The 68,218-nt window shown below is 41.9% G+C and overlaps 1 protein-coding gene across 1 annotated transcript; it reads right to left on the minus strand.

The window, feature by feature from the left end:
- Positions 1 to 24,784: 24,784 nt before the first annotated feature.
- Positions 24,785 to 60,427, minus strand: LOC138851301 (uncharacterized). Its single transcript, XM_070080288.1, has 3 exons — positions 60,322 to 60,427; positions 51,990 to 52,123; positions 24,785 to 26,781 (listed from the first exon to the last, which is right to left on the minus strand). Exons 2-3 carry the CDS (start codon positions 52,119 to 52,121, stop codon positions 25,720 to 25,722), a joined length of 1,194 nt encoding a protein of 397 aa, XP_069936389.1. The 5' UTR covers positions 52,122 to 52,123; positions 60,322 to 60,427; the 3' UTR covers positions 24,785 to 25,719.
- Between the last annotated feature and the right edge of the window lie 7,791 nt (positions 60,428 to 68,218).

Here is a 68,218-nt window from a genome sequence, read left to right on the forward strand (position 1 = left end):
AGGGTAAATTCGGAGTCTGTCACGGGTAAGGTTTTAAGTAGACTAGGAGGTTTAAGTGCGAGGGACTTAGCATTACATCAGAGGGTGGTGGTGGTAAATTCGCTTGTCTATAGCAAGGTATGGGGGGTGGCAGAGGTTTTTCCCTTAGAGGTACGAGATATTGTGGAAATGCAGAGGAGGGTGCTGAAGTTTGTGTGGGGATTTGGGAGGGCATGGTTAAGTAAGGAGGTAGTTATGATGGATGTTCGAAGAGGGGGTTTAGGTTTGTTGCCTTTAGGACTGAGAGTAATGGCTGTATATATCAAGCGGAGGTATATGAGGGAAGGGGGTGTGAGGGGCGCTAAAGTAGGAAGAGTTATGGAGGAGGCACGTAAATGGTGGAGTGGGAAGGAATTGAGGTTTTGTGAAGATATGTTGAGATTTTTATTGACAGTGCAACAGGTGGATAACATCAAAGTGAAAAGGTTGGTGAGGGTAGTGAAAGGTCAGGGAATTATGCAAGGGGTAGCCGTGTATCCAACGTATGATTGGGGGGTTATTTGGAAAGATTTTAGTAAGCTTAGGATACCGGCTAGAGTACGAGAATTAGTGTATCGTTTTATCATGGGGATTCTGGCTTCCAAGGAGATGTTACGTTGTATGGGGTTTGTGGAAGAGGCTTTTTGTCAGTCTTGTGGTGATGTTGAAACGGCGTTTCATGTGGTCTTCTTTTGTACCTCCTTGGAGGGGGTGAGATCATGGATGGGTGGGGTTATCAAACTGTTGGGGGGGGTCGTTTGCCGCTTTTAAGGGCTTTACTACTAGATGTAAGGGGAGTGCCTAGGGATGTTGGAAGGGCTATAATGTATATTATAGTAGATTATCTGGACATTTCATGGGGAATGAGGGGATTAAGGGGTGATATAAGGATAAAAGCGCTGGCGGCTAGATTCTATAGAACGAAGTGTAGGAATATGCTGGTTTATGGGGCGTCCTGGGAAAAAAGTTTCCCGGTAGGTTATAGGAACCTCACTGTGGGTTCCCTTTGTCGGGGTCCCTGAGGATGGACAAAGGAGTGGTCTCCTTATGGGGGGATGTAAAGGGGGGGGTTGTTTTTGTTTTTCTCTGAAGCTTATGTAGTGTGTAAGAGGAAGGTAGTGAGAATTAGGTATGGATGGTACGCCATGTTTCACGAGAATGTTTGTCATAGTGAGATATAAGTGTGGTTTCCAGGGTTACATTTCTAAGCCTGATGGTTATGTTCACTGTTTTTAAAATTTCCTTGATAGCCAGGATACCGAGCCCTTAGGATCTCGTTTTTAATTAGATTGGCAAGTTGGTTTCAACAAAAATTTTCTGATACGTGTCAGTTCTTTTGGGACTGGAAAATTACAGCAGCCTTATCCTTATTACTTCTCTTGTCTTATGTTTAACTTTTATTGTCTGATGAAGGTTCTATGTGAAAAAATTTAAGTGTATGTATAGGTTTTGGGTCTATACCATGTTTTTATGGGGTTATACCAACAAAGTCTTGTGGACAAGATTTTCGGTTTATGTACATATGTGGAAGGTTTAATTATGTATAGGGTTTGGGTTTAAACCCTTTAATGTACCAAGGTTTGTTATAAAAACTTGTTTTGGATTATTTTATTATTGTATGTTACATGTATGTTGTTCTGTTTTCTGTAGCAGAATTATTGTATTAGAGGGTTAACATAATAATAGTAAAATACAGTTTCTCTATTGTTAATGTGCATAAGGAATCATACGTTCCTTCGAATTCCTATTGGTTAGGATCTAATGTAACATAACTTAACCAATACTCTGTACCCTGTCATAGCGGGTATGTTAGAGTTTTGTCTTGTTTTGTAGTTATGGTAGCTTTGGTTAGGGTCTTTTTACTTTACTGACATGATATGTGTAGTACATATATTGTATGTTAAAGGTGGTTATGGTTTTAGTCGTGTATGAAAATTTCAACTTTAGTAATCTTGTGATGTTGTACATGTGTATGTTGTTTTGTTGTAATAGGACATGTCAGGTATTCATTTTATATTGTTAAACTATGTAAAGTTTCTTTTTGGTGTGTTTTCTTTGGGTACAATGGCTTGGCGGCAACTATTAATGACTGATAAACTTTAGTGAGGTTTGTCTTAGTGTGTATTGTTTTGCTATAACAAGATGTTATAATACTTGTTCCCACAAGGAATAACCTGGTACTAGTAGAACAAAAGAATGTTTTGTATTCCTGTACTTTATTATGCATCCTTTGTACTTTTGTAAGGTTTCTAATAAAAATATAAAAAAAAAACTGTTCTGGCAGCTCTTACAACTGTTCTGGCAGCTCTTACAACTGTTCTAGGGAATCTTACAACTGTTCTGGCAGATCTTACAACTGTTCTAGGGAATCTTACAACTGTTCTGGCAGATCTTACAACTGTTCTAGGGAATCTTACAACTGTTCTGGCAGATCTTACAACTGTTCTAGGGAATCTTACAACTGTTCTGGCAGATCTTACAACTGTTCTAGGGAATCTTACAACTGTTCTAGCAGCTCTTACAACTGTTCTAGGGAATCTTACAACTGTTCTGGCAGATCTTACAACTGTTCTAGGGAATCTTACAACTGTTCTGGCAGCTCTTACAACTGTTCTAGGGAATCTTACAACTGTTCTGGCAGCTCTTACAACTGTTCTAGGGAATCTTACAACTGTTCTGGCAGCTCTTACAACTGTTCTAGGGAATCTTACAACTGTTCTGGCAGCTCTTACAACTGTTCTGGGAATCTTACAACTGTTCTGGCAGATCTTACAACTGTTCTAGGGAATCTTACAACTGTTCTGGCAGATCTTACAACTGTTCTAGGGAATCTTACAACTGTTCTGGCAGCTCTTACAACTGTTCTAGGGAATCTTACAACTGTTCTGGCAGCTCTTACAACTGTTCTAGGGAATCTTACAACTGTTCTGGCAGCTCTTACAACTGTTCTAGGGAATCTTACAACTGTTCTGGCAGATCTTACAACTGTTCTAGGGAATCTTACAACTGTTCTGGCAGCTCTTACAACTGTTCTAGGGAATCTTACAACTGTTCTGGCAGCTCTTACAACTGTTCTAGGGAATCTTACAACTGTACTGGCAGATCTTACAACTGTTCTGGCAGCTCTTACAACTGTTCTAGGGAATCTTACAACTGTTCTGGCAGATCTTACAACTGTTCTAGGGAATCTTACAACTGTTCTGGCAGATCTTACAACTGTTCTAGGGAATCTTACAACTGTTCTGGCAGCTCTTACAACTGTTCTAGGGAATCTTACAACTGTTCTGGCAGATCTTACAACTGTTCTAGGGAATCTTACAACTGTTCTGGCAGATCTTACAACTGTTCTAGGGAATCTTACAACTGTTCTGGCAGATCTTACAACTGTTCTAGGGAATCTTACAACTGTTCTGGCAGATCTTACAACTGTTCTGGCAGCTCTTACAACTGTTCTAGGGAATCTTACAACTGTTCTGGCAGATCTTACAACTGTTCTAGGGAATCTTACAACTGTACTGGCAGATCTTACAACTGTTCTGGCAGCTCTTACAACTGTTCTAGGGAATCTTACAACTGTTCTGGCAGATCTTACAACTGTTCTAGGGAATCTTACAACTGTTCTGGCAGATCTTACAACTGTTCTAGGGAATCTTACAACTGTTCTGGCAGATCTTACAACTGTTCTAGGGAATCTTACAACTGTTCTGGCAGATCTTACAACTGTTCTAGGGAATCTTACAACTGTTCTGGCAGCTCTTACAACTGTTCTAGGGAATCTTACAACTGTTCTGGCAGATCTTACAACTGTTCTAGGGAATCTTGCAACTGTTCTGGCAGATCTTACAACTGTTCTAGGGAATCTTACAACTGTTCTGGCAGCTCTTACAACTGTTGTAGGGAATCTTACAACTTCTGGCAGATCTTACAACTGTTGTAGGGAATCTTACAACTGTTCTGGCAGATCTTACAACTGTTCCAGGGAATCTTACAACTGTTCTGGCAAATCTTACAACTGTTCTAGGGAATCTTACAACTGTTCTGGCAGCTCTTACAACTGTTCTAGGGAATCTTACAACTGTTCTGGCAGATCTTACAACTGTTCTGGCAGCTCTTACAACTGTTCTGGCAGCTCTTACAACTGTTCTGGCAGATCTTACAACTGTTCTGGGGAATCTTACAACTGTTCTGGCAGATCTTACAACTGTTCTGGCAGCTCTTACAACTGGTCTGGCAGATCTTACAACTGTTCTTGTGAATCTTACAACTGTTCTGGCAGCTCTTACAACTGGTCTGGCAGATCTTACAACTGTTATGGCAGCTCTTACAACTGTTCTGGCAGATCTTACAACTGTTCTGGGGAATCTTACAACTGTTCTGGCAGCTCTTACAACTGGTCTGGCAGATCTTACAACTGTTCTTGTGAATCTTACAACTGTTCTGGCAGCTCTTACAACTGTTCTGGCAGCTCTTACAACTGGTCTGGCAGATCTTACAACTGTTCTTGTGAATCTTACAACTGTTCTGGCAGCTCTTACAACTGTTCTTGTGAATCTTACAACTGTTCTTGCAGCTCTTACAATTGGTCTGGGAGATCTTACAACTGTTCTGGCAGATCTTACAACTGTTCTGGGGAATCTTACAACTGTTCTGGCAGATCTTACAACTGTTCTGGCAGATCTTACAACTGGTCTGGCAGATCTTACAACTGTTCTGGCAGCTCTTACAACTGTTCTAGGGAATCTTACAACTGTTCTGGCAGATCTTACAACTGTTCTGGCAGCTCTTACAACTGTTCTGGCAGCTCTTACAACTGTTCTGGCAGCTCTTACAACTGTTCTGGCAGATCTTACAACTGTTCTGGCAGCTCTTACAACTGTTCTGGCAGATCTTACAACTGTTCTGGCAGATATTACAACTGTTCTGGCAGCTCTTACAACTGTTCTGGCAGCTCTTACAACTGTTCTGGCAGCTCTTACAACTGTTCTAGGGAATCTTACAACTGTTCTGGCAGATCTTACAACTGTTCTGGCAGCTCTTACAACTGTTCTGGCAGCTCTTACAACTGTTCTGGCAGCTCTTACAACTGTTCTGGCAGCTCTTACAACTGTTCTGGCAGCTCTTACAACTGTTCTGTCACCTCTTACAACTGTTCTGGCAGCTCTTACAACTGTTCTGGCAGATCTTACAACTGTTCTGGCAGCTCTTACAACTGTTCTGGCAGATCTTACAACTGTTCCAGCAGATATTACAACTGTTCTAGCAGCTCTTACAACTGTTCTAGGGAATCTTACAACTGTTCTGGCAGATCTTACAACTGTTCTGGCAGCTCTTACAACTGTTCTGGCAGCTCTTACAACTGTTCTGGCAGATCTTACAACTGTTCTGGCAGCTCTTACAACTGTTCTGGCAGCTCTTACAACTGTTCTGGCAGCTCTTACAACTGTTCTGGCAGCTCTTACAACTGTTCTGGCAGCTCTTACAACTGTTCTGGCAGATCTTACAACTGTTCTGGCAGCTCTTACAACTGTTCTGGCAGATCTTACAACTGTTCCAGCAGATATTACAACTGTTCTAGCAGCTCTTACAACTGTTCTAGGGAATCTTACATCTGTTCTGGCAGATCTTACAACTGTTCTGGCAGATCTTACAACTGTTCTGGCAGCTCTTACAACTGTTCTGGCAGCTCTTACAACTGTTCTGGCAGCTCTTACAACTGTTCTGGCAGCTCTTACAACTGTTCTGGCAGCTCTTACAACTGTTCTGGCAGCTCTTACAACTGTTCTGGCAGATCTTACAACTGTTCCAGCAGATCTTACAACTGTTTTGGGGAATCGTACAACTGTTCTGGCAGATCTTACAACTGTTCTGGCAGATCTTACAACTGTTCTATCAGATCTTATAACTGTTCTATCAGATCTTATAACTGTTCTATCAGATCTTACAACTGTTCTATCAGATCTTATAACTGTTCTATCTGATCTTATAACTGTTCTATCAGATCTTATAACTGTTCTAGCAGATCTTATAACTGTTCTAGCAGGCCTTATAACTGTTCTATCAGATCTTATAACTGTTCTAGCAGATCTTATAACTGTTCTAAGAGGACTTATAACTGTTCTAGCAGGCCTTATAACTGTTCTAGCAGATCTTATATCTGTTCTAAGAGGACTTATAACTGTTCTAGCAGGCCTTATAACTGTTCTAGCAGGCCTTATAACTGTTCTAGCAGGCCTTATAACTGTTCTAGCAGATCTTATAACTGTTCTAGCAGCTCTTACAACTGTTCTGGCAGATCTTACAACTGTTCCATCAGATCTTATAACTGTTCTAGCAGGCCTTATAACTGTTCTAGCAGATCTTATAACTGTTCTAAGAGGACTTATAACTGTTCTAGCAGATCTTATAACTGTTCTAAGAGGACTTATAACTGTTCTAGCAGATCTTATATCTGTTCTAAGAGGACTTATATCTGTTCTAGCAGATCTTATAACTGTTCTAGCAGATCTTATAACTGTTCTAGCAGATCTTATAACTGTTCTAGCAGATCTTATAACTGTTCTAAGAGGACTTATAACTATTCTATAAAATTTTGCAATAGTTCTAACAGGCTTTAATGGATAAATATTTCACTTGTGTAACATTGGGGAATCTTTATTGTGTTAATGGTTTCCCGGCCAGTGGCTTCTTCAGTCCATTGCAGAGAAGAACGGTGGTAGATGAAGAAAAGCTCGAGGTAGTCAGTCCCTCGAGCAAGAGTCGATGTGTTCCCTGTGACAACACGTTGTTGTGTTGGGCAAAATTTTGTATTATAAAGTTTAGAAAAGCGTCAAGTTGATAATTGGGACATATAGGCACCTACTTCCGCTGGAAGGTTTCTCCACTGGTGACTTAGCCTACCACTGCTTCACGTACCTCCACTGATGGGCTTCTCCACAGGAGACTGCCTACGACTGCTCTACCTACTCCCACTGGTGGGTTTCTCCTCTGGTGACTCCGCCTATCACTGTTTCACCTCGTCTGTCTGCAGTACATGAGCTTTGGTCTCGTGGTGTAATTATAGACTTTTTCCTGCGTGCACTCCGAATCTGCAGCAATGAGTTCCTTGAGGAAGGATGCTCGCTAACTGAACAAAGATTTTCTAAACTTCACTATCCTCGGCACTTCATTAGAGACTGCAGACGACGGGCATCAAACATCTTTAACACTGTTATATCTTCGAAATTGGTCATCCTGTGTTATTTAACTATTGTAAGAGAATATGTTCATCACTTAATATTATAGCGCGAAAGTCCCCGTTTATAGCTAAAATAGAGACTTTCGGCGTTATATTATTATCTGTTAATATATGAAAAATACCATGGTATTATCGTAATTATCACTATTATCACTATTATCGTTATTATCACTGTTATTGTATTATTATTGTTAAGTAGGATTTCTTGTGTATATAGAGTAGAGTTTAAGTCTCGGAACCATCCGGTGAATTGTTCAATTGTTTATGTCCGGCTGGCTGAGGTGGGTGAGCTGATCCAACCTGACGACGTGTCAACAGACTGGCAAGTAGTCAGTCTGCTCCCTGCTCTAGCCCTGACATCTGATCGTATATTGGCTCTTACAGTGTACAATTTGAATGGTTTTGAGAACTGGACTCAAGAGCTGATTCACTTTGTTCCTCATTGCTTTGAAAGACTCTTTTGATATTTATATTCTTGGTCAGTTCAGTAATCCATAGAGATACTTTACGGCCAGAATCAAAGGTCTTGCTAAATCTTGTACCTTTTGTATTTTGAGTTTACAGTCTTGTTAAGACAAAGACGTAAATGTTATTGAAGACTGAATTACAGGAAGAATAATTAAACTTCCTTATTAATGTGACATTTCCATGATTTTGAACTAAATGTATATGATAAATTTATTGTACCAAGTATTAAGTTACATTAAATACAAAGAGAAGATAAAGTATATTGTATTTAAATACTTTAATAAATTTGAATATTATTCTATGGAGTTTCCCAGTTGAAATTATTTCCCCTAGACTCTAAAACTTTAAATAACTCGGATCCAAAAATCTTGTTGCATAAGAAATGAATGGTAACAGGCCACATTCTGAAGTTCTTTAAAAAATTTCTTATTCGCAACAAATGGGGTACCCGTCCGGGATCTCTGTTGTTTTAAGACATTGATCAAAAGAACAATATTAAAGTTATATACTGGGAATTTATCTTTAGTTAATTTCAAAATATTGATCATGGAAGATCACATTAAAGAGTTATTTGAAGATTTAACATTGTCAAAGCTGGACTCCTTGAAACTTCAAACGTGCTGGCAGATAGCCCGTAAATTGGGAGTACCATACAATAGATATTACACAGCCAATACCGTAAGGGCAATAATTAGAAAAAAATTGTTTCCAGGGGCCTCTAACCATCATGTAGCAGGAGATTCTGACTCTGAAAGTTTAATTTCTCAAGTAAGCTACCAGTCGAGATTCGAAGTATTAGAAGAACAATTTCAAAGAGTTGATCTTGAAATTGAATCAGATAGATTAGGTCCCGCTTTGGCCTCTAGTAAAGTAGATGAAGTATTGCAGGGTGCAGCCGCTGTTCGGCATTCGCCCGTTACTGAAGGAATTCCTCCTCTTCAAGGGGGGCTCCTTGGCGTGGTGAAGAGGCTCTTGGTCAGAGGAATTAGACCTATCGGTCTTCTTCCTCAGACCGAACCTAATTACCCCCCAATCTCCCCTCCCCTATCCCATCCTCCCCATCCTCCCCTTTTTCCTTTCCTCCTCCCCCTCCCCACTCCTCCCTTTTGCCCTTCCTCTTTTTGTCCTTTGGGATTTCTCCCACAGGCGCGCTAGTTCCTAGGTAGGAGAAAGGATACCGGGGTCCATCCCATTCCGTTGAGGTTCTTAGCGGTGGCGTAGTTTGCCGTGGAATCTGGATCGCCTGGGGATGTCCCGATCCCTCTCCGGTATCCCGGAGTAGCTTTGGGTGTCTTTCGGGCGACGAGTGTATCTCTGGAAGCCACCTTTCGGATTCCGGGGGTGGTGGCCGAAGGAGGTATGCTTTGTGGCGGATATCCGGCCGCCCTCTCTTTTGTCCACCGAGGTAGCTCGGCAGATGTGAGGTTGCTATCCCGGATTGTTAGTTTACTAGCATGATGGGTAGGGTATGGCACGGGTTCCATGCTGCATCTGCGCTACTTGCGGTGCTGAGGTCCTCTTGGGCGCGGAGGGAGATTTCTGGCCCTTTCATTCCTCCTAGGAACTATCCCTCCCCGGTCCCCCTTTTTTTTTCTTTTTTTTATTTTTATTTTCTTTTCTTCTTTCTTTTTTTTTTCTTAAAAACAAAAAGAAAGAAGTAACCTAACCATGGCAGCCCTAGTCCATGAACCTGGTACCCCCGGGCCCCTTCTTGATACCGCACCCCGTTCTGACCCCGCCTCGTCTTTGGACCACTCTTCAGACATTCCTCATGCCTCTGTACCTATTGCCGGTGCTGTTTCCTCACCCGCTTCAGGTACTGAGGCCTCGACTGACTCCTTCGATTTATCAGACCTTCGCTCTCCTCTGACTATGCTTCCGGCCTCTCCCTCTACGGTGCGGCAATTTTCAAATCGCCGACCCGTTCCACGTCGGACCAACTCTGGTCCCACGCCTAAACGTCAACGACAATTACCTGCTGATGATACTTCTCTTCACCTTCTCGTTCTTCTCAGAAACGATCGACACGTCCTTCACTACCTTTCCACGCTCAGTTTCAGACTGAACAGTGGACTAAATTCTTCACTTTACGACCAACTTCCTCTACTGCCTATCTTTCTGACCATAGTATTGGCAAGGCACTCCTACGCCATGTTGGTAAAGATATTTCTTTTCATGCTCTTAAGAGCGGTACGCGCATCATTACCGTACAGAATGCTACCCAGGCTCATGAGCTCTCTCGTCTTTCCCATATAGATACTGTTCCTGTCACTCTTGAAAAACATCATTCCCTCAATTCTTGTAGTGGTACCGTCATTCTGCCCCATACCATAGTTCAACAAAATTTCCAGACATGTGGCACCGACATTCTAGAACAGCTGGAACTCCAAGATCTCCCAATCCTCAAGGTAGACACTTACGTTCTTCCTGCCCGTGGGCGGAGACGATACCCTAGCAATGTGGCTCGTTTAACTTTTGACAGCCGAGAACTCCCATCCTCAGTTTATATAGCAGGACATCGGTTACAAATTCGAAAGGTGATCCCTACACCACAACAGTGTAGAAATTGCTGGCGATTTGGCCATCCAGCGAAATATTGCAGATCTATCGCCGAATGCCCAGTCTGTGGTGCCGATGACCATTCTAATACGTCTTGCAATCGATCTCCCTCTTGCCTTAACTGTCATGAGGCTCACCCTTCGTACTCTCGCCGTTGTCAGGTCTATTTAAACGAGCGGGAAATCCGTTACCTCAAAGAGACAGAAGGTCTCCCTTATGCCATGGCAGTTTCTCATCTCCGCCTCCAAGGGAGACTCCCACGTGTTTCTTATTCCCGTGTTTCAAAACGTCCCCCCACTTCTGGTATCCCATCTTCTACACCCACCTCTGTGGTTACCTCTCCCATAATCACTCCTGTATCTAATCCTTTTGCTGTCCTCGGCTCAGACGTCCCTACTTCAACGCCTCAGTCTAATCTCGCTTCTTCGAGTTCTCTCTTACAAGCCTCAGTATCGACGAGACCTCGTACGACACCTCTTCCCAATCGTCCCTCTACTTCTCAAAAGTCAAAAAAAGGTCCGGTAACACCTCCTACCCATCTTCCACCTCCTCATTTTACCCTCCCTGTCTCTGTCCCTAGTTCTTCCCCTCTCACTGGCTCAGTTACAAGTGCAGAGGTTCACCCTCCTCCTCGTAATGTACCTTCCTCCCCTGTTCCCTCCCAAGTTTCTTCCTCTTCTGCCACCTCCCAGGTTCCTGTCTCTTCTGTCCCCTGCCACGCTTCTCCAGTTCCCTCCACCCTTTCGCCCCCCCCTACCTTGGTACAGTCCAATACAGTTCCAATCTTTACTCATCCTCCCCCTACCATTCCCAATATTGTCTCCCATACGACATCTCTGAATTCCGAAACACTTGAAGCAATCTCTGAATATATTGCAGAGACCAAACCATCAATGGACACTGATCCACCTTCCGCTCTTTCTCTCTCCTCTGCTCCATCTGCGCAACTCCTTTCTTCACAGCGCACCGTTCCTTCGCTGCTTGAACATTTTCCACTGCCTCCGCATGTGGACTTTTCTAACCCTTCTAGTCCGTAGGAACCCTTACCTGCGGATTTCAAGTATCTTTATCATTGCCAATCATGGCCTTTTTACAGTGGAATATACGCGGCCTCAGGGGTAATCGGGGTGAGCTTCAGATGTTACTCTCCCAGTTTGCCCCTGTTGGTGTTTGCTTACAGGAACCAAAATTACACTCTGCTGTTATTTCTCACATCTCAGGCTATAATTTATTGTATTCTTTAGATCCTTTTCCTGATGGGACCTTTAATGAAAGTGCCCTTCTTCTCCGCACTGATATTCCGTACCATCAGCTATTTGTTCATACTTCGCTGCATTACACAGCAGCCCGTATCCACTTACATAGGTGGTATACGCTCTGTTCTTTATATCTCTCTCCTTCTCGGGCATTATCTATTCCGGATTTTGCCTTCCTTGTTTCGTCATTACCGCCACCGATTCTGTTACTTGGTGATTTTAATGCCCACCATTTCCTCTGGGGGGGGTCTCACTGTGATTCCCGTGGAATTCAGTTAGAGGCTTTTCTTGCCACCCACCCCCTCCATGTTTTAAATACAGGTACTCACACCCATTTTGATCCTCGGACTCATACTCTCTCTTGCATCGATCTCTCAATCTGCTCTTCCTCCGCCGCATTAGACTTCACTTGGTCTGTTCTCCCGGACTTACATGACAGTGATCATTTCCCAATCATTCTTACTTCCCCTTCATATTCGCCACCTCTTCGCACCCCACGCTGGCAATTTAATCGGGCAAATTGGAACCTTTACTCACACCTAACTGTTTTTAAAGAGGTTCCTTCTTCGTCCTCCATCGATGAGCTTTTACACCTCTTCTCGTCCTCCGTTTTCACAGCAGCTTCTCATTCTATACCCCAAACTTCGGGCAGGCATTCTCAGAAATGCGTGCCTTGGTGGTCTCCTGCTTGTGCTCGTGCAGTACGTTTGAAACGCGCTGCATGGGGCAGGTACCGGTACAATAGAACCACAGAGCGACTCCTTGATTTTAAACAGAAGCGTGCGATCGCTCGCCGTGTCATCCGTGACGCTAAACGCACTTGCTGGCGAGATTATGTCTCCACCATCACCTCTGCTTCCTCTATGAGTGCAGTCTGGAAAAAAGTACGAAAACTGAGTGGTAAATATTCTCCTGACCCGGCTCCTGTTCTGCGGGTTGCCGGTGTTGATATAGCAAACCCACTAGATGTTGCCAATGAAATTGGCAATCATCTGGTCCGTATTTCTCAGGGACTCCATCTATGCCCCTCATTTCTTTCCTCAAAGTCTGCCAGAGAGTTAGCACCCTTGGACTTTTCTTCTCTCAGAGAAGAACAGTATAATGTGCCTTTTACACTTCAAGAACTGGAGGCAACACTCTCAGCTTGTCGATCATCGGCAGCTGGGCCCGACGACATTCATATTCGTATGCTACAACATTTACATCAGTCAGCCCTTGCAGTCCTATTACGCCTTTACAATCTTATTTGGTCACAAGGAGTTCTTCCACAGCTGTGGAAATCCGCCATTGTTCTCCCTTTCCGCAAACCAGGCACTACGGGACATGAAACCTCCCACTATCGTCCCATTGCTCTTACCAGTGCAGTTTGCAAAGTAATGGAACGTCTAGTAAATAGACGTTTAGTGTGGTATTTAGAGACACACAACAGTCTCTCCACTCGTCAATATGGCTTTCGTAAGGGACGTTCTACCATAGACCCCTTACTGCGCTTGGATACGTATGTTCGTAATGCCTTTGCGAATAACCACTCAGTTATTGCCATATTTTTTGACCTTGAGAAGGCATATGACACAACTTGGAGGTATAATATTTTAGCCCAAGCCCACTCCTTAGGCCTTCGAGGCAATCTACCATCCTTCCTTAAGAACTTTTTAACTGACAGGCATTTCCGTGTTCGGGTTAATAATGTGCTCTCCCCGGACTTTATCCAAGCTGAAGGTGTCCCCCAGGGATGTGTTCTGAGCACAACACTTTTTCTCCTTGCTATTAATGATTTGGCCTCTAGTCTTCCATCAAATATTTGGTCATCACTCTATGTTGATGACTTCGCTATTGCCTGTGCAGGCGCTGACTGTCACCTCCTTACAGTTTCTCTCCAACATGCAGTCGACCGTGTTTCCAATTGGGCCACCACACATGGGTTTAAATTTTCCAGCACTAAAACCCACCAAATCACTTTCACTAGACGCTCTGTCATCTCCGATCATCCTTTGTACCTCTATGGCTCCCGTATCCCTGAACGTGATACAGTCAAGTTTCTGGGCCTCCTCTTTGATCGTAGGTTATCCTGGAAACCTCACATTACCTCTCTGAAGGCAACTTGTCACAGCCGGCTGAACCTTCTTAAAACCCTTGCTCATCTTTCGTGGGGAGCTGATCGTCGAACCCTCCTTCACCTACATTCCACCCTTATTTTATCGAAACTTGATTATGGTGACCAGATCTATTCAGCGGCATCTCCTGCTACTCTCTCTAGCCTTAACCCCATTCATCACCAAGGATTACGTTTATGCCTTGGTGCTTTTCGCTCTTCCCCTGTCGAAAGCCTCTATGCAGAAGCGAACGTTCCATCCTTATCCGATCGCCGTGATGCCCATTGCCTGCGCTACTATGTACGCTCTCATGATCTCCGCAATCCTTCCATTTATAGAATGGTCACTGATAGTAGACATTCTTTATTTGTTCGCCGCCCCTGCTTACTCCGTCCCTTCTCTCTTCGCCTTCATTCGCTCTTGTCTTCTCTTCAACTACCACCTTTCTATGTACATGTAGCATCTCACTTTTCCCTACCCCCCTGGGAAGTTCCAGCTGTTCGAGTCTGTTCTTTCTCCCTCCCTTGCTTGAAAGCCCAACTGTCTACGGTCGCTTCCCGCTCTCTTTTTCTTGACCACTTTCACTCTCATTCTCATGCCATTGCTGTGTACACAGATGGCTCTAAGTCTTCTGACGGCGTAGGATTCGCAGCAGTGTTTCCGGACAGCGTCGTACAAGGGCATTTACTATCTTCGGCTAGTATTTTTACTGCTGAATTATATGCCATCCTTACAGCACTTATCCGTATTGCATCTATGCCTGTGTCATCATTTGTGGTTGTCTCAGACTCCCTTAGTGCTTTACAGGCTATACAAAAATTTGATACACCTCACCCCTTAGTCCTCCGTATCCAACTTTGGCTACGCCGCATCTTTACCAAGCATAAAGATATTGTTTTTTGTTGGGTCCCTGGTCATGTTGACGTACAGGGCAATGAACAGGCAGACACTGCTGCGCGGTCAGCAGTACATGACCTACCAGTTTCTTATAGAGGTATTCCATGTACGGACTATTTTGCTGTAATATCTTCCCACCTTCACACCCGTTGGCAACAACGTTGGTCTACTATGCTCGGCAACAAACTTCAGTCTATTAAACCGAGTATAGGTTACTGGCCGTCTTCTTATCACCAGTGTCGAGGTTGGGAGACTACTCTCTCCCGTCTTCGCATTGGCCATACTCGTCTTACTCATGGATATCTCATGGAGAGGCGTCTTGCTCCTCTCTGTGAGAATTGCCAAGCTCCATTATCAGTCAGCCACATTCTGTTGGACTGCCCACTTTATCAACGAGCACGCAGAATTTACCTCTGTCGTCGTCTTCGCCCCGCTGCTCTCTCTTTACCTTCCCTTCTCGCTGATGGACCCACCTTTCATCCGGACTCTCTCATTGACTTTTTGACAACGACTGACTGACTTCACAAATTCTGATACTTTCAGCCCTTTCTACTTCAATCTCTTGCTACCCTCTACCCCCGTACTATCCCCTGCCCCGCTGTTTTCTGTAACCTGCTGATCATCCCCCCTCCCTTCTGCCATCCAATTCCCTTGCTTCCTTCCCTACCCTGCAGCGCTGTATAGCCCTTGTGGCTTAGCGCTTCTTTTTGATTATAATAATAATAATCCTATTAATGGTCAGCTTGGCCCTCACCAAGGTGAAAGTCCAAAGGAATATCCACATACCACCAGTTCAATTCCCTCATTTTAGATACCATCGGGGCATATTTCTCAAAGTCAGTTTGAGAAATTAGAGAGACTATTTATTTTACAGACTGCTCAAATTGAGGCTCAGCGTAAATTAAATGAAGAAGACTTTCAAAGGGAAACGCTCCGCTATATAAGACAACAACAACAAGGAAATGTGAGTGAAAGATGTACTGAATCCTCAAATGATTCTTTCAATATACAAAAAGCTGCATCTATGGTTCCAAGATTTAATGACGGAGATTTAGATACTTATTTTGAAGTCTTTGAGAATCAAGCACGTGCTATGCGCTGGCCCCGACAACACTGGGCAACCTTATTACATACTTCGTTGTCTGGTAAAGCTCAAAGTTGTACGGCTACGTTACCTTTTGAGAAATATGTGGATTATGATTCCGTTAAGAAGGCTATCCTAAAGGCTTATGATCTCCTCCCAGTAAGTTATCAAAAAACCTTTAGAGCATTAAAACGCCAGCCAACTCAGTCGTATGTAGATTTTGCACGTGAAAAGAAAATCGCTTTTGAGAGATGGTGTAGAGCTTCTAACTGTAAATCTATGGAAAGTCTTTCCCAATTGATCCTGCATGAGGATTTCTATAATAATTTACCAGAAGACTTGCATAGGTATTTGATTAGTTGCCCCATAGTAAATATACTAGAAACAGCCTCGCTCGCCGATAATTATGAAATATCTCAACAATTGATTGGCGAAACAAAAAGTAAGGAAACAGTGACTAAATATGCCCCTAAGAAAGGACGATCCAATCTTACAGATGCGTCGCATACAGAATCCTTGCCCGACCTCCTATGATGCCTCCACGCCCATTAATAATAAATTTAGATCTAACTCTAGGAAAAGTTCAAAACCACTAAGGCATAACAGTGAGTTGAACTGCACTTATTGTAATAAGAAAGGGCATTTAAGGAAACACTGTTATTGGCTAGAGAGGGATACTAGGAACGAGCGACTTCGTTTTCCAACTCAGATAATATCTTCATCGACAACTCAAAAGAAACTGAACCCTAGTACCGAACAAGGTTCACAAGAACGAATCAGTAGTCATTCTAGATGACTCAATACTAGAGCTGTTTCAGAAAAAGATATTCACTCAGCTATGAGTCCCTACTTTGCTAAAGTGAAAGTTGGAATAGACGAGACTCAATTAGTTGAAATTAATTCCTTCCGTGATACTGGAAGTTATTTAACATTGTTGAAGCAGGACATACTTCCCGTAAGTGATATGACTCGCACAAAGCTAGATGTCTTATTAGAAGCCTATGGAGGCACCATTATAAGAGTGCCTCTTCACAGGATATACATCCAAACACCAACCTATACTGGCTTTGTGTCGGTAGGTATATCCAGTGAAACTTTTCCTATTCAGGGTGTTGACTTACTCTAGACTATCCGGGTATAAGCCGAGAGCCCCTAGTTATTGATAATTCTACTGACATTAACTATGCCATAGAAGCTCGAAAAGAGGCTCCTACCTTATTTCCTCTCAATGTTATAACTAGAGCAATGTCTAGAGCGCCTCAAAATCCTTTATCAACTGAAGTCCTAAGTGAAGGCGAAGATTTAGGTCTCGATTTATTGTTCAGCCGATCCTTACAACCCGGATCTTCAAATCTGAAATATTCTATGATCGGCCCTTTTCAAGATTCTGATATTAAAATGCTATCGAAAGAAGATTTAATAAGGGATCAGTTCCTTGATCCATCCCTAGAGAAATTACGAGAGATAGCTATTACAGAAGACGACGCCCAAGACCTGGACAATTGTTACTATCTTGCTAATGGTATATTAATGAGAAAGGAAAAGTCTCTTTTGTCTTCCGACGATCATCTGTCTACCAGCAAACATCTAGTAGTGCTACCTAACACCTTTAGAGAATTGGCTATTAGTTTCGCCCACCATAGTCCCATGGGAGGACATTTGGGAGTAAAGAAAACGCTGGGCAAAATAGCCAAGCATTTTCATTGGCCCAGAATGAAGGAGACTGTGGAAAGCTATCTAAAAGGTTGTCAAGTCTGCCAAGTGACCGGCAAACCTTCGCACACACCTCCACCAGTTCCCCTCATTCCGATTCCCGTCAGTGGTGAGCCCTTCTCACGCCTGATAATAGATTGTGTTGGTCCGTTACCCAAGACTAAACAAGGGAATCAATATCTGTTTACAATTATGGATGTCGTTACTCGATATCCAGAGGCTATCTCTTTGAGAAAAATTAATTCTCGCATCATTGTTCGAGCTTTGCAAAAAATTTTCTCACAGGTGGGGATTCCCCGAATAATTCAATCCGATCAAGGTTCAAATTTTACCTCTAAGATGTTTCGCGATGCCTTATCTCGCCTCGGAATTAAGTGCGTATTTTCTGTTGCTTATCACCCTCAGTCGCAAGGAGCCCTCGAACGATTTCATCAAACATTAAAATCAATGATGAGAGCGTACTGCGAGCAGTTTTCCAGAGATTGGGACGAAGGAATACCATTCCTCTTGTTCGCCTTAAGGGAAAGCGAACAAGAAAGCACTGGGTTCAGTCCATTTGAATTAATTTACGGACACCAAGTACGCGGCCCCCTCGCTGTACTAAAAGATTCATGGACCGGAAAATCAGAACCCTCGCTTAAAACAACTCCAACTCTAATGCAAAAGCGTTTGTCACAACTGAGGGAATTAGCCTCAAAAAACTTAGCTAAGGCCCAATCCAAGATGAAGCATTGTTATGACAAACACACACACTCTCGTTTCTTCAAACCAGGTGACAGTGTGATGGCACAGAAATTCTTACCTGGACACGCTCTGCAACCTAGATACGAAGGTCCTTTGGAAGTGATTGAGCGGCTCAATGAGGTAAATTATGTACTACAAACTCCAGGAAAGAGAAAAGCAAAACGTACTTATCACATAAACCAACTTAAGGCTTACCACCCTAGTATCGTACCAGTTACGACAGTTCTTCCTTTAGCTGAAGCTGAAAATGTAAGTCTGCCCAGCATCTCTAAAGCGATAGAAGTACTTTTAAAAAATTCAGAGACATTGCAATCTCTTGATACCTTTCTTATGGACCTTGATTTGAAGAAAGCCAAAGATATCAAAGACTTGATATTACGTTATGAGGTTTTATTCGATGACGTCCCTAGGTGTTGTACATTGGGAATTCATGACATAGATGTACAAGGAGCAAAGCCTTGCAAACAGTCACCTTATAGGGCAAGTCCACTCAAACAAGAAACATTAAACAAAGAAGTAGAATTTTTGTTGTCCCATGGACTCATAGAACAGAGTAAAAGTCCGTGGGCCTCACCCTGTATATTAGTTCCCAAGCCTGATGGAACTTCTAGAATGTGCACTGATTATCGTAAGGTTAATGCTCTCACGGTACCAGATGGTTTCCCACTACCCCATATTGATGATCTAATAGACAGAGTATCAGGAGCCGCCTATGTCACCCGCCTGGATTTATTAAGGGGCTATTACCAAGTGCCGCTTACCCAGCAAGCCCAAGAAATATCCGCATTTACTATACAAGGCGGATTATTCAATTATCGTGTTATGCCCTTCGGGTTGTGTAACGTGGCCTCTACCTTTCAGCGCCTGATGAACCTGCTGACCAATGATTTAGGAGTGGATGCATATCTAGATGATCTTGTTATATATAGCAATGAGTGGGAGCAACATTTAATTCGTCTGGAAACCTTATTTAAGAAGTTAGAAAAGTACAACTTCACCATAAATTTAGCCAAGTGTCAGTTTGGACAAGCCAAGATTAAATACCTCGGTTTTTGTATAGGTCAGGGTGAGGTACGTCCTGTTGATGTAAAAGTTAGAGCCATTGCCGAGTTTCCTATCCCTCAAGATAGAAAGTCTATACAGAGGTTCCTTGGAATGACTGGTTATTATCGACGTTTCTGTCCTAATTTTTCTCAGGTTGCATCTCCTCTTACTGAGTTAACCAGTAGTAAGATGAAGTTTTGCTGGACGAAAGATTGTGAGATAGCTTTTAATCGGTTGAAGCGGTTGCTTTCTTCGTCACCCATATTGAAAAGTCCTGACTTTAATCAACCCTTCTACTTACACGTTGATGCCAGCGGTTATGCTGTGGGGGTTGTGTTACTTCAGAAATCACCCTCTACTGATATTTTGCATCCTATATCTTATTTTTCTTCAAAGTTAAAACGTCACCAAAAGAATTACGCCACTGTAGAGAAAGAAGCTCTTGCCCTAGTAATATCTTTGGAACATTTTGACATTTATCTGGGAAACTCCCCCCATAAAATTATGGAATTTTCTGATCACAACTCTTTAATTTATATTAATTCTATGAAATCAAAGAACACCCGGATCCTCAGGTGGGCTCTGAGGATCCAACCTTATCTGATTAGTATTCAACACTTAAGTGGATCCCTTAACATAATTGCTGATGCCCTTTCTCGCCCCTGAAAAAAAAAAATTGTATACCTTAAAATGTAAAGTAAAGTAATGAGTACTCTTAGAGCCTAATTTATATGTATATTATATATTTTTGTTAATGATTTTCTTTTATATTGACATTATGACTATGAAAGCTGTTTCGTTTGATGGGACGAAGTATTAAGTCCACATGGATGACCCTGACAGTCATGTCCGAGACTCCTATTCTCGAATTATGATGGAAGCCACTCCAGATAGTTCTTCCGGCCATTGTTCCAAAAGCTCATCCTCTGGCAGCAGCGCTGTATAGTCCTTGTGGCTTAGCGCTTCTTTTTGATTATAATAATAATCATCCTCTGGCAAATAACCATGCTGATCGAGTTATTTCTTCTCCATTCTTCCGTCATACTACATGCCTTATTTACCAAGAGGACGCTTACTATAAAGGAGATATTACCAAGGACGCTTGCAAACTCCCTACTGCGACCTATTGTCGTACGAGGGGGGGGGTGTTATATCTTCGAAATTGGTCATCCTGTGTTATTTAACTATTGTAAGAGAATATGTTCATCACTTAATATTATAGCGCGAAAGTTCCCGTTTATAGCTAAAATAGAGACTTTCGGCGTTATATTATTATCTGTTAATATATGAAAAATACCATGGTATTATCGTTATTATCACTATTATTTTATTATTATTGTTAGGTAGGATTTCTTGTGTATATAGAGTAGAGTTTAAGTCTCGGAACCATCCGGTGAATTGTTCAATTGTTTATGTCCAGCTGGCTGACGTGGCTCAGCTGATCCAACCTGACGACACGTCAACAGACTGGCAAGTAGTCAGTCTGCTCCCTGCTCTAGCCCTGACAACTGATCGTATATTGGCTCTTACGGTGTACAGTTTGAATGGTTTTGAGAATTGGACTCAAGAGCTGACTCACTTTGTTCCTCATTGCTTTGAAAGACTCTTTTGATATTTATATTCTTGGTCAGTTCAGTAATCCATAGATACTTTACGGCCAGATTCAAAGGTCTTGCTAAATCTTGTACCTTTTGTACTTTGAGTTTACAGTCTTGTTAAGACAAAGACGTAAATGCTATTGAAGACTGAATTACAGGAAGAATAATTAAATTTCCTTATTAATGTGACATTTCCATGATTTTGAACTAAATGTACATGATAAATTTATTGTACAAAGTATTAAGTTACATTAACTACAAAGAGAAGATAAAGTATTGTATTTAAATACTTTAATAAATTTTAATATTATTCTATGGAGTTTCCCAGTTGAAATTATTTCCCCTAGACTCTAAAACTTTAAATACCTCGGATCCAAAAATCTTGTTGCATAAGAAATGAATGGTAACAGGCCACATTCTGAAGTTCTTTAAAAAATTTCTTATTCGCAACAAACACACCCAGATTAGACACTGCCGAGAGGAGATACATTGTCATCCCCACCAACTCCATTGCCAAACAAGTTTCCAACATCTTTTACAATACCTCAAACCAAGTATCTACCTCCATAACCACGACCATCAAGGACATTACCAGTAATAGACAGGATAAGCTTCAATCCTCTGCATGGGTATACATAATCCCTTGTAATGACTGCAGCAAATTATACGTGGGCGAAACATCCAGAGACCTCCGAACACGTATTTCAGAATACCAGCACGAAGGGAGATCTGACGATCTAAGGAATGCCTGTGTTTAACGCCCAAATTCACATAACCATCTAATCAACTACAGAAATGCAAGACCTATCGCCAGAGAAGACAACACTCAGTACCGCAGAATCCTGGAATCATCACTCATCTGTATATCCAACAACATCAACCAGAACAACGGCTTCCATAACATAGCTGAACCCCTGCCAAGAAACTTTATCATTATCCCACATAAGAACATAAGAATGGAGGAACACTGCGCAAAGTCTACTCATACACTTTTCCAATATATTTATAAAGCTACCCAAGGTTCTAGACTATCACCCTACTCGGTAGATTGTCACATGCAGCATTCTCTACCTGACCTAGCATTCTCTACCTGACTTCATCCTATAAATACTCGCGTACCTTTTACCCAGGTAGTTCTGTTTGTTACGTGATAAAGACCACTGTGTGGGCGAAACGTTGTCAATAAAGGATCACATTATACTGCTTATGTGTTTATTTTTCCAGATACCAGAAATATTGCCAGCACAACGTAGAGGTCCTCAAGAAGATACTGGTACACTGCTTACGTAAAGTGCCGGATCAACCAGGCTATGATGGCAACGTGAGGCGGCCGGCCACCAACAGCAACAGGCTGGTTGAATAAGCTAAAGCTAAAACGAAATCTTAATTTTTATTAAGGTTAGAAAAACTTAGTTATTTGTGTTTTCGTTTTATTATATTATATGAAACGAGTTTTATATACGAGTGTGATAACTGTCGACTGTCACAGTCGCTGTAGTGAACCGCGTCGACTGGTCACACAGTCGATCTATTGAACCGCGTCGACTGGTCACACAGTCGATCTATTGAACCGCGTCGACTGGTCACACAGCCGATCTATTGAACCGCGTCGACTGGTCACACAGCCGATCTATTGAACTAAACTCTCTTATGATGACAAAATCGATCTATCACACCTGAAGAAGATAGACTGATCAAGTTGCTTCACAAACAACAATTAATATTTACATTTTTAATAATAAATAATAAGGTATAAATATTAATAAATAATAAATGATAAACCTGTTTTTTTGAGGTTATTAAATGTTAAGTCTAGCCTAATGTAGATTAACTTTATTAAGTCTGCCTGTAGGCTGAGGGAGAAAGTTTGTAGGCTGAGGGAGAAAGTTTGTAGGCTGAGGGAGAAAGTTTGTAGGCTGGGGAGAAAGTTTGTAGGCTGAGGGAGAAAGTTTGTAGGCTGAGCGAGAAAGTTTGTAGGCTGAGCGAGAAAGTTTGTAGGCTGAGCGAGAAAGTTTGTAGGCTGGGGGAGAAAGTTTGTAGGCTGAGCGAGAAAGTTTGTAGGCTGAGCGAGAAAGTTTGTAGACTGAGCGAGAAAGTTTGTAGGCTGAGGGAGAAAGTTTGTAGGCTGAGCGAGAAAGTTTGTAGGCTGAGCGAGAAAGTTTGTAGGCTGAGCGAGAAAGTTTGTAGGCTGAGCGAGAAAGTTTGTAGGCTGAGCGAGAAAGTTTGTAGGCTGAGCGAGAAAGTTTGTAGGCTGAGGGAGAAAGTTTGTAGGCTGAGCGAGAAAGTTTGTAGGCTGAGGGAGAAAGTTTGTAGGCTGAGGGAGAAAGTTTGTAGGCTGAGGGAGAAAGTTCGTAGGATGAGGGAGAAAGTTTGTAGGCTGAGGGAGAAAGTTTGTAGGATGAGGGAGAAAGTTTGTAGGCAGAGCGAGAAAGTTTGTAGGATGAGCGAGAAAGTTTGTAGGCTGAGGGAGAAAGTTTGTAGGCTGAGGGAGAAAGTTTGGAGGCTGAGCGAGAAAGTTTGTAGGCTGAGAAAGAAAGTTTGTAGGCTGAGAAAGAAAGTTTGTAGGCTGAGAGAGAAAGTTTGTAGGCTGAGCGAGAAAGTTTGTAGGCTGAGGGAGAAAGTTTGGAGGCTGAGCGAGAAAGTTTGTAGGCTGAGGGAGAAAGTTTGTAGGCTGAGGGAGAAAGTTTGTAGGCTGAGCGAGAAAGTTTGTAGGCTGAGCGAGAAAGTTTGTAGGCTGAGCGAGAAAGTTTGTAGGCTGAGCGAGAAAGTTTGTAGACTGAGCGAGAAAGTTTGTAGGCAGAGCGAGAAAGTTTGTAGGCTGAGGGAGAAAGATTGTAGGATGAGGGAGAAAGTTTGTAGGATGAGCGAGAAAGTTTGTAGGCTGAGGGAGAAAGTTTGTAGGCTGAGCGAGAAAGTTTGTAGGTCGAGGGACAAAGTTTGTAGGCTGAGCGAGAAAGTTTGTAGGCTGAGCGAGAAAGTTTGTAGGCTGAGCGAGAAAGTTTGTAGGCTGAGGGAGAAAGTTTGTAGGCTGAGCGAGAAAGTTTGTAGGCTGAGCGAGAAAGTTTGTAGGCTGAGGGAGAAAGTTTGTAGGCTGGGCGAGAAAGTTTGTAGGCTGAGGGAGAAAGTTTGTAGGCCGAGGGAGAAAGTTTGTAGGCTGAGCGAGAAAGTTTGTAGGCCGAGGGAGAAAGTTTGTAGGCTGAGCGAGAAAGTTTGTAGGCTGAGAGAGAAACTTTGAAGGCTGAGGAAGAAAGTTTGTAGGCTGAGCGAGAAAGTTTGTAGGCTGAGAAAGAAAGTTTGTAGGCTGAGAAAGAAAGTTTGTAGGCTGAGCGAGAAAGTTTGTAGGCTGAGCGAGAAAGTTTGTAGGCTGAGCGAGAAAGTTTGTAGGCTGGGGGAGAAAGCTTGTAGGCTGAGGGAGAAAGTTTGTAGGCTGAGGGAGAAAGTTTGTAGGCTGAGCAAGAAAGTTTGTAGGCTGAGCAAGAAAGTTTGTAGGCTGAGGGAGAAAGTTTGTAGGCTGAGGGAGAAAGTTTGTAGGCTGAGGGAGAAAGTTTGTAGGCTGAGGGAGAAAGTTTGTAGGCTGAGGGAAAAAGTTTGTAGGCTGAGGGAGAAAGTTTGTAGGCTGAGGGAGAAAGTTTGTAGACTGAGGGAGAAAGTTTGTAGGCTGAGGGAGAAAGCTTGTAGGCTGAGGGAGAAAGCTTGTAGGCTGAGCGAGAAAGCTTGTAGGCTGAGGCGAGAAAGCGAGAAAGTTTGTAGGCTGAGGCGAGAAAGTTTGTAGGCTGAGGGAGAAAGCTTTGTAGGCTGTAGGCTGAGGGAGAAAGTTTGTAGGCTGAGAGAAAGTGTAGGCTGAGCGAGAAAGTTTGTAGGCTGAGGGAGAAAGTTTGTAGGCTGAGTGAGAAAGTTTGTTTGCTGGGGAGAAAGTTTGTAGGCTGAGGGAGAAAGTTTGTAGGCTGAGGGAGAAAGTTTGTAGGCTGAGCGAGAAAGTTTGCAGGCTGAGCGAGAAAGTTTCTAGGCTGAGAGAGAAAGTTTGTAGGCTGAGGGAGAAAGTTTGTAGGCTGAGGGAGAAAGTTTGTAGGCTGAGGGAGAAAGTTTGTAGGCTGAGGGAGAAAGTTTGTAGGCTGAGGGAGAAAGTTTGTAGGCTGAGGGAGAAAATTTCTAGGCTGAGCAAGAAAGTTTGTAGGCTGAGGGAGAAAGTTTGTAGGCTGAGTGAGAAAGTTTGTAGGCTGTGGAGAAAGTTTGTAGGCTGAGGGAAAATGTTTGAAGACTGAGGGAGAAAGTTTGTAGGCTGAGGGAGAAAGTTTGTAGGCTGAACAAGAAAGTTTGTAGGCTGGGGGAGAAACTTTGTAGGCTAAGGAAGAAAAGAGATCTGTAGGCTAAGAGAGGGAGAATGTCAAGCTTGTAATTTAATGGAGAAAGTCTGGCTTTTAGACTGAGAATAAAATCTGGCTTTTAGACTGAAAGAGAGAGAGAGTCTGATTGTGGGTTAAGGGAGAGAGAAAATCTGGATTTTAGGCTGAGAGAAAGTTTGTTTGTAGGCTGAGGAAGAGAAAAAAAATTGGATTTTAGGCTGAGGGAGAGAAAATCTGATTATAGGCTTAGGCTGAAAGAGAAAGTGTAGTTTGCAGATTTAGGGAGAAAGAAAGTCTAGTTTTTAGGTTCAGAGAGAGAAAGTTTAGTTTGGTGGGGAGAGGGAGAAAGACTATCATGCCTTACATTGTAACCATTCCTTCTCCCTTTGTACAACATATTCTTGACCTTTCACAACATGGTACCATCCTGCTCCCACCTATTTAACATCATGTATAATTAACATTTGTTTGTTCTCGCTCTGATAAATCTCTGAATGATTTTTAAGTAGCGAGTCTTGATGTATCGTAGCGCTGAATGACCCACATGGGTTTACCGCTTCACATAAAGCATTGAAATATATTTCCTTTCTGCTGATATAATATGCAGTGTCCCGAGTCGTACAATATCTTTAAAGTAGTTTATTAAGGAGACAACCGCAACACCACCTCTAAATCATAGGTTGGGGAATGAAGCTGCCGCAGCCCCACATCTGCCGCAGGAGACTAGTAAGTTCTTGTCTAGCCAGGGGACACCTGCGGAACACCTCATCACATATGGCCTCACCACCGACCTCTGTGGCTTTCAGGAGTGCTGCTTTATAGGGCAACAGCGGCTCAGGACTGCTAGAGAAAATTTTAAGGATGAGATTTTCTTCCTGAGAGCGAGCATCTAGCTTCTTGTTGTGTAAATGGCACAAGAGTTTGGGAATGCAGATTTCTGCGTCTGAATGTGTGTCAGCAGACGTCACCGTCCACGCCTTCTCCAGCAGAGTGTCTCGTATATGGCGGCCATGGCCGCCTTCAGCGGAAGGAGGGACACCGTCATGACCACCTTCAGTGGAAAATGGAGGGGCAGGTACATAGCCGCCTTCACCGATAAATGGAGGGGCAGGTACGTAGCCGCCGCCTTCAACAGTAGGGTGAGAAGCGGCATTATAACCGCCTTCAACAGAAGGATGAAGAGAAGCATCATTACCGCCTTCAACAGAAGGATGAGGAGCAGCATCATAGCCGCCCTCAACAGAAGAGTGGAGAGCAACAGCATAGCCGCCTTCAACAGAAGGGTGGAGAGCGGTATCATAACCTCCTTCAACAGAAGGGTGGGGAGCGGTATCATAGCCTCCTTCAACAGAAGGGTGGGGAGCGGTATCATAGCTTCCTTCAACAGAAGGGTGGGGAGCGGTATCATAGCCTCCTTCAACAGAAGGGTGGGGAACAACATCATAGCCGCCGTCAGCAGAAGGATGAGGAGCGGCATCATAGCCTCCTTCAACAGAAGAGTGAGGAGCAGCAACATAGCCGCCGTCAGCAGGAGGATGAGGAGCGGCATCATAGCCTCCTTCAACAGAAGAGTGAGGAGCAGCAACATAGCCGCCGTCAGCAGGAGGATGAGGAGCGGCATCATAGCCGCCTTCAGCAGAACCAGGGGCAGCCTCCTCTTCAAGGTCATATTCCTCGTAATCATATGCTGCTTCTTCCAATCTTACTTTTATTGCAATAATTACGGCAGTCTGAAAGAAAGGACAAGTGATTAATAATATGATATATGATCTTTGAGCTCTCTAATTCACAACATGGAATTAATGCACGGCAACATACAGAAAATGTTGAGAGTACCAACCCAGCGAATGCTTTCTCCCAATCCACGAGTGTAATGAACATTATCTAACGCTTAATTAGGCATAGCTTCAGTTCCAATACTTGATCTAAACCTCCTCTTCCCTTCATAGGTTGCCCATGTTTCTCTTCTGCCATAAACAGTCTTGCCCACCACTCTTTACATAAAAATACTGCTACACACTTTACCCAGTACTGAAGATCACATATAATTTTTATACTCTCTCCTGATCCCTTAACCTCAGCACTTCATGCATCGCTCTGTATGACATACACGGTTTAGTCTTTATTTTCGAATATGCTACTACAAATATTACTAATAATAATAATAATATGCAAAACAACCACAAGGGTAAGTTGAATGATAACTCTAGGTCTTTCATGTTGCAGCCAACACTTTTCCAAGAGCTTGCAATATTGCAAGAGAATGGAGAGGAAACCAGGTAGGGGTGCCCAAGAGCAGGCCTACCAGGGAAGAGGCCAGAGGCGTCTGACATTAGTGCCTTCTCGACAAAATCCCTAGAGTATCTCAGTTTTGTGGCTATGTTGAACATCTTGCTGATTTCGTCCTCTAGGTACTCTGGACTGCAGATGTGCAAGGCTCTCAAGAACATTGTGAGGAACACACTCCTTTTTACCCTGGTTTCGTGGTTGGAATAGTAGTGAATGTATGACGACACATTGGTGGATTTCCTATAAACTGCGAATTTGAATTTTCTATCGACACGATGGATTAAAACATCTAGGAACGGCAAAGTGTTATTTATTTCATGTTGTGGTGAACTTAATGGTAGGTACTAAGCCATTGAGTCTGGGTAGGAACTCATCAATGTTGTGATCATTGGGCCACAAACAAAGAACATCATCTACATATCTGAACCAACTAGCTTTATCTGGGAGAATGTCTTTAAGAAGTCTTGTCTCATAGAATTCCATAAACAGGTTGCTGATAAAGGTGCTACGGGGATTTCCCATTGCCATGCCTTGTTTTTGAGTGTAGCATTTTCCTTCAAATACGAATTTGCAATCAGTAACACAAAGTTTTATCAATTTAATTATTGTTTACGTGGGGAAGGGCATGGGGAAGTTTTCTAGTTCTTCTTTGAGGTACGAAAGCAAGTCAGGGACAGGGACTTTGGTGAACAGAGCTGTGACATCATAGCTCACTAGGGTAAAGTCATGAGGGACATTTAATTTCTGGAGCCTTTCAGTAGTCAACATTATTTTTAGTCTGTGCGTCTGAGATCTTACCAACCATGGGAGCTAGAAGTTTAACCAACCATTTAGATAGGTTATATTCTGCTGAGCCTACTGAACTAATAATGGGACGGGCTGGGTATCCTGCCTTATGGGTCTTGATTGCCCAATATAGATATGGTAGAGTTGCTGACCTAGCAGACAGATATTTAATTAATTCATCATTCCCCTTCAATAACGTTTTAAGGTGTTTATTAAAATGGTTGTTGACTTGGTCAGCGGGGTTTTTAATGAGCGGTTCATGCGTTTCATTATCACTCAATAAATGGTTTAATTTCTTTAAATAATCAGTTTTGTCGAAAATAACAGCTCCCTTAGATTTATCACCTCTTGAGAGGTGCAAAATCTGATCATTATTGAGCTCTTTGTCAGCTTTTGTGAATCTTAATGGGCAGTCGGAGAGCACCAGCTGGAGTAATGTTCCATATATCATACCTTTGCATATTAAATGTATCAGGGGTCAAGTCACCGTCTTTTTCCAGCATGCAAAACAATTTTGCTAAGTCTACGTAATTAACATCATTAGTTGAGGGCACAAAGCTTAATGCCTGTTGATCACTGTTTAATTCCTTGCTAGACAGGTTCATAACAAACTCCGGGTTCACATGTGTGGTCCAACCACTCTGTGCTGTGAGATTAACCTCCTAGTATGATTGTTTATTTCCTCTTATCTCCAAGGGGAAGTGGAACAGAATTCTTCCTCCGTAAGCCATGCGTGTTGTAAGAGGCGACTAAAATGCCGGGAGCAAGGGGCTAGTAACCTCTTCTCCTGTATAAATTACTAAATTTAAAAAGAGAAACTTTCGTTTTTCTTTTTGGCCACCCTGCCTCGGTGGGATATGACCAGTTTGTTGAAAAACAAATAAATAAATTATATATATATATATATATATATATATATATATATATATATATATGCAAGGAATTCGCAAGAGCAGGCGAAATGTACACAAACACTGATCTCTGGCTGAAGGAGACTCGAACCTACGAACTTTGGAACAAGGTACGCAGTGCATTGCCATTCTCACCACACTGGCGCCTAGCACAATGCTAGACGTTGATCCAAGGCAGCCAGCTTTCAGGGAGAAGGCTTACAGCTTTTCATCTCATCCCCTGCATGCATCAGCCTTACTAGAGATTTTAACAAGTACATGTACAAGGTATACAGGTCTAAACAACATCAATGATATACTACTACAAAGAAAGCCGCTTGTTATGCAGATTATTTTGGACGAATTAGGTCATAAGACATGATTTAAAATTATGTCCTATCTAAAATTATATCTTAAACGTATAAAGATACATTTGTTTTCATTTATGTAGGTTGGTAGACAGCAACCACCCAGGGAGGTGCTACCGTCCTACCAAATGAGTGTGAAACATAAGTCTGTAATTGTTTTGCATGATGGTAGGATTGCTGGTGTCTTTTTCAGTCTCCTAAACATGCAAGGTTGCATGTTTTCTTCCTAGTTCTTGCTCTTGTTTATTTCTGCTTATCTCCATGGGGAAGTGGAACAGCATTCTTCCTCCGTAGCTATACGTGTCGTAAGAGGCGACTAAATGCCCGGAGCAATGGGCCAATAACTCCTTCTCTTGTATAAATTATTAAAAAAAAGGAAAAGAATAACTTTATAAAATTGGGATGTTTGAATGTGCGCGGATGTAGTGAGGATGATTAGAAAGAAATGATTGCTGATATTATGAATGAACAGAAGTTGGATGTCCTAACCCTAAGTGACACGAAGCTGAAAGGGGTAGGAGAGTTTCATTGGGGAGAAATAAATGGGATTAAGTCAGAAGTATTTGAGAGAGTTAGAGCTAAGGAAGGGTAGCAATATTGTTGAAGGATCAGTTATGGAGAGAAGAGGGAATATAAATGTATAAATTCAAGGATTATGTGGATTAAAATAAGGGTCGGATGTAAAAAGTGGGTCATAATAAGTGTGTATGCACCTGGAGAAGAGAGGACTATAAAGGAGAGAGAGAGATTTTGAGAGATGTTAAGCGAGTGTGTAAGAACTTTTGAGCCAAATGAGAGTAATCGTGGTAGGGGACATAAATGATAAAGTAGAAGTGTTTAGAGAGGGTGTGGTAGGTAAGTCTGAGGTGCCAGGTGTAAATGATAATGGGAGCATTTCATTGATCTTTGCATAGAAGGGGGTTTGGTTATAGGTAACACATATTATAAGAAAAAGAGGATAAATAAGTATACAAGATATGATGCAATGCGAAATGACAGTAGTTTGTGGCCCCTCTATAAACATGTACATGTTTATAGAGGGGCCACAGATATATCAGAACACCTTTTAGTTATAGCTACAGTGAGAGAAAAGGTAGATAGGATACAAGGAGAATGGAAACAGAATGTAAGAGAGAAGTGAAGATTTATAAACTAAAGGAGGAGGCAGTTAGAGTAAGATATAAACAACTGTTGGAGGATAGACGGGCTAGTGAGAGTACAGACAATGGAGTAGAAGATGTATGGGGTAAGTTTAAGAATATAGTGTTAGAGTGTTCAGCAGAAGTTTGTGCTTACAGGAAAATAGGTGCAGGAGGAAAGACGAGCAATTGACGGAAGGGAGCGATTGGTGGAAGGGAGGAGTATATGGAGAGAAAAAGAGAGGTAAAGAGAGTGTGAAGCAATGTAAATTGAGAGCAATTGAGAGAGTGGGTGATATGCTGTCAACAAATTTTGTTGAAAATAAGAAAAAGTTTTGGAGTGAGATTAATAAGTTGAGGAAGCCTAGGGAAAGAATGAATTTGTTAGTTAAAAATATGAGAGGAGAGTTATTAAATGGAGAGTTAGAGATAATGGGAAGATGGAGGGAATATTTTGAGTAATTGATGAAGATAGGGAAGCTGTGATTTCGTGTATAGGGCAAGGAGGAATAACATCTTGTAGGAGTGAGGAAGAGCCAGTTGTGAGTGTGGAAGAAGTTCGTGAGGCAGTGGGTAGAATGAAAGGGGGTAAGGCAGCTGGGATTGATGGGATAAAGACAGAAATGTTAAAAGCTGGTGGGGATATAGATTTGGAGTGTTTTTATTTAATAAATGTATGGAAGAGGGTAAGGTACCTATGGATTAGCAGAGAGCATGCATAGTTCCTTTGTATAAAGGCAAAGGGGACAAAAGAGAGTGTAAAAATTATAGGGGAATAAGTCTGTTGAGTATACCTGGTAAAGTGTACGGCAGAGTTACTATTGAAAGAATTAAGAGTAAGACGGAGAGTAGGATAGCAGATGAACAAGGAGGCTTTAGGAAAGGTAGGGGATGTGTAGACCAAGTGTTTGCAGTGAAACATATAGGGGAACAGTATTTAGATAGAGGTAAAGAGGTATTTGTGTCATTTATGGATTTCGAAAAGGCATATGATAGGATGGATAGGTAAGCAATGTGGCAAATGTAGGAGGTAGGTTACTGAAAGCGATGAAAAGTTTTTACGAGGATAGTGAGGCTCAGGTTAGAGTATGTAGGAGAGAGGAAGATTATTTCCCAATAAAAGTAGACCTTATACAAGGATGTGTGATGTCACCATGGTAGTTCATTATATTTATAGATGGGGTTGTAAGAGAAGTAAATGCTCGGGTGTTGGCAAGAGGTGTGGTGTTAAAAGATAAAGAATCAAACACAAAGTGGGAGTTGTCACAGTTGCTTTTTGCTGATGACACTGTGTTTCTAGGAGATTCTGAAGAGAAGTTACAGAGGTTGGTGGATGAATTTAGTAGGGTATGTAAAAGGAAATTAAAAGTGAATATAGGAAAGAGTAAGGTTATAACGATAACAAAAAAATTAGGTAATACAAGATTGGATATCAGATTGGAGGGAGAGAATATAGAGGAGGTGAATGTTCAGATATTTGGGAGTGGACATATCAGCAGATGTGTCTATGAAGGATGAGGTGAATCAAAGAACTGACAAAGGGAAAAAGCTGAATGGTGCACTGAGGAGTCTGTGGAGACAAAGAACTTTATCCATGGAAGCAAAAAGGGGAATGCATGAGAGTATAGCTATACCAATGCTCTTGTATGGGTGTGAAGCATGGGTTATGAATGTTGCGGCAAGGAGAAAGCTGGAGGCAGTGGAGATGTCGTGTCTGAAGGTAATGTATGGTGTGAATATAATGCACAGAATCTGTAGTTTCGAGATTAGGAGGTGTGGGATTACCAAAACTATTATCCAGAGGGCTGAGGAAGGGTTATTAAGATGGTCTGGACATGTAAAACAGATAGAGCAAAATAGAATGACTTCAAGAGTCTATAAATCTGTAGTGGATGGAAGGCTGTGTAGGGGTCAGCCTAGGACAGGTTATAGGGAGGGGGTAAAAGAGGTTTTGTGTGCAAGGGGCTTGGACTTCCAGCAAACACGCGTGAGTGTGTTAGATAGGAGCGAATGAATGCATATGGTTTTCAGGACTTGACACGCTGTTGGAGTGTAAGCAAGGTAACATTTATGAAGGGATTCAGGGAAACCGGCAGGCCGGACTTGATTCCTGGAGATGGGAAGTACAATGCCCACACTCTGAAGGAGGGATGTTAATGTTGCAGTTTTATAACTATAGTGTAAGCATACGTCTGGCAAGACAGTGATGGAGTGAATGATGATGAAAGTTTTTCTTTTTTTGGGTCACCCTGCCTTGGTGGGAAACGGCCAATGTGTTAATAAAAAAAATTATGTTAATGTAAAAATTAATAATTTCATATGAAAAGAACCTTAGAAAACTTACCTAAAATTATTATAGCAAGTACAATTTAATTTAGGTTAATCCAGCTATATATATTTTACATAAGTTTACAATTTAAAAATAAACAAACACAATGAAATATATTTTTTTCGTTAGATTCAGAATGATTTCTGCAAAATTATTGCATAAACAAATTTTTGCTTACCTTATTCGGCAAGAAGATCAAGGACAAGTGAAAATTTGCGTATGCAATAATTTCGCCAAAATCATCCTGAACCTAGCGAAAAAAATACATTTCATTGTGTTTGTTTAGTATTAAATTATTGTAAACAAATCTAAAATATATTAGTTTGGTTAGGCTAAAATAAATTGTTCTTGTTATAATAAGGTTAGGTAAGTTTTCTAAGTTCCTTTTGGTGCAAAATTATAAATTTTTACATCAACATTAATGAAAAAAATATATCTTTAAACGTATAAGAGAAAATTTTAGAAAGGACTTAATTTTAAATGAGTTCTTGCTAACTGACCAGTTTTACATATTCGGCACGACATATATATATATATATATATATATATATATATATATATATATATATATATATATATATATATATATATATATATATATATATATATATATATATATATATATATATATACATACATACATTTGTTAGGAGAGGGTATGCAGCGAGGTTAGATAGAGTGTATCTTTCTCACGGGGTTGTAGTGAGATCTTTCAAAACTGTAGAAGTAGCATGGTCGGATCATAGAGCAGTGTTGGTGGAGGTTGGGTGGGAGGCGCTTGCGGAAATATACAGGAGTTACTGGAAATTAAATATAAGTGCATTGAGTGATGAGGAGGGGTTAGCGGGATTTTCTGTCCTATGGAAGGAGCTTAGCGAGGAGGCTCAGGGAGTGAAAGATGTCGTACAATGGTGGGATTGTGTAGCCAAGGAAAGGATTAGGAACTCTTATGTGGGGGTGGGCAAACGTATAAATGATTTAAAATATGGCCTTTCAAATTATTTAGAGGACAGGTTAAGGGGCTGTTATGGGAAGGGGGCTGTGGGGGGCAACTATCCTATGGATGAAATTGTCGAGGTCAAGGGGAGACTGAGGGAGTTACAAAATGAGAGGTTTCAAGCGGTAAGGGTGCAGGCAGGGGTAGAGGAGGTGCTTTGGGGAGACAAGCCATCGACCTGTGTGTTGTGACGTCAAAAACAAAGACAGCAGGTTACAGCTATTCCGAGGTTAGAGGTACATGAGATGGCGGGGGGTTATAGAATGGGTCAGGAGATACTAACTAAGAAAGGAATGTGTGCGTATGCGGATAAATGGTATGAAGGGTATTGGACAAGTGGGAAGGTGGGGAATGTGGATTTAGAGAAGGTGTGTGAGTATGTAACGTGTAATTTAGGGAAGAGTGATAGAAAGGCTTTAGGGGGGGTAATAACGGAAGAGGAAATAGAGTTGGCTTTAAGGGGAATGAGGAAGGGCAACGCACCGGGAATAGACAATCTCCGGCTGAATTTTACCTTCAACATTGGGAGGTGATAAGGGGTTTCATGGGTAGGTTATTTAATCAGATGAAGGAGAAGTGTGTGATGGGGGACAAGCAAGCAACAGCAGTTGTAGTGTTGGTCCAGAAGGGTAAGGGGCAGCACACCCTCAAGTAGTACCGTGCCATATCTCTGTTATGTGCTGATTATAAGTTGTTCGCTAAAGTCTTGGATAATCGGTTTAAATGTGTGGTAGGGAGAGTGGTTTCGAAAACGCAGTATGGTTTGCCTGGAAGGTCGATGATTGAGGGCCATGGAATACTGAGAAGTTTTGTGGAGTCAAAAGGGGGGGGAGGAAGGGTGGCGTTGTTGGCCTTAGACTGGCAGGGGGGCCTATGACAGGGTGGAAAGGGGAGCATTGGAAGCTATACTTAGGAGGCAGGGTTGTGGGGAAGAAATAGTTAATTGGGTAACCACGTTGTACAATGGAGCTAAGATGAGGGTTCAGATTAATGGATGCTTGGGGGAGGAGATTGTAATGGGTAGGGGACTTAGGCAGGGGTGTCCCATGTCACAAATGTTGTTTGCGTGCATTCAGGACCCCTTCTATAGAATGGTTGAAAGTTGTGTATGTGACACCAGTGGAGGTGTGGGGGAGGTCGGGAAAGTGTGGCCTGGAATAATAGGATATGTAGACGATACAACAGTCCTGGTTCGAGAGGGGATGGCGTTGGGTGTTTTGGATGATGTTGTGCAACAGTTCGGAAATGCAACAGGGATGCAGGTAAATAGAGAGAAGTCAATGATCATGGGGTTGGGTGATTTGGTGGAGTGGGGGGTGGGGGGAGATGTAACATTGTGAGAAAAGAAACGGTGTTTTTAAAAATTTGTGGTATCACCTATAAGGATGACTTGGATGCTGCTCGAGAGGAAAACTCGAATAGATTAATGGAAAGGATTCAGGGGCGTCTGGGTGCATTGCGACCTCATCATCTGACTCTCGTGCAACGAGTGATTGTTATAAATGTATTATTGTATAGTAAGGTTTGGCACGTAGCAGCCGTGTTCCCATTAACAGGGACGGCGATTGTGGGAATTCTGAGACGAGTGTTTAACTTTTTGTGGGGTTCAAGGTGCGATTGGCTGAGGAGAGAGGTTGTAATGTTACCTGTGCGCCAGGGTGGGTTGGGGTTGATGGATCTGAGAAGGAGGATTAAATGTGTGTTTCTTAAATGGGAGGTTTTGCGCGAAGGTGTGAGTGGAGGGCAGCTGGGAAAAGTACATGATAGGTTGGGTAAGTTGTATGGTGGTGTGGAGTTGAGGGAACGTGAAACTGTTTTGAGGGCTTTGATGTTGGTTAGAGAACCCAGGAAAATTCGAGTAGGGGTTTTGTGTAGGCTGCTTGCAGAAAGGATTGTTGTACCAGTTGAGGGATTGTTCCCCATGTACGCATGGAAGAGCATTTAGAATAGGTTTAGCAAGTTGAAGTTAAAGCCTAGGGTAAGGGAGGTAACGTATCGTTTTCTGCATGGCATACTACCGTCGGGGGAGGTACTAAGAACCAGAGGGGTAATTGTGGGCGGAAGGTGTGGAATCTGTGGGGAGGATGAGACTGCGTTCCATGCAGTATACTTTTTGTGGGGGACTAGAGGGTGTTAGGTATTGGTTAAGTAGGGTTGTACAGGGGGTGGGGGCCCGAGGGGTGTCGGTTCTGCGTGCACTAAGCCTAGATGTTGGAGGGTTCGATGAGAGTGTTATAAGAGCTTTGGATTATATAATAGTGGATATATATATATATATATATATATATATATATATATATATATATATATATATATATATATATATATATATATATATATATATATATATCGTGGGTGATGAGGGGGAGGGGGGATTGTGAGGTGCGGAGGCGGGTACTAGTGGTAACGGTTTATCGTACTATGTGTCGTAATAGAGAACTGTATGGAAGGAGGTGGGAGAAGGATTTTTCGGAAGGGTATAGAATGTTAACGTTAGGGTTTCTCATGAATCTACGACTTGGGCTGAGTGAGTAATGGGGGGAGGGTTTGGGGATTACATACGAGAAGGGGGAATTCAGGGGGACACAGCGGGGTCGCCTCCTGGGGAGGGGTGAGAGTGAGGTGTATGTGGGTATAGAAGGTGTAGATGTGTGGCAGAAGTGTATGTAGCATGCAAGTGGGCACAGAAAACAAAGGTGATATCAAGTAATTACATAGTAACGAATGGAGAATTCTGTGTTTGATGTGTCAGGGTCGTCATGACCTTCTTCATGTATTAAGTGTGAATGGTGTCAAGTGTTGCAACCCCTGAATGGGTTACAATGATTATTATGTATATATAATGTATATTACCTTTTCATTTAATTTTATATTGCTTATATTTGCGATAATAGCTAAATCGCAAATGTATGACTTTATATTATTATTTGACTGTTATATTGTTATTTAGCTTATGTTGTTAGGATGTATATAAAATGTGCTCAGTTAGTCTTGATTGTCAAACTACTGTAATTATCGCTTGTCGCTCGTTATACTGCCGGCTTCTGAGCTGCAGTTGTCCACGTAGCTATCACGTGATCGAGGGGGGGGGGTGTCCTCACCTCTAGTGAAGTAGTCAGTCTGCTCTAGACTCGCTTGGTGGTTGGACAGATTGTCTGTCATTATTCTTGTTAGTTCTGTAGAACTTTGTTCACAGAACATTGTAAAGACTTAGTGATTTTCGACGTTGTACTGAGGTTGTGTTTCACATAGACACTCTGAGTATCTCAGGTCCTTAGCTATAGCTTCTGACCTAAATTTTTACTGGTTTCTGTGCATTGTCACAGTCGGGTTTTCCTATGCTGAACGTAGATTCAGTATTATGGGAGTTTTGTAACTTTTGTGGAGGATCTGCAGATGGTCCCTACTTAGTGTCGTTATATTATCTCCTTGTTCCTGATTCTGTGTCGCAGTCGCTTGATATTGCATTGCTATTGGGCTTAGCATTCTTTGTTGTTCAAGCAGACTGTTCGGGTTGCCAGTCGGTCAAGAAGTTAGTTTATTTGAGGACTTTGTCAGTCACTTGTTTAAGTCTTATTCGAGTCTTGAGACATAGCTAACTACTTAAGAGCACTTACACGCATACACACACTTGTACATATTTGTAATATCTTATTAAATGTTAATGTACCTGACGGTACTTAAGAATTATAAATGTGATATGTGCTTTCAGCACAATAATATTGAACTCGAGAGATTGATTTTATTTTGATTGCTGTAATTAATTTAATTTGATAATATACCTCTAGACAACTTACTGCTTAATAAATTTATTAAATTTTAATTTCTCTAGTTAGTAGCCTACCAGTTGTAATCCTAAAGCACTATTGAACCATACTGAATTTTAATGGATAATTGGACAAGGATACTGACTACTTGTTACGAAAACCCAGTAACAGGCTGGATGCTAGAAGGGCAGTCCTTTCTAGTATTCACTGGAGATCTCTAAGCTTTTAGAATCGCGTTTTTTGTAACAAATGGGGGCCTGTCCGGGATGCTCTTGATCCAAGGTGTTGGAGAAATTGTCCAGTTTGACATACTAGTACTTCTATGATCAAACACTTTGAGTACTTTCCTAATCTGAAGACTTTGAGTTTAGTCTTGTACAACATACCAGGTGGATGTATGTACCTGACTGAGTCTCTTGATCCAAGGAGATGGAAATACTGTTTGAGTTCTAGCTCTAAGACATCCAACACTAAAATTCCTATCAAGATTATAGTTTCCCATAATCACTCTCTCGTAGTACAATTATTTTCGTGATGTATGCCAAAGTGAAACAGTTAATTGATACTCTGACTTTGTCTGAGTTAAGTACATTAAAACTTCAGACGTGTTGGCAAGTAGCCAAGTATCTCGGTGTGACGTATAACAGGAATTACACTGCAGAAACTGTCAGTGCATTAATTAAAGATATATTGTTTCCTGCTCATACAGAGATGTCTGATTCAGATTCGGATTCAGAAAGCCTAGTGTCATGATTAGGAAGTATGACTCTATTTGAAGTTGAAGAAAGAGCAACTAAGGCAGAAGTGAGCCTAGTGTCTGAGCCTAGTGTAGCTCAGTTCTCGCTCACGCCTTCCTTCACTGACACATTAGTACAGAGTATAGCTGGTATGACTAAGCCTCACGCTAGTACTGTGTATGCTACACCTGTATTTACGTATCCTAGACCAGATCTAGACTCTCTAGAGACGGCTGGACCAAGTGTCCGACCTAAGGACCGTCCAGACCATGTTAATTTCCCTACTCCTCCATTACCCACTGGTCCTATCTCTCAGGAACAGTTTGAGAGGTTGGAACGCCTCATTATGTTGCAGACTGCACAAATAGAGGCACAGAGGAAATTGAACGAAGAAGATTTCCAAAGAGAAAATGTTCGTCTGTTAAGACAACAGACTGATATATCACAGGACACATTTAATGTGCAGAAAGCTGCATCCATGGTTCCTAAGTTTTTTGAAAGTGACTTAGACACATATTTTGATGTGTTTGAGAACCAGGCTCGTGCTATGAACTGGCCACGTAAGCACTGGGCAACATTGCTTCATACTGCATTGACAGGAAGAGCTCAAACTTGTACGTCTGCTTTACCATTTGCTAAGTACATTAGTTATGACGCGGTCAAACAAACTATTCTAGAGACGTATAACTTGTTACCTGTAAGTTATCAAAGAGCATTTCGTACGTTACAACGACGACAAGATCAAACTTGTGTAGAGTTTGCTCGTGAGAAAAAAGTTGCATTACAGAGGTGGTGTAGAGCTGCTAAATGTAACAACTATGACAGCCTTGTTCAGTTGTTACTACATGAAGAGTTTAACAACTGTATGCCTGCTGACATACAAGAATATCTGATCGATCATACTACCTCAGATGTTCTGGAAACTGCAGCGTTAGCAGACAATTACGAGATTTCTCACAAACTTGTACGTACTAAAACACAAAGAAACAAGGTAACTAAAAATTGTCGTAGAAGTTGGCAACCTAAATCAGCTGCTCATTGCCGGCCTGATGTACCTGCTACTGTAACTTCTCGTACCTTTACCAGGAAAGCTCACAATCCTGAATCTGTCTCTGTGGCTAGACAGAAATCTGATATCGAGAAGAAGAAAGTTAAATGTACCTATTGTAACAGGAAAGGACATACTAGAGAGTATTGCTATAAGTTAGAAAGAGATACGAGAAACAGTCGTGCGGCTGGCGCCCCCACTCAAGTCGTATCCTCTTCCGAGCAACAAAGGCACCAAAATCCTAGCAATGCCTCTGATCCTACTGTTTTAGATAATGTTACTCAGGATAGATGACTAGCGTCAGAAAGTGTATCTGACGAAAAGATTCGTTCAGCGATGAGTCCTTACTTTTCAAGAGGTAGAATAGGATTTGACGAATCACATCTAACTGAGATAGTTGCTTTCAGAGACACTGGCAGTTATCTCACGTTATTAAGAGAAGATGTACTGCCCATAACTGACGATACCTATTGCAAGATAGATGTATTGTTAGAAGCCTATGGAGGGGCTGTTATAAAAGTGCCTCTGCACAAAGTTTATATTGAAACAAGCTATTATACTGGTTATATTTCAGTGGGTATATCCAGTGGTGTATTTCCCATCAGGTCAGTGGACTTGTTGATAGGGAACGATATCCTTCATGCTGGTATATGTGAAGAACCACTTGTGATTGATAATAACACTGATGATAATTATGCCATTGAAGCTTGTAGAGAGAAACCTATTTTATTTCCTCTCAGCGCAATTACTAGAGCTATGTCAAAGATACAACAACCATCCTTGTCTCCTGTTGAGTTAGTGGATGACAATAATTTGGGGTTGAATATGTTGTTTAGTGACGCTCTGCGCCCAGGATCATTAACACTGACTCCCCCCGGTCATCAACCTAGTCAGGACACAACTGACGTTAAATTTCTTACTCATGATGATTTAATCAAGGATCAGTTTGTTGATCAGTCACTGGAAAGACTGAGAGATATAGCAGTTACTGAGAGTGAAGCAAAGGATCTCGATAATTGTTACTATTATAGTAACGGTGTACTGATGGAGAAAAACACATGTAAGTTGTCAGCTGATAGTGTTTCTACCACAGTTAAGCATCTAGCAGTGTTACCAGTTACATTTCGTGAACAAGCCATTGATTTTGCTCACAATAGTCCCATAGGAGGACATTTGGGTGTCAAGAAGACACTCGGTAAACTGGCAAAACATTTTACTTGGCCAAAGATGAAGGAAACAGTAGCTGATCATGTGCGACGTTGCCACGTGTGTCAAGTGACAGGCAAGCCAGCGCACACACCTCCACCTGCGCCTCTCATTCCTATCACCGTGCATGGTGAACCATTCTCACGTCTTATTATTGATTGTGTTGGTCCTTTACCTAGAACCAAACTAGGAAACCAATACTTATTTACTATTATGGACGCTGCAACACGCTATCCCGAAGCTATTCCTATGAGAAAAATTAATGCTCGTGCTATTGTAAGAGCGCTGATGAAATTTTTCTCCCAGGTTGGATTGCCACGAGAGATACAATCAGATCAGGGATCTAACTTCACTTCTAAGATCTTTCGAGAAGCATTATCCCACCTAGGAATAAAGTCTGTACTTTCAACCAGTTATCATCCACAGTCACAAGGTGCTCTAGAGAGATTTCATCAGACATTGAAGTCTATGATGAGAGCTTATTGTGAGCATTTTTCTAGAGACTGGGATGAGGGTATACCTTTTCTTCTGTTCGCTATGAGAGAAAGTGAGCAAGAAAGTCTCGGATTTAGTCCGTTTGAATTAATATTCGGACACCAAGTGCGTGGTCCTCTTGCAGTGTTGAAAGACGTGTGGACAGGAAAATCAAATCGATCATTGAGTACTTCACCTTCATTAATGCAGCAACATTTGACAGCCGCTAGAGAGCTAGCTTCGAAAAACCTAGTTTCAGCCCAAGCTAGAATGAAGCAACATTATGACAAGCGTGCTGTCTCTCGTTCTTTTAAAGCAGGAGATAAGGTGATGGCTCGGAAATTAGTACCAGGTCATGCTCTACAAGCCAGGTATGATGGTCCCCTGGAAGTAGTGAAAAAGCTTAGCGACGTAAATTATTTGGTACGTACGCCTGGGAAAAAGAAATCTAATCATGTATACCATGTTAACCAGCTTAAGGCATACTACGCTAGTCCTCTACCTACTACTTCTATTCTTCCTAGGACAGAGGAAGAAAACGTCAGTCTACCTGACATCTCTAGAGGTATAGAGGTTCGTTTAGAAAATTCAGTGACTCTACAATCACTAGACGATTTTCTTAGTAACCTTGGAATTGATAAAGCTGGTGATATTAAAAACATGATTTTGAATTTCTCTGAATTGTTCGGTGATGTTCCTAAACGTTGTACTCTGGGTGTACATGACGTTGATGTACAGGGAGCATCACCCATTAAGCAATCACCATATAGGATGAGTCCAACGAAGCATAAAGCATTGAGAGAAGAGGTTGATTTTCTGTTATCTCATGGACTTATTGAACGTAGTAAAAGTCCATGGGCATCTCCCTGTATTTTAGTGCCTAAACCTGACGGTAGTTTCAGGATGTGCACTGATTACAGGAAAGTGAACTTTTCTCAGATTGCAGCTCCTCTTACTGAGCTTACTAGTAGCAAAGTTCAGTTCACCTGGACTAGAGATTGTTCAGACTCGTTCAAAAGGTTGAAGCGCTTGCTATCCTCTGCTCCTGTGTTGAAGAGTCCTAATTTCAATCTTCCCTTCTTTTTACATATAGATGCGAGTGGCTATGCAGTGGGTGCTGTGCTGCTCCAACAGTCAACATCCACTGATATTCTCCATCCTATATGTTACTATTCATCTAAGCTTAAACGACACCAGAAAAATTATGCCACTATTGAGAAAGAGGCTCTAGCTCTTGTGGTGTCCTTAGAACATTTTGACGTGTATTTGGGCACTTCCCCATTTAAAATTAACGTTTTTTCTGACCACAATCCACTCACTTATATAAATACTATGAAAAGTAAAAATGCTAGGATCATGAGGTGGGCCCTCAGAATCCAACCTTATTCTATTAGCATAAAACACATAAGTGGTCATTGTAATGTAATTGCTGACGCTCTGTCTCGTCCTTAATAATTATCAGTTACATTAAATTAACGTAATTTTATGCCCAAATACCTTTTGTTACTTGCTATGTCAAATTCAGTAAAGTAACTTAATCCCTCCAGCCCATATTAACTATATATACTCATGTCATGTCTAATTATTATATTTATATATTCACAGTAATGTTGTGTGAGGAGGAGACAAGCTGAGTGTTGAGTGAGTAGTGTTGTGCGGGTGATGTACTGCGTGACGCAACACTGTCCTGCCGCAGACCCCCCCTCACTACACACCTTAAGCTGTTTCATACTCAGATGTTCATACTGCCTCGCATTCCACAACCACTACTTAAGAGTGGAATGCAGTCTCCTCTACTATGATCGAGCCTCAACGTGCCCTCCTTGTCAGCGCTATCCTGTCTCTACACTGATGTATATAACCACGAGTATGCAGAAATACGATACTGTGTACTGCCCTAGTTAGGGGCATATCCAAGTGATGGACGCTGTGAAATTGTAGAGGTGCTTGGCACAAGAGAGACTCTGATTAATGTTTAATTTTTATATTGATAATAATATTGATATGAGTAATCAGAAATAATGTAATAGACATTCATGCAACTCCTAGTGCGACCCTCTGTCGTGTTGGGGGGGGTGTTGCAACCCCTGAATGGGTTACAATGATTATTATGTATATATAATGTATATTACCTTTTCATTTAATTTTATATTGCTTATATTTGCGATAATAGCTAAATCGCAAATGTATGACTTTATATTATTATTTGACTGTTATATTGTTATTTAGCTTATGTTGTTAGGATGTATATAAAATGTGCTCAGTTAGTCTTGATTGTCAAACTACTGTAATTATCGCTTGTCGCTCGTTATACTGCCGGCTTCTGAGCTGCAGTTGTCCACGTAGCTATCACGTGATCGAGGGGGGGGTGTCCTCACCTCTAGTGAAGTAGTCAGTCTGCTCTAGACTCGCTTGGTGGTTGGACAGATTGTCTGTCTCATTATTCTTGTTAGTTCTGTAGAACTTTGTTCACAGAACATTGTAAAGACTTAGTGATTTTCGACGTTGTACTGAGGTTGTGTTTCACATAGACACTCTGAGTATCTCAGGTCCTTAGCTATAGCTTCTGACCTAAATTTTTACTGGTTTCTGTGCATTGTCACAGTCGGGTTTTCCTATGCTGAACGTAGATTCAGTATTATGGGAGTTTTGTAACTTTTGTGGAGGATCTGCAGATGGTCCCTACTTAGTGTCGTTATATTATCTCCTTGTTCCTGATTCTGTGTCGCAGTCGCTTGATATTGCATTGCTATTGGGCTTAGCATTCTTTGTTGTTCAAGCAGACTGTTCGGGTTGCCAGTCGGTCAAGAAGTTAGTTTATTTGAGGACTTTGTCAGTCACTTGTTTAAGTCTTATTCGAGTCTTGAGACATAGCTAACTACTTAAGAGCACTTACACGCATACACACACTTGTACATATTTGTAATATCTTATTAAATGTTAATGTACCTGACGGTACTTAAGAATTATAAATGTGATATGTGCTTTCAGCACAATAATATTGAACTCGAGAGATTGATTTTATTTTGATTGCTGTAATTAATTTAATTTGATAATATACCTCTAGACAACTTACTGCTTAATAAATTTATTAAATTTTAATTTCTCTAGTTAGTAGCCTACCAGTTGTAATCCTAAAGCACTATTGAACCATACTGAATTTTAATGGATAATTGGACAAGGATACTGACTACTTGTTACGAAAACCCAGTAACAGGCTGGATGCTAGAAGGGCAGTCCTTTCTAGTATTCACTGGAGATCTCTAAGCTTTTAGAATCGCGTTTTTTGTAACATCAAGATTATAGGTGTAAGACCTTGAAGAGCTTTTGGGTTTATGTAGAGTGCGCGTTTATAGCCTTTATTGGGCATATTTCATATGCGATAATCGTATCGCAATGAGAGATTTTTTAAATTATGTTGTTTGTGTTTAGTGTTGGGGTTTTTAGAGAGTGTACTGACTTTATTTTAGCATTATATAATGTGCTCATCCAGTTGATGAGAGATGGAACGTTAATGACTTCCATAAATTTGTAATGCCTCGTTAAAAATTTGTAATGGGAGAGTATGGTTTAGTCTCTTACTTTATATAATGTGCTTAGCCGGTGGAAGAGGCTGTATTAATATTTAGTAATATTTAGTAATATTTATTTAGTATAAGTGTGAGGCTTAGGATTTTCATTTTTTTTCAATGCTTAAAGTGGGATTGTAGTGAGGCACGTATGTATGTTGTTAGGTAATTCTTATTGTATAGGGGCTAATTTTGAGAAGTGCATCTATTTTATTTTTTTTTTTAACTGAGATTGTGATGTAGGTCATTCCTCTGATTATCTACTGTGAAGGTTGTGAACCTTTGTCATATGTCAGTCATAGTATGTTAACTATACAAATCTGAAAGGTTTATATAGTTTATATTTTATATAGTTTATATAGTTATATAGTTTATATTGTTTATATTATAGTAGTATGTTATATGGAAAAATTTGTGAGTGTATATGGGTAACCTCTTTTATGTCAATTACAATGTGTTGTTAAAACTTGTTAGTGTATGTTGTGTAGGATTGTTAGTGTATGTTGTGTAGGATTGAGGATCCTACTGTACTCATTTTATATCTTTTTATTTAATATTAAGCTGTAAAGTTTTTAAATAAAATATAAAAAAAATACATGATAACCACCTGGTGGTTCAAAATTACACTCACTCACCCACTGACTATAAACCCAGAAATACTAATTTTAATCTTAAAATAATAAATCCTAACTAGTCATAAGTTTGCCTATGATACTCCAATATAGACACCTTGTATTGTGCCAAAACAAAAGCATTCACATTGCTAAACTCACAAATTATGATGTAGTCACTTAGCCTTAATACCATAATCTGTAAGGATTTAATGTTAAGAATTAATCTAAGTCTGCCCGAAATGCCTAGCCATGCTAGGTGTCCTAGTGGCCCCCTCTGTAATTAGTATTTTATAACATGTAAACCACACAATACCCAAAACATGTAAACCCCGCATTGTAACCCTTATAGAGAATAAACTTGAATTGAATTGAATTGAATTGAATTGAATTTAGGGAACTGAAGCTCTATCATTATTATTATTATAATTATTATTAATTTAGGGAACTGAGCTCTATCATTATTATTATTATAATTATTATTAATTTAGGGAACTGAAGCTCTATCATTATTATTATTATAATTATTATTAATTTAGGGAACTGAGCTCTATCGTTATTATAATAACACAGTAGACCGCCATTGAACAATTGCTGCGCAATTTTATGTAACAGGTCGTATAATTAATTTAACAAGGTTCAGTTTGTGGGAAGAACTTTCACAACTCGGTCAGATCCAGATAAAGAGAAAATATGGGTGCCTAGCCAAAGTTAGACAGTTATTCCCATTCCCTGGAACACCAACCTAGTGATAAATTATTTCATCAAATCCTGCCACATGCAAATTTCCCCTACTTGCAAACTGTTAAACATTTGAAAATCTTTTTCGAAGTTCACTGCATGTGGCAGGATTTGATGAAGTAACTTATCACAAACCTGGTGTCTCAGGAAATGGGAGTGACTGTCTAGCTTCGGATAGACGCTCATACTTTTTTTTATCTGGGATCTGGCCGAGTGGCAAAAGTACTGTGTACTTTGATTAAGAGTGTGCATGTTCGAATCCTTCTGTGGACTGAGATACAGACACATCCCTATCTCTGAGATGCACTTTCCCCCTCTATGCAACATTGCATAGCTCCTGATGAAGCATGAAAGTGCAAAAGGAAAACACTTTCTGACTGCAAATATTTTTGTTTCTTCTTATTTCTCCATAATCATTCATTCATCATTACCTATTCCAATGCGACAGACTAAACAGGCAACAATGGGAGTTGGCCTGTATGTCACAGAGTCGCTCATTTGCACAGAACTACTACACACCTCAAATGATGTAGTTGATGTTTTGGCGGTAAAGATTAAAAACCAAAACCTTGTCATTGTGGTAGTATACAAGCCTCCAGATGCAGCTTCCCAGCAATTCCAGGAGCAGCTTGAGAAAATTGACCACTGTCTGGAAAATCTCCCAACTCCTGCCTCAAACATCTTACTACTAGGAGATTTCAACCTGAGGCACCTAAAATGGAGGAGTATAGCAAACAATGTTTTAGCAGAGATTACCCCAGGAGGCAACTAATATGAAAATTCACACACACACGAACTATTAAATCTCTGCACCACATTCACCTTAAACCAGCAAATAGTAGAGCCTACAAGACTAGAAAATGCGCTGGACCTCATCTTCACTAACAATGACGATCTGATACGTCATGTAACTGTATCAAAGACAATACACTCAGATCACAACATAATAGAGGTACAGACATGTATGCACAGGGCTCTGGACCAGCAAAATGTGAGCAGTCATGAAGGTCTCTTTACGAAATTTAATTTCAATAACAAAAACATACAATGGGATCAAGTAAACCATGTCCTAAATGAAACAAGCTGGGAAGATATCCTAAACAACACAGATCCGAACATTTGCCTTGAAAAAATTAATTCTGTGGTTCTTGAGATCTGCTCAAGTCACATTCCATTAGGAAAAAAGAAAGAGAAGATGTAAACTAGAAAGAGAGAGACGTTCCCTATACAGACGAAGGCAAAGAGAGACAGAGCTGCTGAGTGGGATTAATATACCTGCAATGAAATTGCAAATATCGAACTTAAGCTGAAAGAATCTTATAGGAGACGAGAACCACAGGAAGAACTAAAAGCCATAAAGGAAATTGAAAAAAAATACTTCTTCTCTTATGTCAAATCTAAGGGAAAAACAACATCCAGTATTGGGCCCCTGCTTAGGCGGGATGGGACATACACAAATGACAGCCAAGATGCTAAAGTCCAAATATGACTCAGTGTTCAACAAGCCACTGCCCACTCTAAGGGTCGACAATCCAAATGAATTCTTTATGAACGAAACCCAAAATTTGGTCATCCCAAAAATCTCGGATATTATTCTAACTCCACAAGACTTTGAAGAGGCAATTGATGACATGCCCATGCACTCTGCCCCAGGCCCAGACTCGTGGAACTCCGTGTTCATCAAGAATTGCTAGAAGCCCCTATCGCGTGCCTTCAGCATTTTATGGAGAGGGAGCATGGACACAGGGGTCATCCTGCACACACTAAAAAAACAGACATAGCCCCACTCTACAAAGGTGGCAGTAAAGCAATTACAAAGAACTACAGACCGATAGCACTAGCATCCTGTATCATAAAAAATTTTGAGAGGGTTCTAAGAAGCAAGGTAGCCAACCACCTAGATACCCATAAAGTACACAACCCAGGGCAGCACGGGTTTAGAGCAGGTCGCTCCTGCCTGTCCCAGCTACTGGACCACTATGACAAGGTTCTGGAAGCTGTAGAGGATAAACAAAATACAGATGTAGTATACACAGACTTTGCAAAAGCTTTCGACAAGTGTGACCATGGTGTAATAGCACACAAAATGCGGGATAAAGGAATAACGGGAAAAGTTGGTAGATGGATCTACAACTTCCTGACAAATAGAACACAAAGAGTAATAGTAAACAGAGTAAAGTCCCAGGCAGCCATGGTAAAAAGCTCCATTCCACAAGGCACAGTACTCACTCCCATTCTATTCCTCATCCTCATTTCTGACATAGACAGAGATGTAAACCATAGCTCCGTGTCTTCCTTTGCGGATGACACCCGGATCACCATGGCAGTGACCTCCGTCGAAGACACTGCGAGTCTCCAAGCGGACATGAACCAAATCTTCGAATGGGCCACTCAAAACAATATGAAGTTTAACTAGGAGAAATTTCAACTACTCAGATATGGAAAACTTGAAGAAATTAAAAATGTGTCAGGGTATACCACAAATTCTAACCATATAATAGAGCGAAAAAGAAATGTGAAGGACCTGGGAGCGATAATGTCACAGGATCTCACCTTCAAAGACCACAGAAATGTATATACCTCATTTGCTAAGAAAATAATTGGATGGATAATGAGAACCTTCAAAACTAGGAATGCTAAGCCCATGATGATTCTCTTCAAATCACTTGTTCTCTCTAGGCTGGAATACTGCTGTACACTAACGGCCCCCATCAAGGCTAGCGACATTGCAGACCTGGAGAGTGTACAAAGAACTTTCACGGCATACATAAGTACTATAAGGCACCTAAACTACTGGGAACGGTTGATGGTCCTTGATCTGTATTCCCTGGAACGCAACTGAGAGAGAGATACATGATAATATACACTTGGAAGGTCCTGGAGGGATTGGCACCAAACCTGCACACGAAAATCACTCCCTATGAAAGCAAAAGACTCGGCAGGAGATGCAACATTCCCCCGATGAAAAACAGGGGCGCCACGAGTAGACAGCACAATAAGTGTCCGGGGCCCAAGACTGTTCAACTGCCTCCCAGCATACATAAGGAGGATTGCCAAAAGACCCCTGGCTGTCTTCAAGAAAGTCAAGGCACCTAAAGTCGGTACCTGTGTCGTGTGGGGTTCGGTAGGAGATACGAAGGTTGAAGGTAAACACCTTGTTGGATGGTAACACTATATATTGTCAGACTGTGGGTGGGAGGTGGGAGCCAGGCCTGCCGTGTTCTTGCCTGTTCGTAGGTGGTCCGTCGAGTGAGGAGGCGGCAGCTCGTCACATTGACTCATGCTGTATCCCGTGGCGTCATACAGTCACAGGTCTAAGGGATCTTCTATATAAACACATGGATGGTACTATGATACTCAGCTAATCTATATAACACATATAAGGGTATCAGCAACTATGCTGACACCTGACCAACCAGGCTGTGGTTCGTACGTCAGCTTGCGTGCGGCCAGCAGTAACGGCCTGGTTGAACAAACCCTGATCCACCATGAGGCCTGGTCTCAGACCGAGCCGCGGGGGCGTTGACCCCCGAAACCCTGTCCAGGTAAGCAGGTAAACCATTATACCTTATTTATCTTCCTTCTCTCAGATACACTTGCTTTTATTTATTTAACTTATCTTCTTCTTTCAACAAACCGGCGGTGACCCACCGAGGCAGGGTGACCCACCGAGGCAGAGTGACCCACCGTGGCAGTGACCCACCGAGGCAGTGACCCACCGAGGCAGGGTGACCCACCGAGGCAGGGTGACCCACCGAGGCAGAGTGACCCACCGTGGCAGTGACCCACCGAGGCAGTGACCCACCGAGGCAGTGACCCACCGAGGCAGGGTGACCCACCGAGGCAGGGTGATCCACCGAGGCAGAGTGACCCACCGTGGCAGTGACCCACCGAGGCAGGGTGACCCACCGAGGCAGGGTGACCCACCGAGGCAGAGTGACCCACCGTGGCAGTGACCCACCGAGGCAGAGTGACCCACCGAGGCAGGGTGACCCACCGAGGCAGAGTGACCCACCGTGGCAGAGTGACCCACCGAGGCAGGGTGACCCACCGAGGCAGAGTGACCCACCGAGGCAGAGTGACCCACCGTGGCAGAGTGACCCACCGAGGCAGGGTGACCCACCGAGGCAGGGTGACCCACCGAGGCAGGGTGACCCACCGAGGCAGGGTGACCCACCGAGGCAGGGTGACCCACCGAGGCAGAGTGACCCACCGTGGCAGAGTGACCCACCGAGGCAGGGTGACCCACCGAGGCAGGGTGACCCACCGAGGCAGGGTGACCCACCGAGGCAGGGTGACCCACCGAGGCAGGGTGACCCACCGAGGCAGAGTGACCCACCGAGGCAGGGTGACCCACCGAGGCAGGGTGACCCACCGAGGCAGGGTGACCCACCGAGGCAGGGTGACCCACCGAGGCAGAGTGACCCACCGAGGCATGGTGACCCACCGAGGCAGGGTGACCCACCGAGGCAGGGTGACCCACCGAGGCAGGGTGACCCACCGAGGCAGGGTGACCCACCGAGGCAGGGTGACCCACCGAGGCAGAGTGACCCACCGAGGCAGGGTGACCCACCGAGGCAGAGTGACCCACCGAGGCATGGTGACCCACCGAGGCAGGGTGACCCACCGAGGCAGGGTGACCCACCGAGGCAGGGTGACCCACCGAGGCAGGGTGACCCACCGAGGCAGGGTGACCCACCGAGGCAGGGTGACCCACCGAGGCAGGGTGACCCACCGAGGCAGGGTGACCCACCGAGGCAGGGTGACCCACCGAGGCAGGGTGACCCACCGAGGCAGGGTGACCCACCGAGGCAGGGTGACCCACCGAGGCAGGGTGACCCACCGAGGCAGAGTGACCCACCGAGGCAGGGTGACCCACCGAGGCAGGGTGACCCACCGAGGCAGGGTGACCCACCGAGGCAGAGTGACCCACCGAGGCAGGGTGACCCACCGAGGCAGGGTGACCCACCGAGGCAGGGTGACCCACCGAGGCAGAGTGACCCACCGAGGCAGGGTGACCCAAAAAGAAAAACAAAAGTTTCTCTTTTTAACTTATACTTACTTAAATTTTAAGTTTGTTCCCGTTTTACTGCTATTAGTGTTAGGTAGAATATTCAGTATGTTTTTTGTGAATACCAATAGTAATCTGTATTCAAAAACAAATCACAGAACTGGTGGGATTCGAACCCATGGCAGGCGAGTAGTAAAACTCGCAGGCCAGTGTGTTAACAACTAGTCCGTGCCGGCCTACAAGAGCCTTCCAGCTGGGTATTTTTCAATACACCACTGGAAAGTTAGCATGGATCATTGTGTTATTATAATTTCAGGAATCTGTATTCTCATGATACCTGGACTACAGCCATGAAAATTCATACGATTAAACCTAAAAAAAATCTTTGTTTCTTTGTTTTTTCCTTGAAAACTTTGAATAAATAATCGTCTCTTCCTGAAGTATTAATCAACTTTTACGACTGTTTACCAACGGATGAAGAAATCTAAAATATTTTCTCAATGGAACTGAAAACAAAAAATAAAGGAATAAATACTGCTGTTTAACCTAATGTAAAATAAGGATAACTGTACATTGTTCTTAAGAAGAATTTACGAAGATTTGCCTATCATCTTACTATCATCTTACTATCATCTTACTATCATCTTACTGTCATCTTACTGTCATCTTACTATCATCTTACTATCATCTTACTATCATCTTACTGTCATCTTACTGTCATCTTACTATCATCTTACTATCATCTATCATCTTACTATCATCTTACTGTCATCTTACTATCATCTTACTATCATCTTACTATCATCTTACTGTCATCTTACTGTCATCTTACTGTCATCTTACTATCATCTTACTATCATCTTACTATCATCTTACTATCATCTTACTATCATCTTGAGATAGAAAGATAAGACCAGACTAGCAACAATGGAAGATTGCAGAACTATTAATAGGTTTCTGTTTCACACAATATTACCTTGATGAGAGTGAAGACGATTCCTGACACCATTATAGGATATCCAGCAAGGTAAAGTGGCCATGGTCCCAGCACGGCGTTACTGGTACTCAGCAAGCCCAGCACTATACTCAGCCCAACCCATATACGCATTTCTGTCAAGAGGAGAAATACTAGATAAGGAATGTGAATTGTGTGTATGTATGTGTGTGTGTGTGTGTGTGTGTGTGTGTGTGTGTGTGTGTGTGTGTGTGTGTGTGTGTGTGTGTGTGTGTGTGTGTGTGTGTGTGTGTGTTTTCATTCAGGGTTCTTGTATAGTTTGGGGAAGATATTGCATGTACAGTCAAGGAAGTTTCTGTACATCCCAGGCATACATACTTGTACATTGGTATGTGTAGTATCTTCGCCTAACTGTAAATAGTAATAATGAGAGAGTAAGGTGAAGAATATTTTCATGGTTCCTTATAATTGCATGTCTTGAAACTTTTATTAATCCTACTAACCACCTTCAGGCTAAAGCAATATATTCTTGACTAACTATCCTGTGGGACACAGTTTTTGTGAAACTTCATCTGGAGGCGAGGGTGTTATGGGGGTTATAAGTACGTAAGTAAGTAAGTAAGTTTATTCAGGTATACACAAATACAGTTACATAGAATTATCATACATAGCAGCATATGTGTAGAGAACCTAGGATAACCCAAAAAAGTCAGACAGAGTGACTTATTTCCATTGGGGTCCTTTATTTCATTACGTAGCAATATACCTAAGTAGCAGGAAAGACTTATTATTTGTAATACCCACTTATACTGAACTGTTGAGGGTACAAGTGGCTTTATCCTGTCAAAAGTACAGATCACACTTATGAGGAGAGTCAAGGTGTATTAAATAGGCCTGCATTTTAATAGAAATTGATTCATTTGTAGACAACACACATAAATAATAACAATTATTTTGCGGTAATATTACTGTTAAAACTATCTAATAAGTTATAGAGTTATGGGAGAAAAACAGAGTAGTAATGCATTAGTTAAGAAATATTATGCATGGTGATTCTCGGTTGTTTGATGTGTGTGGAGAAAATTCTCCAGTAGAGGGGTATCTCTCAGCCCCCCTCAGCCCTTTGAGGGACTTAGCCCTCCCAGAAGGGGCTATTGGATTCTTCCTTCTTCGCCAACAGCTTTGTTAAAACCACTTGTATGTACCATAGCATCACAAGGCACGCCTTCCTCCCCTTGCTAGAGTTCCTGATCAACTATACGAGATTAAACGAGAGTGATTACTCTTTTTCCCCTTACCAGGAAAATTAAGGGAAAACCTGCACCCTACTTTATCTACAAGTTGGGACTATTAGGAATTCTAGTCTATAGCTAGATAACAAGAAACCTACCCTCTTGTATTGAATACTGTTGCAATGTGTAGCAAGGAAGAGATATAAACCTGAGTTCAGCATATTCCTTTGTGCCGACGATGAGTTAAAGGATGACAAGGGTGCCAGGCCTTAGATTGCTTCAAGGAATGGATGAAACATGTGTCGTGGCGAAGGGACAGTAGTGACCAGTGCGTTCTTAACCCTTGTTAATTCTGACAATCTCAGGGAACTAGGAAAGTTAGACTAGTTCCCTTATAAAAGTCAGGAAATTCGTGGTAGAATTAATCACGTAGTGTTTATTGCGTCTCCGTGTTCTCCCTGCTGTGGATAATTCCACGACACTCTGAACAAATGATGGTACTGAATGACGAAGTGCAACCGGTATTGCGAGTGACTGCAACGAACATTCCCGACGTAGTGGCGAACATTAGTGCAACAGTCCCCGAGACACTCAAGCCTTCAGTCAAGTCACCGTTATTGGCCTTAATGGCGCTGTCAATGCCATAACCTCACGTTACACGAGCAAGGTAAGGCTTAATCTCACTTATTTCGCCAAAAATGAACTGCAGTCCATGGGCAGATACAAGGTGATTAGGGCTGTCGTATTCGTGGTTGTAATTTGAGGGATTTATGTCCAAACCAAGTGAGTATCACTATGCATTTCAGATGATAATGAAATGCTGGATATACTCTCCTTTGGGCAAATTATTTCTAACTCACTTGTTAATCAACAGAGACTGTGTAATCTGGAACGGCACCCCAAAGGGATGTCCAGGGAGAGGCTGTTAACAGATAAGTACCGATTGTTTGTTTCATGCAGGAAAGTGTACTTATCTAACTAGTTCTCCACAGTATTAGTATAAGAGCTGAGGAGAGGTTGCTGCATGGCCGGTCCACCACTAAACCGGTGAACTAATCATCTCACCTCACTTGTTGGGAGCATTAATATGAATTAGACACACGTGAGGAAACACTTGTCCTCTTTCCTAACAAACATTACATAACCTGACTCACTGATGTGTTGACAAGGTTGGATTAAGTTACTCTTATCTCTGAGCAAGATGTGACTTCCCAGGAGTTAAGATAATTAAGATTTGATGTAACAGTACTACCCCAGGGTTGCTACAGTGTATCAAAACCCCTGTATCCCATAACTCCAGTCCCCTGTATCCCGTAATTACTCCAGTCCCCTGTATCTCATAACTCCAGTCCCTTGTATCCCGTAATTACTCCAGTCCCCTGTATCTCATAACTCCAGTCCCCCTGTATCTCATAATTACTCCAGTCCCCTGTATCTCATAACTGCAGTCCCCTGTATCCCATAACCCCAGTCCCCTGTATCTTATAACTCCAGTCTCCTGTATCCCATAATTACTCCAGTCCCCTGTATCTCATAACTCCAGTCCCCTGTATCTCATAATTACTCCAGTCCCCTGTATCTCATAAATCCAGTTCCCTGTATCCCATAGCTCCAGTCCCCTGTATCTTATAACTCCAGTCCCCTGCATCCCATAATTACTCAAGTCCCCTGTATCTTATAGCTCCAGCCCCCTGTATCTTATAACTCCAGTCCCCTGTATCCCATAATTACTCCAGTCCCCTGTATCTCATAACTCCAGTCCCCTGTATCCCATAATTACTCCAGTCCCCTGTATCTTATAACTCCAGTCCCCTGTATCTCATAACTCCAGTCCCCTATATCTCATAACTCTAGTCCCTTGTAAACTTATAACTCCAGTCCCCTGTACCTCAAAACTCCAGTCCCCTGTATCCCATAATTACTCCAGTCCCCTGTATCTTATAACTCCAGTCCCCTGTATCCCATAATTACTCCAGTCCCCTGTATCTCATAACTCTAGTCCCCTGTATCCCATAACTTCAGTCCCCTGTATCTTATAACTTCAGTCCCCTGTATCCCATAATTACTCCAGTCCCCTGTGTCCCATAACTCTAGTCCCCTATATCTCATAACTCCAGTCCCCTGTATCTCATAACCCCAGTCCCCTGTACCTCAAAACACCAGCTGCATGTATCCTATAACACCCTCCCCCAGTATCCCATAATACCAGCCCCCTGAACCCCATAATACCAGCCCCCTGTATCCCACTACACCAGCTGAATGAATCCCATAAAACCAGCTGCATGTATCTCATAACCCCAACCCCCCCTGTATCCCATAACATCAGCCCCCTGTATCCCATAACACCAACCCCCTGCATCGCATAACATCAGCCCCTGTATCCCATAGCTCTAGTTACCTGTGTCCCATAACACCAGCCCCCTGTATCCCATAACTCTAGCTGCCTGTGTCCCACAGCACCAGCTGCATGTATCCTATAACACCAGCTGCCTGTGTCCCATAACACCAGCTGCATGTATCTTATAACACCAGCTGCATGTATTCCGTAACACCAGCCCCCTGTATTTCATAACACCAGCCCCATCTATCCCATAACACCAGCCCCCTCTATCCCATAACTATAGCTGTCTGTGTCCCATAACACCAGCTGCCTGTATCCCATAACACCAGCTGCCTGTATCCCATAACACCAGTTGCCTGTATCCAATAACTCCAGCCTCTTGTAGCACTTAACTCCAGTATCCTGTATCACATAACTCCAGTATCCTGTATCACATAACTCCAGCCTCTTGTATCACATAACACCATCCTCCTGTATTACATAACTATGGCCCCTTGAAACACGTAACTACAGCCCCCTGAAGTACATAGCCACAGTCCCATAAGTCACATAACTATAGCCTCTTGTATCACATAACCACAGCCCTCATAATCACATAACCACAGCTTACTTAATCACATAATGCGGCCTCCTGGATCACATATTCACAGCCCCTGAATCGCATAACCACAACCCCTGAATCACATAACCTCTTGTATCACATAACCACAGCTACCCTAATTACATAACCACAGCCCCTGAATCACATAACCGCAGCGTCTTGTATCACATAACCACAGCGTCTTGTATCACATAACCACAGCGTCTTGTATCACATAACCACAGCCCACCTGAATCACACAACCACAGCATACTTAATCACATAATACGGCCTCCTGAATCACATAACCACAACCCCTGAATCACATACCCGCAGCCTATTGTATCACATAACCACAGCCCACCTGAATCACACAACCACAGCCTACATGAATCACATAACCACAGCCTACATGAATCACATAACCACAGCCTACATGAATCACATAACCACAGCCTACATGAATCACATAACTACAGCCTACATGAATCACATAACCACAGCCTACATGAATCACATAACCACGCCTATATGAATCACATAACCACAGCCTACATGAATCACATAACCACAACCCCTTAATCATATAACTTCAGCTCCCTAAATCACGTAACCTCAACTCCCTGAATCACATAGCCACAACCCCTTAATCATATAACTTCAGCTCCCTAAATCACGTAACCTCAACTCCCTGAATCACATAACCTCAGCCTCCTGAAGCGCGTTACCCCGACCCCTGAATGATATAACCATGTCCCTCTGTATCACATAACCACAGCCCATTGAATCACATATCCACAGTTTCCTGAATCACAGAACTATAGATCCCTGATTCACAAAACCACAACTCCCTGAATCACATATCCACAGCCCACTGAGTCACACAACTACAGCCCCCTGATTCACAAGAGCAGAGCCCATTGTATCCCATAACCTCGGCCCTCTGAATCACACAACCACAGCCGTCTCAACTGAATAACCACAACCAATGAATCACATACCACAGTAACCTGAATCACATTACTATGGCCCCCTGTTTCACATAATTACGGCCTCTGAATCTTTTGCATAGCATAACCATAGCCTCTCCATCTCATAACTCCAGCCCCCTGTTTCAAATAATCGCATCCCCCCTATAACTTATAAACTCGGCCTCCTAAATGCCTTAACCATAGCCACCTAAATCACATACCCACAGCCTTTTATCACACAACCCCAGCCCACTGTGTCACAATCATAGTTCCTTGTACTGCATTATCTCAGCTCTGTGAGTCACATAACATCAACCCCGTGAATCTCATAACCTCAACCTCTTGAATTGCATTACCACGGACCCTGAATGGTATAACCATATCCCTCTGTATCACATAACCACAGCTACGTGAATCACATATCAAAAGCCCCCTGAATCATATACCTACAGGCTCCTGAATTACATAACCATAGCCCCCGAATAACATAACCATAGCTCCCGAATAACATAATTATATCCGCCTGAATCACATAACTACGGCCCTCTGATTCACAAATTGCAGCCCCATGAATCACATAACCATAGCCTCTTGTATCACATAACCAGAGCCCTTTAAATCAAATAACCTCATCCACCCTGAATCACATGACCACAGTTTTTTGAATTGCATAATCACAGCCCCTAAATCACAAAACCAAAGCCTCTTTTATCATATATCCAACCCCGTCTTGTATCTCATTACCAAAGCTCACTCTCTCATAACCCCAGTCCCCTGTTTTACATAATCACAGTACCCTGTACCCCATAATCTCAGCCCAATGAATCACATAACCTCAACCCTCCGAATCACATTCCCACATTCCCTGAATGGTATAGCCAAATACCCCTGTATCATGTAACCACAGCCCCCTAAAATGCATATTCACAATTCTTTGAATCACATAACTACAGGCCCCTGATTCACAAAACCTCAGTTCCCTGAATCATATATCAGTAGTCCCCTGAATCACATAACCGCTGCCTCTTGTATCACATAACCGTAGCTCCCTCTATATCATAACCCCAGCCCTCTGAATCCCATAACCTCAGCCCCGTGAATCACATAACCAGAGCCCACTGAGTCACATAACTACACCCTCTTGTATTACATAATCCAAGCCCCCTCTTTCACATAATCAATGCCCCTTGTACCCCATACCCTCAGTCCTATAAATTACATAGCCTCAGCCCTCCGAATCACATATCCACAGTCTCCTGACTCATATAACCTCAACCCTCCCCCCCCTGAATCGCCCCTGAATGGTATAACCATAGTCCTCTGACTCACATAACCACAGCCCCCGATTCACAAAACCACTGCCCTTGAATCACATAACCACAACCCTCTGAGTCACATACCTACAGCCTTATGAATCACATAGCTACAGTACCCTGAATAGCTTAACTACAGTTCTCTAAATCGCAAATCTACAGCTCTCTGTATGTCATAACCTCAGGTCCCTCAATCACATAGCCATAGCAGTCTAAATCACAAAACTACAGCTACCTGAATCACATAACCACAGTCCCGGAATAACATAACTACAGCTCCCTGAATCACACACCACAGCTCCCTGAATTATATAACCATAGCTTCCTGAATCACATAACTACAGCCCCCTTAATAATATAACCATTGCTCCCTGAGTCACATAATCACTGTCGCATGAATTACATAATTACTGTACGGTGAATCATATACCAAAGCTCCATATATCCCGTAATTTCAGTCTCCTGAATCACATTACCAGAGCCTTCAGAATAACTTAATCAGAGTCCTCTGTATTGCATAACCCGATCAGGATATTCTCACTGCCTCAGTGCTACAGTCGTCAGCAATACTGGTCCACAGCGTTCCTGCTGGGACATCCTCATTACTTATAAGGTGTATAAAAACATGCTCGCTGCTGCATCGCCCAACAGGTAGAACTTCCATCATAAAGTTGTGAGTGCACATCGCTCTGAAAGGTTCCTCCTATTAGTTCCTATTTCGGCAGTGTCCACATGTCTCAACCTGCTGACTCGATTGTATTGCAGTTTTTCTCCTCTCGCTGCCTTCAGTTCACACCGAGTACCCGTCTGAAGGAGCCTCCCAGTTCCTAACATCTAGCAGTTCTGCTAACAATCTGGTGTGATCACTCTTTATCCCTTGAAGAGTGGCAGACTCCTAATATGGAATACACCTGCTTGTCCACTCTGGCTGAGACCTATATCTGTTATTGTGTTTAGCAACAAAGGGCTGCTGCTGATTACAGACTCAAGAAATACGGAGACTTGGGCATCAATACTAAATTGTTCCAGTAGTATTGAAGACCCTTGTACCCTAGAAAAGACGTGCAACAGACTTTCTCAAGACACTGGTTTCATAGAGATGCGAGGGCTGCCACCTTCCCGTTTTCAATGTGGCAGTAAATAGTAGGTTAGCCGGTGTTGTCCTGGCCCGGGTCTTTTCCAGATGGTGACCCGGCCCAAGTGTGGCAAATTCAGAAAAGCATCCGTGTAGCTTATGAGACAAAATTTACCATATTTATGTATCCCTCATAAGGGGACATTTAAATGGTTATCTGAAGTTTTTCCTTTCTTAAATTTTCGTTTATAAATTGAGAACACATCATTCGGACGACTTCAGGTGTTGTGCAATATGGGGATTTTTTTCTTTTTATCGAAATACATCTGGCTAAATTCATGTTCATGGTCGTCTATCAAACTGTTTCTCTTTGGGCACACTGATAATCTTGTCCATTACAACAGTATACCTGTTAAAATACGGGCCCGAATTTCTTGTAACCTTTCTACCCAGTTATTTGAGGCCACTACTTGGAAAAGACCCGGGCCGGGAGAGTACCGGCGAATAAAAAAAAAAAATTGAAAAATAGATTACGTTTGCTGCTGTTCATCATTCCGACAATTGTTAGAGGATATATGATTATTTATTTGTGAATATGTATATAATTACCCAGTTGTATTAGTCTAGATGTGGCTGAGGGAGTTAAGTCTCATCAGCTAAATTAATTGACCATGACTGAATTCGCTAGTTCCTAGTCTCCTTGGCCAGGCACACTTATTAAAGCTTTGTGTAGAGTCAGCCCCCACTACCACCTCATTCAGATCATTTAATTTTCTGAATCCCATGAAGACGAAGAAATATTGCCTAACATCCTTCTGCTTGAAGTTACCTGCAGACTCACCCGGCGGTCGTAGAGTTGTGTAGGTACTGCGTGTGTTTGGGGTGCCCAGGGCAGCGTTGGGATGAGAGTTGTGTGTGTAGACTCCGGCTTCCTCCTCCAGTATATGTGTCAGATGGACTGGCAAGGAGGCTGGCTAGACCGCACAACATCTCTCAAATGTAGAGCACTTGCTTCCTCTCCCACCCCTCCTTTCCTTTCCCCATCGACCTCCTTTTCCTCTTCCCACTCTTACACCTTCTTTATTACCTTCTACCTATTCCTCCTCCCCTCCTACCCCTTCTTCATTCACCTCTTCTTCTCTCTGTATCCTATGGTTATACATAACCAGATCATTACTAGTGTAACCATCTTAGCTATCAATATATCGTCTGCCTATTCCCTAGACCCATTAGTTCCTACAAGATGAGTATGGGGTGACAACCATTTACTTGATGCGTATGCGGCTACTATCACCCAGGGGATGGGTATGGTGTGCATAATCAACCTGTCATACTATCCTAGCGCATATTTCAATACCATATCATCGAACATGTTCTCAAATCTACTTCAGATACGACATCTGTGATGATAATCTTACTAGTTACAACCTTCATAACACAGAGATGGCCACCGATACAGAATAAAATCTCCAATATTATAATTATAATGACGAGGGAGCTCTAAACCCGTAGGATTATACAGCGCATGTGTGGAGGATGGGCGGTATATATATATATATATATATATATATATATATATATATATATATATATATATATATATATATATATATGTCGTGCCGAATAGGCACGACATGATGAGCAACGACAAGATGAGCAACGCTCATCTTGCCATATAGGACAAGTGAAAAATTGTGTATGCAATAATGCAGCTAAAATCATTCTGAACCTAACGAAAAAAATATAGTTCACTGTGTTTGTTTAGTATTAAATTACTGTAAACAAATCTAAAATATATTTAGTTGGGTTAGGCTAAAATAAATTGTTCTTGTTATAATAAGGTTAGGTAAGTTTTCTAAGATTCTTTTGGTGCAAAATTAAAAATTTTTACATTAACATTAATGAAAAAAATATATCTTTAAACGTATAAGAGAAAATTTTAGAAAGGACTTAATTTTAAATGAGTTCTTGCTAATTGACCAGTTTTACATATTCGGCACGACATATATATATATATATATATATATATATATATATATATATATATATATATATATATATATATATATATATATATATACATATATACATAGAGCATGCCTCTGGCTTTAAGAATAGTACTAACAGAAGAAAGAAGCAAATTCAACGTGGAAACAGGGGGCTATTGATTCATGGTTGGATGTGAGGTCAAGTACAATGATGAGACGATGTTCGGAAGTCTGTTAAGCGTCGTGGTAATGGTTCACCATTAAGATTTACAACGTGGTTCTTCGTGGTCAGTTTGGAGTCAAATTTCACACCCATGACATCAGGTACCAACACTCCCATTCATACTACTACTCCGGCATTATCATCATGGTGCTTAGATCATACCTGGAGTATACATGAAAAGGGTTTCAGGGCTCAACGCCCCCGCAGCCTGGTCTGTGACCAGACCTCGTAGTGGATCAGAGCCTGATCAACCAAGCTGTTTCTGTTGGCCGCACGCAAACCGACGTACGAACCACAGCCCGGCTGGTCAGGTACCATCATCATTTGTGTTTTCTCAGGAGCAAATGTTACCTGCCATCGGTTTCCCCAGGCTAATAGAGTTGTCAGCTGGTGATTAATGAGAGCATCTGGTATATCCTCTCTTGGATAAGTAAATGTCAGAGTGAAGTCATCTGCATATGCATGAGATTCTGGGAAGCATTGAAGAAGGTTATTGAAGCAGACATTCCAAGCACACTTCCCAATAGAATACTTGCCCCAATAGGATATCTTGTTGACTGTCCCATTGAGAACAACATTTGGAGATCTACCTTAAAGGCAATCACTGAGGACACGTAATGTAGAGCCTACAATTTCCAGGGCTTGCAGTTTTGTCAAGAGTGCTTGGTGTCATACTCGGTCGAAAGCACCAGCAATGTTCAGTGCTACTACACAGCTGACTTTGGATTCATCCAGTGACTGGTGCCACTTAGTGGAGAGGCTTAGAAAGAGAACAGCAGAGTAACCTTTTCTGAAGCCATATTGACGGTCACAAAAAAGTGAATAGTAGTCGAGAAACTCTGTCCTCTACCGTGAGATTATTGTCTCAAATATTTTGCCAGTGACTGACAGGAGTGACAGTTTACCTGGAGTTTACCTGGAGAGAGTTCCGGGGGTCAACGCCCCCGCGGCCCGGTCTGTGACCAGGCCTCCTGGTGGATCAGAGCCTGATCAACCAGGCTGTTGCTGCTGGCTGCACGCAAACCAACGTACGAGCCACAGCCCGGCTGATCCGGAACTGACTTCAGGTGCTTGTCCAGTGCCAGCTTGAAGACTGCCAGGGGTCTGTTGGTAATCCCCCTTATGTGTGCTGGGAGGCAGTTGAACAGTCTCGGGCCCCTGACACTTATTGTATGGTCTCTTAACGTGCTAGTGACACCCCTGCTTTTCATTGGGGGGATGGTGCATCGTCTGCCAAGTCTTTTGCTTTCGTAGTGAGTGATTTTCGTGTGCAAGTTCGGTACTAGTCCCTCTAGGATTTTCCAGGTGTATATAATCATGTATCTCTCCCTCCTGCGTTCCAGGGAATACAGGTTTAGGAACCTCAAGCGCTCCCAATAATTGAGGTGTTTTATCTCCGTTATGTGCGCCGTGAAAGTTCTCTGTACATTTTCTAGGTCGGCAATTTCACCTGCCTTGAAAGGTGCTGTTTGTGTGCAGCAATATTCCAGCCTAGATAGAACAAGTGACCTGAAGAGTGTCATCATGGGCTTGGCCTCCCTAGTTTTGAAGGTTCTCATTATCCATCCTGTCATTTTTCTAGCAGATGCGATTGATACAATGTTATGGTCCTTGAAGGTGAGATCCTCCGACATGATCACTCCCAGGTCTTTGACGTTGGTGTTTCGCTCTATTTTGTGGCCAGAATTTGTTTTGTACTCTGATGAAGATTTAATTTCCTCATGTTTACCATATCTGGTCAGCAGTTGCTGATTTCTGCTCTGCTCTTCTTTTTGTAAACAGGGACTACATTTGCCTCTTTCCACAGAGAGGGCCATTTACACTGTACTAGGCAGTGCTGATAGATACGAGTTAGAGGTGCTGCTAGCTGGTCTGTACATCTATTCAGCAATTCTGGGTTCAACTTGTCTGCACCTACAGCCTTTTCTTGGTCCAGAGATTTAAGAAGATACACCTCCTCCTCCTGCCTTATTGTCACCACTAACGGCTGTGACACAGTTGCTGCAGCTAGCCAAGGAGGGTCCCTTGCTGGGTCACGAACTTGTATCTTGGAAGCAAAGTTTTCGACAAAGAGATCAGCTTTTTCTTGACCGCTAGTAGAGATGATCTCTCTCTCTCTCTCTCTCTCTCCCTCACTCTCTCTCTCTCTCTCTCTCTCTCTCTCTCTCTCTCTCTCTCTCTCTCTCCCTCTCCCTCTCCCTCTCTCTCTCTCTCTCTCTCTCTCTCTTTGTCACTCAATACATATATAATTATTTGTATATCTTATAAAGAAAAATTGTAGCGTATCATGCAATGGTTGCCAGTGTTACCAACGATAATGTTACTGACGATAATGTTACCAACGATAATGTTACCAACGATAGTGTTACCAACGATAATGTTACCAACGATAATGTTACCAACGATAATGTTACCAACGATAATGTTACCAACGATAATGTTACCAACGATAATGTTACCAACGATAATGTTACCAACGATAATGTTACCAACGATAATGTTACCAACGATAATGTTACCAACGATAATGTTACTGACGATAATGTTACCAACGATAATGTTACCAACGATAATGTTACTGACGATAATGTTACCGATGATAATGTTACCAACGATAATGTTACCAACGATAATGTTACCGATGATAATGTTACCGATGATAATGTTACCGATGATAATGTTACCAACGATAATGTTACCAACGATAATGTTACCGATGATAATGTTACCAACGATAATGTTACCGATGATAATGTTACCAACGATAATGTTACCAACGATAATGTTACCAACGATAATGTTACCGATGATAATGTTACCAACGATAATGTTACCAACGATAATGTTACCGATGATGTTACCAACGATAATGTTACCAACGATAATGTTACCGATGATGTTACCAACGATAATGTTACCAACGATAATGTTACCAACGATAATGTTACCAACGATAATGTTACCAACGATAATGTTACCAACGATAATGTTACCAACGATAATGTTACCAACGATAATGTTACCAACGATAATGTTACCGATGATGTTACCAACGATAATGTTACCAACGATAATGTTACCGATGATAATGTTACCAACGATAATGTTACCAACGATAATGTTACCAACGATAATGTTACCAACGATAATGTTACCAACGATAATGTTACCAACGATAATGTTACCAACGATAATGTTACCAACGATAATGTTACCGATGATAATGTTACCAACGATAATGTTACCAACGATAATGTTACCAACGATAATGTTACCAACGATAATGTTACCAACGATAATGTTACCAACGATAATGTTACCAACGATAATGTTACTGACGATAATGTTACCAACGATAATGTTACCGATGATAATGTTACCAACGATAATGTTACCAACGATAATGTTACCAACGATAATGTTACCAACGATAATGTTACCGACGATAATGTTACCAACGATAATGTTACCAACGATAATGTTACCAACGATAATGTTACCAACGATAATGTTACCGACGACAATGTTACCAACGATAATGTTACCAACGATAATGTTACCAACGATAATGTTACCAACGATAATGTTACCAACGATAATGTTACCAACGATAATGTTACCGACGACAATGTTACCAACGATAATGTTACCAACGATAATGTTACCAACGATAATGTTACCAACGATAATGTTACCAACGATAATGTTACCAACGATAATGTTACCAACGATAATGTTACCAACGATAATGTTACCAACGATAATGTTACCAACGATAATGTTACCAACGATAATGTTACCAACGATAATGTTACCAACGATAATGTTACCAACGATAATGTTACCAACGATAATGTTACCGACGACAATGTTACCAACGATAATGTTACCGATGATACTGTTACCAACGATAATGTTACCAACGATAATGTTACCGATGATAATGTTACCAACGATAATGTTACCGACGATAATGTTACCAACGATAATGTTACCAAAGATAATGTTACCAACGATAATGTTACCAACGATAATGTTACCAACGATAATGTTACCAACGATAATGTTACCAACGATAATGTTATTAACGATAATGTTACCAACGATAATGTTACCGATGATAATGTTACCAACGATAATGTTACCAACGATAATGTTACCAACGATAATGTTACCGACGATAATGTTACCGACGACAATGTTACCAACGATAATGTTACCGATGATACTGTTACCAACGATAATGTTACCAACGATAATGTTACCGATGATAATGTTACCAACGATAATGTTACCAACGATAATGTTACCAACGATAATGTTACCAACGATAATGTTACCAACGATAATGTTATCAACGATAATGTTACCAACGATAATGTTACCAACGATAATGTTACCAACGATAATGTTACCAACGATAATGTTACCAACGATAATGTTACCAACGATAATGTTACCAACGATAATGTTACCAACGATAATGTTACCAACGATAATGTTACCAACGATAATGAACATTAAAATGGTATAAAATACCGACAGGTTGTTAGGTAAGACACATATGCAACAGTTAGGTATCTTTATTATGAAACGTTTCGCCTACACAGTAGGCTTCTTCAGTCAAGTACAGAAAAGTTGATAGAAGCAGAAGATACTTGAAGACGATGTAATCAGTCCATCACCCTTAAAGTATTGAGGTGGTCAGTCCCTCAGTCTGGAGAAGAGCATTGTTCCATAGTATGAAACAATATGGAGATGAAGTGACAGAATGGAGCTTTTTTATAGCGCCAAGAGGTGAGACGTAGGCCACTAGGAGAGGTAAGAACTCAGATGCTGATAGGTCAGGTCCCTCTCAAATCCAGCCGCTCTCACTAGTGGAAGTTGTCGAAGTTGATTGCAGGTCTGTACCAAGATACCCTTGCTTCTATCAACTTTTCTGTACTTGACTGAAGAAGCCTACTGTGTAGGCGAAACGTTTCATAATAAAGATACCTAACTGTTGCATATGTGTCTTACCTAACAACCTGTCGGTATTTTATACCATTTTAATGTTCAATCTGTCAGACACTGCAACACAAGGGTATCTTGGTACAGACCTGCAATCAACTTCGACAACTTCCACTAGTGAGAGCGGCTGGATTTGAGAGGGACCTGACCTTTCAACATCTGAGTTCTTACCTCTCCTAGTGGCCTACGTCTCACCTCTTGGCGCTATAAAAAGCTCCATTCTGTCACTTCATCTCCATATTGTTTCATACTATGGAACAATGCTCTTCTCCAGACTGAGGGACTGACCACCTCAATACTTTAAGGGTGATGGACTGATTACATCGTCTTCAAGTATCTTCTGCTTCTATCAACTTTTCTGTACTTGACTGAAGAAGCCTACTGTGTAGGCGAAACGTTTCATAATAAAGATACCTAACTGTTGCATATGTGTCTTACCTAACAACCTGTCGGTATTTTATACCATTTTAATGTTCAATCTGTCAGACACTGCAACACAAGGGTATCTTGGTACAGACCTGCAATCAACTTCGACAACTTCCACTAGTGAGAGCGGCTGGATTTGAGAGGGACCTGACCTTTCAACATCTGAGTTCTTACCTCTCCTAGTGGCCTACGTCTCACCTCTTGGCGCTATAAAAAGCTCCATTCTGTCACTTCATCTCCATATTGTTTCATACTATGGAACAATGCTCTTCTCCAGACTGAGGGACTGACCACCTCAATACTTTAAGGGTGATGGACTGATTACATCGTCTTCAAGTATCTTCTGCTTCTATCAACTTTTCTGTACTTGACTGAAGAAGCCTACTGTGTAGGCGAAACGTTTCATAATAAAGATACCTAACTGTTGCATATGTGTCTTACCTAACAACCTGTCGGTATTTTATACCATTTTAATGTTCAATCTGTCAGACACTGCAACACAAGGGTATCTTGGTACAGACCTGCAATCAACTTCGACAACTTCCACTAGTGAGAGCGGCTGGATTTGAGAGGGACCTGACCTTTCAACATCTGAGTTCTTACCTCTCCTAGTGGCCTACGTCTCACCTCTTGGCGCTATAAAAAGCTCCATTCTGTCACTTCATCTCCATATTGTTTCATACTATGGAACAATGCTCTTCTCCAGACTGAGGGACTGACCACCTCAATACTTTAAGGGTGATGGACTGATTACATCGTCTTCAAGTATCTTCTGCTTCTATCAACTTTTCTGTACTTGACTGAAGAAGCCTACTGTGTAGGCGAAACGTTTCATAATAAAGATACCTAACTGTTGCATATGTGTCTTACCTAACAACCAACGGTAATGTTACCAACGATAATGTTATTAACGATAATGTTACCAACGATAATGTTACTGACGATAATGTTACCAACGATAATGTTACCAAAGATAATGTTACCAAAGATAATGTTACCAACGATAATGTTACCAACGATAATGTTACCAACGATAATGTTATTAACGATAATGTTACCAACGATAATGTTACCAACGATAATGTTACTGA

The sequence above is a fragment of the Cherax quadricarinatus genome, unplaced genomic scaffold (genome assembly GCF_038502225.1).
Source record: "Cherax quadricarinatus isolate ZL_2023a unplaced genomic scaffold, ASM3850222v1 Contig282, whole genome shotgun sequence".
Classification (NCBI taxonomy): Eukaryota; Metazoa; Arthropoda; class Malacostraca; order Decapoda; family Parastacidae; genus Cherax; species Cherax quadricarinatus.

Coding starts and splice junctions, on each gene's coding strand:
- LOC138851301 (XM_070080288.1), bottom strand. CDS start 52,121: ATGCGTATATGGGTTGGGCTGAGTATAGTGCTGGGCTTGCTGAGTACC. Junction 26,782..51,989: donor TCGTCTTCACTCTCATCAAG/GTAATATTGTGT, acceptor CCTTTCTTTCAG/ACTGCCGTAATTATTGCAAT.